We start from the raw sequence: 72089 nt of genomic DNA, 5'->3' as shown, positions 1-72089 counted from the left end.
ACACCACGAATCCACCGGAAATTCCATCTTTTCCAGCGCTTTTGTGTTTTCAATTAATGTGTTCAAAAACATTTTTAAACCAGTTACCCCTTAGAGGTTACATGAGGTGCACTCAATAAGTTGTGCAACAAACGATCCGCTAACAACCTTTTGTTGTTATACCGCGCATTCAATAAATCAATCGCGACCGAAAAATTATCTCCTGTGACTGATAGATGCTGAGTCAAAGTCTTTGGTTCGCCTAAAAGCGACCCCGCTAAATAATACATCTTCTCAGTATCCGATAAGGTGGCATCATTGCCCACCAACGACTGGAATAATTCCATAAAAGGAACAAACTCTTCCACCTGTCCCGCAAAGGTAGGAAGTTTCACTTTAGGGAGAACTGCCCTATTTCGCGCGCTCTTAGGATTGTCATTATTGTTACCGCTGCTACAGCTATTATCCGCATTAGCTGAAGCGTTTAAATTTGTCAACCCTAAATGCCGTTGTTTAATAAAATAGTATTTTTTGTTATACGCGTCATACTCCTGAAGATGACTTTCCAAATCAAAGCTCTCTATATCCGCAGCAGAGAGCTGAAGTTCATAAAACATTTCCGTAAATGTCTCATAAACCTTTTCTAAGTCTTGAAACCGCACTATGAAATCACTTTCTTGTTCTGGAGACAATTCAGGATTCCGAGCCAACGCATCCAATACGTCAATACTACGACACGCTGTATGATGTTTTATTTGCAACAACTGTATCCGCCTAGCTGCCGCCATCTTTCCGTTGGTAGTATTTGAATACGTAACCCAAATCAATATAATCAATAGAATCCCAAACCCTAACACAAACCACAACATGAAAACTACACGTAACAATTACACATTATTTTTAATTAAAAGTTCCGCACTAGTAAATCACCGCAATAAATCTTGAAATTTTAAGTTAAATATAACCCGCAAGCCGCAAATAATACATTAAGATTTTACCGCTAACCTTAATATATTATAAAATGTTTATTTTTTAAACTTTTAAGAAAATGTTTAAGACCCCTGAAATTTTATTTTGTACCGAAATAGCATCAAATACCGATAAATAATGCTCTATTCCACTTTTGTAAGAAATATAAATGTTTAGAAAAACACAAAAAGCCACACTTGAGCTGAGGATCGAACCTCCGACCTCCAGCTTCTAAAACCACTCTTATAACCGCAAGGCTAATCAAGCACTAAGTAACCCGGACGAAATAATCCTATAGTATCCTATATGGAGTATATGGTAACCTAGCAACCAAACTGTTTTAATTTGAAATGTCAAACGATAAAATAAATTTAACAGAAATTGAATTTCTAATGAATTTATGTAATAAATTTCAATGTTGAAACATTAGTTTCCAAAAAATACCCTAGTAGGTAGCCGCAAATGTAAATCCAAAATACGAAATTGTAAATGTGAGATATGAACGAAGATGTAATAAATAAAATCCCCAGTCAAAACATAAAATATATTAAAAAATGAGAACTCAAAAACAAATGTCCCCCCAATTGTATGAAATGAGTATTATATTTCGACCGCTCGAAATATAATTATGATGAAATGAAACGGGTGAAAATATTCCAAGGCGCTATGTTGATGTTAACAATAAAATAATTGTTTCAGAAAACTCGTTAAATGCCTCTTTATTTTATCCATAACATAATAAAACTTTTTATAGATACTTAATCTAATTTCCTACTTTAACATACAATCCCGAGATAGTTCTCATGTATTTAATAGGAGGATGGTTATGCTCAGTGTTCGCCTTCAAAATGACGTCATCTTTGCTGACGTGCGCGTACGCCTTACATTTCTTGGTCCAGTAAGAGGAGCACGCATAGCGAGAGCCGCCTTGACGAATCTGTCCGTTCAGGCAGTACGAATAGTCGTTGAGGAGAAGTAGTTTTGTGCCACGGGCCAAAGTTATATATTTAGCTGGAAAGAAAATTGTGATTTGTAAAGTGGTTAAATCGATATCAGTACAAATTTTATAACATAGGCCCCCGCGGCGTCCATCCGCCTGTGTTTAGTTTCAGGTTTTCACCGGTCAATATATTATGTATAGAATTATTACGGAAAGTTGAGGTGTAAGTACAATTATTTAAGGCTAGTAGTAGTAGTAGTAATCACTTTATTGTGTACAACAGTTTATATACAATTTGTAGGTACAGAGATACAAAGGCGAGCTTATCCCTATAAGGGATCTCTTCCAGCTAACCTTGGAGTAGATGAGAGGATCGTTCCAGTAGGTAAGATAGACAAACTTACAGGAGTACAATAAAGGTCACAAGTAATCCAAAATATTGGTAACAATTAAATAAAATACATAATTACATACAAAATGAAACTATAAAATAAATTACATGCTAGAGTACATAAATAAAATACAAAATATGTACCTAACCAATATAATATAAATATATCAATACATACATAATATACATATAATATATAAATATCGCATAAAGTATATTATATATAAAATTCCCAACCATTATCGTACTTGTTCAGAAAGCCAAAGTTTCTTCAGATTCACCTTGAGTGATGTCACAGACTGAGACCGTTTGAGCAACAGAGGCATCTCATTCCACAATTACGTAACGTACGTGTATTATTCATAGGAATAGCAAGCGTGTGATTAGCACTTGAACGTAAGCGGTGTTCATTGTCCTCAGCCAGATACTTAAATCTCTTAATCGGTAAGGTAAGAAGGAGAACAGGGGTTATAAAGTACGTTGTATAGCAAGGACAGAACACGCACATCTCTACGTCGGCAGATTGACAACCACCTTAGCTGGGAGCGAAAATCAGAAATATGGTCGTATTTGCGGAAGCCAAATTCTGTGTGTGTGTGGATTGAGTGAGCACCTTCCGAAAATGAAAAAAAATATGCTGATCATTTAGTAAAAGTTCTAAAACAATTGTAAAACGAATCTCTGAATTTGTAAAAAGATAAATCAAAAGATACAGCCATTAACATGTGCTCACTCAGTTCTCACAAACTACCAACGAAAACAGTGAATATATTCATTTAACATATAATATTTATATACTAACATTTAGTAAAAAATAGGCCAACCTACCTCTATAAATATTAGATCACCTAGTGACGTATTAAATTTTTTACAAATAGTTTCTTATGCTCACTCAATCCACACACTTTTGAAAAGCCGAATTTTGATGAAAAACATAAGATTTAGACCGCTATTATATGTGTATAGTTTAGTAAAAGTGAAATGGGAATTTGTAAAATACAAAACGAACCACTAACGTGTCAGGTTTTTTTATAATAAATTTTTGTAAGTGCTCACTCAGTCCACACGTTTTGAGAAAGTTAAAAATGTAAATATCTTACGATTTGTAGCACCTAAGACACTCGAAAGTACTTCAACATTTAGTAAAAATTTTTACTAAATATCCACCATCTAATATTTTATATTCGTTGTCTGGTTTTAAAGATATTCAGACATAACTTTTCTCATACAAATGTATCAAGTAGGGTGACCACACTATGTCGGCTCCTGATTTTCCCCACCTTCCCATTGTCATATTGAGATTGGGGAGTTTCGTTCAATTTTGATAATAGTTTACCGGATTTGTAAGTGGGAGCGAGAAAAGAATAACTATTTCTCGCTCCCACTTACAAATCCGGTACGCTCATCTGTTAGCGCGATTAGATTACCAGGTTCTGGTTTCTTACTAGTGAAGTATTATATTCTTTGTTTCTTACCAATTATCATTCATGTCCTTTTTAATGCATGCATGTCGATATGGTTATTATCCTGACGTCGATAAAAATTACACAATACACATCATCACTAGGCCAAGAACATAACCTAAAAACAGTTTGCAGATGGATAATTAATATGGTATTAGTTTAATATTATCAAAATTGAACGAACGATACTCCCCAATCTCAATATGACAATGGGAAGGTGGGGAAAATCAGGAGCCGACATAGTGTGGTCACCCTACTTGATACATTTGTATGAGAAAAGTTATGTCTGAATATCTTTAAAACCAGACAACGAATATAAAATATTAGATGGTGGATATTTAGTAAAAATTTTTACTAAATGTTGAAGTACTTTCGAGTGTCTTAGGTGCTACAAATCGTAAGATATTTACATTTTTAACTTTCTCAAAACGTGTGGACTGAGTGAGCACTTACAAAAATTTATTATAAAAAAACCTGACACGTTAGTGGTTCGTTTTGTATTTTACAAATTCCCATTTCACTTTTACTAAACTATACACATATAATAGCGGTCTAAATCTTATGTTTTTCATCAAAATTCGGCTTTTCAAAAGTGTGTGGATTGAGTGAGCATAAGAAACTATTTGTAAAAAATTTAATACGTCACTAGGTGATCTAATATTTATAGAGGTAGGTTGGCCTATTTTTTACTAAATGTTAGTATATAAATATTATATGTTACCGAAGTCAAGAAGGGGTAGCAAGATCGTGCAAGAGTCAATTTGGTATGGAAAGGGAGAAAATTCTGCAATCAACGAAGAGAATGAAGGGACCCAAAAATACTTTTACCTACTTCAGCAACATAAGGAGCCCAAGACAGCGTCTGATCCATGGCTATCCATATAAAATAAAACATAGGTTTCTTAAGAAAGTTAAATATATTTAATAAGTATTATATTGAACTGATTGAACATCATTTCAATACCAGTATTTGTTTAATGTCCAGGCAGGCAAGCACGGTCGCACGATAAATGATAAAACATCAGGCCGTCCCTATCGAACTTACAAATAGTGCGAGGGACGGCTTGATATTTTATCATTTATCGCGCGACCATGCTTGCCTGCCAGAACTTGTTACGTCATCTATCTCCGACACTCAACAACTTACGACTTAGTAACCCCTTCCTATTTTTTCACATTCTTATTTACCTTAGGCAGGTTCGGTACTTCTGTGTTCGGAACTATTCCATACTTTAATGTAAGTTCCTGATTTTGTCTTCATTAATCTCCCTGGTGGATGATTATGCTCCGTGACTGCTTTCAAAATGACGTCGTCTTCGCTAACATGGGCATAAGCCCGGCATCTCCTGCTCCAGTAACTTGAACAGACGTGTCTGTTCCTGCCCTTACTTAAACGGCCTGCCACACAAAACGTGTAATCGCCGATCAACAAAAGTTTCTTTCCATTTGTCAATGTAATATACGTAGCTGTAAATATAAAGTTTAACAATTTTAACAAACAACTATTACTTATGTACTTAGGTACACATTGTTGGGAGAATCGCTAGAAAAATAAACCAAAATATGAAAATACCCATCATGGTAGTTAGTACCCACACCCAGCATGGTAGGTAATCGCTATCGTTACTTGTCATAAAAACACGCGAGAATATTCTAGAATTTGCTGGTCTTTTCAAGTTTGTGTCCACATGTTTATATAAAACGCCATGTATTTATTCTTATGATTATTTTTATTTAAATTAAAATTATATCTGAAATAAAAATATGGCACACATAACACTAAATCATGATGGTGGATTGTTCTACACTATCCATTTTTTATATATAGAAGACGAGCAGTCGAATCATCTCATGGTAAGCGATTATCGTCGTGTCGTGACAACCCTGCACCACCAGAGTCGAGTAAGTGCATCGTTCAAGGTGGGAGTAGGTACTTAAATATGTTCTTTTCTTGAACGAACCCCCTAACCTAATATATTAATTCCCTACTTTAATATAAAGGCCAGAAGCCGTTTTCATATATTTAGTAGGCGGATGGTTATGTTCGGTATTAAACTTCAAGATAACGTCGTCCTTGCTGACGTGCGCGAAGGCTTTGCACCGTCTACTCAAGTAGCTTGAACACGTGTATCGGGCGCCGCCGTGACGAATAGGCCCGCTCACGAAGTAAGAATACTCATCGATCATTAGCAGTTTTGTGCCTCTTGTTAACGTTATGTATGAAGCTGTAAAAACAGAAGACAATTAACATTATAGTACTTTAGGTACTGGACTGCTGCGTGATGCATTAAGTTATTCTTATCATACACAGTTACAGTTATCTATACATACACATTAAATTGAACGACACTATTAAATCCCACATCGCTTTCACAAGATGCATTACCATGTTCTAATTTTTCCTGAGCAACTGAATAAGAGCGTACATTTTTTCAGCCCCATACATTGTCACAATACGAGGAACAAAACTGCTATGTATCAACGACTGTACATTTTTCCGCAGCGGTTCTGTTCACGATGGCTTCAGAGACACTTATTTCATAGGACGCTGACTTAATTAATTAATTAAATATAAAATCTTGAAGCTGTTTTCATATATTTAGTAGAACGATGGGTATGATCAATATTAACTTTTAAGATAACGTCGTTTTTGCTGACGTGCGCAAATGCTTTGCACCGTCTACTCAAATAGCTTGAGCACGTGTACCGGGCACTGCCGTCGCGAATGTGCTCGCTTGCGAAGTATGAATAGTCGTTGATCATTAACAGTTTTGTGCCACTTGTTAACGTTATGTATTACACTGCAAAAACAAAACACCATTAACATTATAGAGCTGTATTGTGACTGTTGTATAATGCCTACACACATTAAAAGCTCACGTTAAGCCACTGAGTCAAACCAAGTCCCTTTGTTTTTCACAGATGTTCGTAAATTACATTATTAATTGTAATTCTGCTTTCAGAAGACACATTACATGTACATATGTTTTCATTTTTCCTGGGAAAACTGATTAAAGCATATACACAACGCGAGGAAAAAAACTGCAATGCATCAACGACTATACGTTTTGCCGCAGCGGCTCCGTCCACGATGGCTGCAGAGACCCTTGTTTCAACAGACTCTGCACTTCAGTTTATTTATCAATTCCCTATTTTAATATAAAGGCCTGAAGCCGTTTTCATATATTTAGTAGGCGGGTGGTTATGCTCATTATTAAACTTCAAGATAACGTCGTCTTTGCTGACGTGCGCAAACGCTTTGCACCGTCTGCTCAAATAGCTTGAGCACGTGTACCGGGCGCCGCCGTCGCGAATGTGCCCGCTTGCGAAGTATGAATAGTCGTTGATCATTAGAAGTTTTGTGCCTCTTGCTAAAGTTATGTACGACGCTGCAAAAATAAAACATTCACATTTAAGATTTACCAGTTTTACCACCTTATTCATAAAACATAGCTAACGGGTTAATTTTTCAGCATATATAAAAGAAAACGATTGTCAAGGACTACTGAGTGGTACCACAAATGGAGTCTTGTGCGATCTGAAGATTTCTAGGAACGAAAATTTAAACAACATTTGTTACTGCTGAAGGTACATTTATACAGTCATGTATTTAACTGTAAGATATTACAAATCACATCTAAATTATGCTTAAATTAATGTTAGCTATACTAGTTAATACAACAAAATAACACTAAATTCTAGTGGATAATGGGAAAATATCGTCAGTTTATGAAAAACAAAGAGACGAATACAAAAAAGTTACGTAAGTTACGAATTTGTCTGGGGAAAATATATTGTACTTATACACGTAGAAAAATGAATAATAAAATGCAGGAGCAGTATAGCGTGTACTGGTTGACCAGTGACTTACGGCGCTGAAATCGTTTTAAAACTGACCTTAATTAAAAACACTATGATATATACAAACTATAGTCTGTATCTTTAGGTATTTAAATAAATGTAAACAAAATCTACCCTCAAAAGGCTTCCCTTAAATTAGCTGAGAGTAAATGAAAATATTACACGACCAAATTTAATAAGGACGTTAACAGGTCGCTGTTTTGTATTTGGTTGGTTAACCAACAAATGTTGTAACTACCCGAAAATATACAAAATATTATTTGTTTACGTTTTTTTTAATAACTACAGAGTACAATCATATTTATTTGCAACCTACGTACAATCCCGAGCTCATTTTAACATATTTTGTCGGCGGATGGTTGTGTTTCAATTCAGCTTTATATATGAGGTCGTCTTTACTAACATAGGCGTACGCGTTGCACTCCTTGCTGAGGCGGCTGGAGCAGGTATACCGCCTACCGCTTGCGCGAGAGTTGCCATTTTTGCAGAAAGTGTACTCGTTGATGTAGAGGAGTTTGGTGCCCCGCGTGGTCGTAATGTACATGGCTAAAATACATATCAAAAGTAAATCCGGTATTTAAAAAAACATTGGAAGTGTTTTAGGGGACGTTTGGGTGCAACAATAATAACTATACACTTGGGAAAATCCGAAGCAAGATAAGTTACGAAGTTTATTTACAATTTAATGAATTAATAAAGAGTTAAAGGTAAATAATGAAATATAATTTGAGATGATTTTAATAGTAATTGTTTTATATCACGTACTCCAGCAACTCAAGATTTAGGCCAAATGAAATTAGTTTTTACTTTGTACGTACATTTAATACAGAAGAATATTTCTTTATTTTGTTAGCATTACCAGGGTGAAATTAGTGAATTTAGTGGCAAAGGTTACAAAATGTATATTTTGGTAAAAAGTATGATGTTACCTACATTTAGTTACTTATTTGTAAGGAAGGTAATATCCCTCGCTCATTTTAATATACTTTGTTGGCGGGTGGTTGTGATTCAGCTCTGATTTATATATGATGCCGTGTTCACTAACAGAGGCGAAAGGGGGACATTTTTTGCTTTTTGTCTTTGAGCATATGTATAGAATACCACTCGCTGTTTGGAAACTTTTGCAGAAACTGTACTCGTTGATGAGGGTAAGTTTAGTACTACGATTGGTTGTTATGTAGGTGACTGAAATAAATATTTTGAAAGTAAAAAGTATGGTACAAGATTAGAAGTATTTTAATGTACATTCAGGTAGAATAATAATAACTATTCACCTGGAAAATTCTGAAGTAGGACAACTTCTTAAGTATATTTATAATTTTATTAAAGTTAGTGATGAAATATATTCTGAGAGGATTTTGTTAGAACTTCTTTTATACCGGGTACTACAGCAACTCTTAAGGGCCAGTTGCATCAATCACATTTGACAAACACATCATCGTCACGCAGCAGACGACTATGGAACTACTAATGCTTTGCTTTTACTTTGTAAGTATTTATTAATAGTGTACTTTCTCCATACAGTAAATGTAATATTATCTATTCTAAAACGGACGGCAAAGTCTCTAGTCGCGGACACGGCCTCGGATGGGGTCCGATATTCGATCATCCACAACTTCGTGCCGCTGGCTATGGTCTCTCTTTCTTTCAAGCTTAAATTGTTGCGGGCTCAGTTTCGTGTTTTTCGCCTCCACTCCTCCCAAACCTTGACGTCGTCTTACGATACTACGTAAGCTACATTTACTTATTTATATGCAGGGCCCGTAACTTTCATGCCGATGACATCAATTTGACGTCACGCTACATATAGAATGATTCAAATAGTTTTATTGTAATAATTAATCAATTTAATCATGTACAAATGACTTCAAAAGTAAGCTATTCATACGTGGAATAATTAATACCTACTTGATACGTGAAACGAAAATGAAGCAATTTGTTTTATTTTAATAATTTATTGAAATATGGTAACAAACATATTTTATAAAATGAATGTAAAAAAATAAACAAAGAATTTAATTTACTTTTCACGTATCAAGTAGGTATTAATTATTTCACGTATAAATAGATTAGTTTTGAGGTCATGATTAAAATTATTGATGAATAATGATTAATTATTAAATAAAACTCTTGAATCATCCTATATGCAGCGTGACGTCAAAATTATGTCGTCGGCATGAAAGTTACGGGCCCTGCTTATATGTAATAAGTACTAATACTTTTTTGGCAGATGGTTATGCTTCAAATCTGATTTGTATATGATGTCGTCATGACTAACATAGGCGAAGGCGGTACATTGTTTGCTTCGTGTCATTGAGCATATGTATCGAACACCTTGCGCTGTTTGCAAACGTCTGCCGAATCTGTACCCGTTGATGAGGAGAAGTTTAGTGCCCCGACTTGTTGTAATGTAGGTGACTGAAATATTTTGAAAGTAACAACTATACAGTAATACAAAAAGATTAGAAGTATTTTAATGAACGTTTGGGTGCAACAACAATAACTGTCCGCCTGGGAAATTCCCAAACATGACAAGTTCTGTAGTCTAATAACATATAATTAAAATATATATTTAATAAATAAATTTATTAGTTATGAAATAAAACTATGAAAACGGATTAAATCGCGTATAATGAATTTACAATTCATCACACGTGCGAAAAGGAAATTCGAACTTCCTCTTTTTCGCACTTGTATCGTAATGTACTATTTTTATTTTGATGTTATTTTTTGCCTAACCTACAATTGCTCTATAAAGCATATTCGTAGAATGTATTTATGATAACATTTTGAGTCTATTCATCTTTATTATTATTATGGCCAATCTAACGCAGAATAACATCAAAAATAAAAGTTGACCCATTCTTAACCCTGCTTGAATTGGATTCAGGATTATTTTTATTTATAATTTTGTACTAATAATGGTACATTTTGCACGAACTATGATATAAAAAGACTGACGGTTACTCTATAATCGATGATGTCAAGGAGAAAGTTGAGCATTTCACCCACACTTGTGACACACCGACTATGTGATAAAGTAACTATGTGTATGTATAATATTGAACGAAAAATTAATTGAAAATATCTTAGTAATTTTACAATAACAACCTTCTTTTTATGGCAAAAAGGAAAATCACTCACTCTGATGGTAAGTGAATATATGGATGCTTTTTCATTAGGTAATAGTAGAATTGAAACGAAGTTGCAAATATTTAATTAACAATTATTAATTAGTAATAGAATAAAAATAAATAAAAGCAAAGGTGATATTGTATATTACATTTATTTATTATTTGTGAGTGTGCTTAGTAAAACGTCCCACTTAGTATTTGCTATAAAGCAGCTTTGTCAGTTTATTCATTATAAAGATACAAGCAAATCTCGTCTTTATTTAAAGCGACAAAGTGGGACGTTGCACTAAACACTCACATTTTAATGTTCAGTTCACAAGTTAGACTTGCGGTAATGTTAATATATAAAAATACATAACAACGTCATTTTATATACATTTATAAATTTTACATCTTATACATACCTACTTACTGATTTGTTGGACGATTATTTACATGTGGTTGTTATTTAAACTAATACGTACATATTTTTTACTTATAATCTAGTTAAGGCATTTAAATTCGCCAATCTTGAATTAAGTACTTCAATTAGACCAATAGACTGAGTTTCCATAATAGGTTAGTGCTCTACTTCTACGGAGGACCAAGTTAGTTTTTGCTAGTAACTACGAGTATTAAAACAATTTAAAACGTTGAAACTCTAGGTATACTATATGCAAGTAAGCTTTACAGTGGTAGGTCTGATGCTATAGCATCAGTTGTTCGTGGGATAACAAATAAAATCAGCATTTAAAACAAGTCCCATCAAATTGCATTAAATTCGGCGGTTTATGACTATGAACAATATGTCCCTTAACAATAACATTTTTCATCGACATGCAAATACGCTTTACAGTTCATCATCATCATCATTTCAGCCATTAATCGCCCACTGCTGAGCATAGTTTTTCGAATGTCGTTCACCCAACGAGTCAACGGATGCCTTCTTAAGTTCTTACATCCGATAGCGGCCACCATTCGGTCAACATTTTGGTCCACCTGCCATCACTCTGCCTGGCTTTACAGTTGTAGGTCTTGAAGTTGGATCATCTGTATGTGAAGCTACTTCCAAAGTTAGCGTTGTTCTTGAAAATCTATATTCTATATCAGCATTTAAAATAAGTCCCACCAAGTTGCACCAAATTCGGCGGTTTGTGAGTATGAACAATATTTCCCTTGACAATAATATTTTCTTCGTCGACATGTAAGTACGCTTTGCAGTTATGGGTCTTAAAACTGGAGCACCGGTATCTGGTGCGACCGCCGGAGATTGGATTGTTCTTAGAGTACGTATAACCGTTGTGGAGGAGAACCGTGCGGTGCTGCATACATATCACTTGGGCTGAAAATTAATAGACAAAGACACAAGATAAAATATAATTTGATTATTTTTTTAAATTTATCTATTTCTGTGTTTTTTCCCAAATAGATTCTGGCTTTTGAGATTAGCTAAAACCATAAAATCATACCCGAATATTAAGTATCAATTATTCTTGCAAGATTGTATGACTTTTTTATACTACAAGATGGCAAATAAGCACACGGCCCGTCTGGATGACTTGCGCGTTGAGTGGTGGTATTTTCAAGAGAACAAAGAGATTTCTGGTAGAGCTAGATACCAATTTTACTTTAATTATCATTTGGTTGAATTTTATCATATATTTATTTAACTAACTTCTAAGATCTTAGAAACATAAAACTAGTTTGTAATTTGTCTATGGGTATATATATTTAAATAAGTAACACAGTATACAGTTTGTAAAACCATTTAATTTAAAAATAACGAGATCAAAGCTACAATTTGTGTAAAAGTTTTGGTACTTGACTAGAATAGCATAACACTGTAAAAAATGTGCTTTGGAATGTGTAGATTCGCCATGTTGAAGGTTGAAGCCATTTATTGAGTAAAAAACCCTATCGTTGCTACCCCTACCCCTACGTAGATGCCTTTAGCGAAATTTAAAAGGTTTATCGCGGAGTGCTTTTATATCAGCTAAGATGTACCTATGCTTAGAAATTATAAGCTAAACCAGAGGTTATATTTTAGATTGGCTGTAGGTATTCAGTTTAAGATGTTTTTACATGTTGATAAATATTCTCTATAGTCTGGCACTCCCGTTTGTAAAAACGCAATCATTCGTGCATACATATCCAAACTCGCCTCTTTTTTCTACCTACTGCCAACCTGGGTGTGCCAAAGTAGATATTATCTATATTTTTAAACTTGTTGGAACAACACCGAAAGAGGCAGACAGAGCTTATGAAATAAACAACGTACAACATAAATAGTAACATCTTCTATAACTTATGAGATCAACTGACTAGTTACAATACTTAAGAGGGCTTTCGTGTTAAAAATAGTGAAATCGCAACCGAGCGCTCGATCATACCGTGTGTGGTATCAAATTAAAGGGCTTTGCGAGTAGTTTATAAATATATATCACATTATAGGACTTTTTCTATTTGGTCTAACAAAATATGAGAAAATGTCCAAAACTGGTAATAATTGTACCGGTGAAGGCTCGTTTTCAAAAAATTGGCAAAAATCAATAATAGCAATTTATAATCACTAAGGCATAACAGCAATTTAAGTAAACGTTGCAGATTAATTTAGTACAAAACTTACTTCGATGTGATGTCGATTTTCAAAGAAATTGTCACTTAATTTTAGGTAATTTCTGAAAAAAATTGAATTCGCCTTAGGCTAGTTTACTCTTTTTCAAAAACTTAAAATAAAAATCTAGTCTGAAATGATTGTGGTACAGGATATACGAATTATAAATTTACCCGTTTTAATATTCAAAATTGTCCAAATTTTACAAATAAGATCGACTGATTCAGCTCTATACGTGCGTTTTTCTAAACGTGCATTAGAGAAAAATTCATAATTAATTTAGTGAGTTAGTTTTCAAAAATCCAGTCTTATAAAAATCAAGATAATAAGATGCTCTAACTGGAACTTGAATTAAATAAATCTATTCGATAACGGAAAGTGTAGTATTTCACCGACTAAAACTATCAATTTTACATTATTTTGACGTTTTTTTTGAAAGCAGCCTTAAATACGAATTTCTGAGGCTAAAGAAAATTAACTAGCTACTCTTAAATCTATTTGTGCAGAAAACAATACGAGTGTATATGAAGTGAACAGAACAATTATGACTAGATACGAACTTCTATTTTTTTTATAATAAATTATATATGACGTACTTTAAACCCGTTTTATAAAGGACTAGTGAGTCAACAATCATAATTTCTGTGCCTTACAAAATTTATTACCAGGCTCTATTTAATCATAAAATGTATAACTAGTTACATGCACTAGAGCGTTTATTTTATAATTTACTTGTGATCTTATGTTAATTTTACTCTACTTTTAACAAATAAGGCTTTTGTGTTAATGATTTCAATTAATATCTTTGCATCCGTTTTATGGAATGACGTTGCATAGTTTCTTAGAACAAATTAATTTATCCTCATAGAGAATAATTAATTTGTTCTAAGAATTAGCACGGCAGCGCCATCTCTCTTCGCTAACTCGTAATCACATGGGTTGATTCAGTTAGGAGGTCGAACTAGTTTCGGTTCTACCTCAGAGATGGCCAGGGGGCGCCATAAGCCTTCGGTAATTGTGTCATATACTTGAAAATTTCGACCCTTGCCACCGTGTCCGAATGGCCACCAACCACTCGGTTTAGGCATCCGTCGCGATAACGGAGGACGCTGGTTCGAATCCAGCTTTGAACACTTGGAGGCCTTGGTCACTTTTTCTTTGTATATGACATTTATTTCAGTTGCATAGTTTCCCAAGACAGCATGTTGATAATGATATGCTTAGTTAACAAATGTAACTAGTATATAGTGTGTTACCACCACCCGGACCTTTATTAAAATAATAATAATACAGTCATTTAGCAATCCTTTGCGCATATCAGCAAATCATAGTTATTTAAATTAACTGAAAAAACAATTTTGCGAAATCCCAACATTCAATGTAAAATGTAACGCGTGCACTTCTTCATTGTCATTACTCACATCGCTTATACTTATGAGCTGTTATTGCCCTCACTTGACAAGTGTGTGTGCTGTACATTTAATACAAATAACACCTATAATGTAAAAATATAAAAATGTTATTAAATAATTAAAATAAAATTAGTTCACTATCCAGTCTTGGATCAACATCATCTTATTCTAAAAACGAGATCATTGAGATCAATGGTGTGCTGTGTAGCTTTAATATTTTCTAAATTAACTAGGACATCGTTAATGTAGGCGACTAGTATGACATCACTTTCATATATGTATTACAGCATGTCTATTGCTTTTATGTTGAAAATAGGACCCCCTTCATTATCTATTTACACCATTTTACATCACGACTTTTATATATGTAAACCTTAAAAGAGATGAGGTGCTCGACAGTGTCTCAGTATATGCCACTTTCAAAAGAAGGGTGTCTTAAATTGGGCATTAGTGTGTCGAACACAGGCACTCTTACTTCCCACATGATGTTAGGTCAACTGAGATAAATGTAAAATGACGAAAAAAGTTATCGTTTTCATTATTTCTCGACTACGATTGGTCAGAGCGCCCTCGATTTGCAAGAAGTTCAGGAGGTTATCACTAGATGGCGGAAATTCTTTTAATTCGAGTTGTGAACTTTTAAATAGTCGTAATAATTCACAGCATACTAACATGTGCGATCGATCAAAAAGCATCTATTTGGTATATTTTAATGGTACCTACTTACATTTTATTGACTAGTCATAAATCTTCGTTCGTGCTACAGCACCAAATGATTTACACACTATTCCCATTTAATCATATATAAGGATTAACACTCTCAAAAAATAACGTGCTAGTAATACTTCACTTATTTATAAAACTATTATTTCACAATGTACTACACTACTCTAAAAAGCTCTTAAAAGTATGTGATTTGATAGGAAGCAAATGTGCTTCTTACTTTTATAGATAATGTAACTCAGATGGCAGGTGTCCTAACATGGATCCTTCATTTTCCTATAAATGGTCTAGTGAAGGTGACAATCGCTGGCGCTTCGATAGCAAAAAGTTTGGTGTCTCTTTATTACTCTTACATATTAGAGCGATAGTGAACATTGCGTTTCGTGCAACGTAGCGGGCGATTATGACCTTGGCTAGACCGGCACACAGTATTGGGACGTGGGTAAAAAAAAATGTCGCACTCTCTGTACCAGACCCTTTAGCACAACTTGCCTTGTGGCGAGTCCATTATGAAGTCACGTTTGATGTATGGACTCGCGCTCGACAAGGCAAGTTGTGTTAAAGGGTCTGGTACAGAGAGTGCCACATTTTTTATGACCCAAGGAAAGGCGCAGGTTCTAGTTTTATGGCGCAGTCAAGAGTTATGAAACTGCTATGTCTCTATTGTCTCTCTATAGACTTCTATTAACCTCGAATCAAAAGGTCTTCTTTTTTATCAGGGATTTTGGAATTCTAGAGTTATGCGTTAAGTTGGCAGCGATTGTGGCTTCTTATGACAGCCTCGCCGGTGCAAATGTCATTTTCAACGTCAAACATCGATGCAATTATGAGGCTTTCTTAACCCATGCACAGGAGTCGTTGCTAACTTCACTTGGGCTGACTCTGAGAGAACTTTAATGCAGTACAATGGTAGCATTTTTTCTCATTTTGATTTTTTTAAAGTATCTATAGGTATTATAATTATGGCGATGGTTAAGGCTTTCGCGACCAAGCGAATCAATGGGAGTTTATCGAGAATGTCGCTTACGACATGTTGTTAATTTAAGTAGGTACTCGTAATTTGAATATGCTAAGAAAGCGCTATTTAGGCATGCCAAGGCAGACGACATACAAAGCAAAGGCATGTCATAAGCGACATTCTCTTGATAAACTCCCAACCATCGTACTCGTACAGTATTAATCTGGTTCATACATCGTAAGATCCAGATATTTAGCTATGTTAAGATATCAGTTCCGCATGGCCCCTCCGATGGCCTCGTGGGTGTGGTCCATGTTGCTCCTGACGATGGTCATGTCGTCAGCGAGATGGAGGTAGGCCTTGCACCGGTGCCAGCGGTTCTTGGTGCAGCCCCATCGGAAACCACTCCTGGTCCGACTCTGTTTGTAATACGTGAAGTTGTGGTACACTAGACGCTCCTTTCCCCTGGCCGTCATGAATATGTTTACTGAAATGTGAGCTCGTGTAAATATCATACAAGGAGAATGCATGGCTACTATTTGCAATTATTGTGCATGAAGGCAATACCTACATTGGCGAGTTTATGTATTCGCTAGAAGCGGTGCTTTTTATTTCTATTTATATTAATGACAGGACAAAATAAAGGAGTGGTCGTTGAATTATAATTAAAATGTAGAATTCTAAAATAGTCTCATTAAAACTTAATTTGGACACTAGTATTACTAAATTAACTATTAAAGTCCACAACTCCTTTAATTTGTGGAAGGGCGAAGATTTAATTAAAATAATAATTAGTTATCACAATGTTTATTAATATATCATTATTGACGAATAAAACATAGAAAATATAAGAATACTTGTTTGCTGACACAAATATAACTATCAACGATGTATTTTTTATTTTATTTTCATAATAATTCATTATAAACGGGTCGGATCAGTGATGGCTTGCGGTGAGTATGGGCGTATATTCACCGCAGAAATACTTAAGGCTTGCTCACGATCATCGCACTCTGGTTCTCCCCATGTCCGAAATCAGCCAACCATGTTTACAATCGAATCCACCCTTTCTTAGTCCTCTTATAAGGCGGAGGCTTATGGGTGTGGCGTTCGACAACTTTCTCAATGTCTAGATTCTCTGACACCAAGAGGTACGAATTACAGAAGGTTTCGGTGCAAGTCCACTTGAACCTGTTATGCTGTTTACTGGCACGACCTTTGTTACTGTAAGTGTACTTATTGTACCTGACTAGCTTCTTGCTGTTCGTTAAAGTTATTAGTTGACCAACTGGAAGAAGAAATATAATGGGTGAAGGCTAATGATGTTAAGGCTGTTAGTACAGACGGCGCCAGGACACCTTTTTTTATCAACATCTAATCCACACAGTAAAATATGCAGGATTTGACCCTATTCATAAGACAAAAGTACAAAATACATCGACCGACAAAAAAAGATCATAGAGGTTTTAGTGGTCTTTGGAGGGAGTGTCTTCATTTGATTGTATGTTTTTTGTGCAACGAATTTATAATTGGACTTATAAATAGTAGCTACTAAACGACGGTGTTCATACTCCCTTCACCACTAACGATTCCAAAATGTCACGGACACTAACGGGTACTAAAAAAAATCATCTAACTTTAAGTATTTTTGCCCCAATATTAGTCTAGAGTTACCGGAAAGGAAGTTATAAGTTTCTGTCGACTTCTCCTCTTGTCGTTCGCTAGGCGCCATTTTGTTTTAGCCAAATAATGTTCAAATGGCGTCATATCTTTAACTAATCGCTTCTTGTCATGGTATCTTGCTCTATCCCTCTCCTTTATTTCATTGCATCTGTCAGGGTTATGTTGCTTTCGTCTTAATCTGCATCGACGCTGTCTTTCAGCAGCAGATAATGGTCTAATAAGCTTTTCTGGAATCGATAATTCAACCATTCAATTTACAATGGTATTATTTCACTGATTATGACCTATAAGAATGCAATACAAGCCCAAAGTAGATACGCTACGTGTTGCAAACAACGTTTATCTTTAGGATCAGAAAAGGTAATTCCAATAATGAAACTTCTCACCAATCAATTTTATTTACAAGTAAAATAAATATAAAGTGTACTAAGTTCTAACTACATCATAATTTTGCTAATGGGTTATTTAAAAAAAAAAACATAATATCATCATCATCTGAATACGAATATACGTATACGAATAGTAAAATACATCGCTCGCGCTTGTGTTACTATTTACTTGTTAATAAACTGCTATTAAAGTCACATCGTGTTTATTTTCCGTATGAATACATACTATTTGGCGCAGTCGGTAGGATTCCTATCCAACCGACCGTGCCAAATAGCTTATTTAAACTTATGCTTACTTACTTATTACTTATATTAGAGTGTGATTTCCAATCAGAATATTAGAGAAAGTACTTTTACGGAATGTTTATAAATATTAAGCACAACTATGTTCTTTCATTCGATTTTTCGACAAGACTGTGACTTCCTAAATAGCCTAAGAACGGTGCGATATTTTTGAAAATAATTCTACAACAGTAGTTTTTTTTCATATACAGCGTTTAATCGCAATTTAAAAAACCTATATTTTCGAATCCACCAATAGTTTGGAATGGAAGATATTAAAAAAAACTACGCCCAAAAAATAAGCGTTTTCTTTCAGCAAAATACCTCACAGTAATTTAATGGTGGACACATGTAAAAAAAAATCAGTTTTAAGGTTTACAACCCGAAGCCACCTAAATATATGACGGGAAATAAGACTTTTTTTAATGATATAGAATTTTTGATTTTTTTCTAACGTGCTCTAGAGCAAATATAACAACAGATATTTTTAAGCAGAAATGAATAGCACATAATATTTCAGATATTTAGCATATACTTACTTACTGCGATGGCTCAGCGACCCGAAGTGGATCTTGGCCTCCGACACTAGATTCCGCCATTCGCTCCTATCCTGTGCAATCTGATGCCACTCAGTCACTTGAAGGTCACGCAGGTCTTTCTGGACCTCGTCGATCCATCGGTACCTGGGCCTTCCGACCGGCCGTTTTTCAGTAGATCGCCACAAGTGAGCTCTTTTGGCCGCACGATCCTCTCCCATCCTCTCCACATGGCCGAGCCATCGCAGACGAGAAGCTTTACTCTCGCCGATGACGTTGGGCTCGCCCACTAGCTCTTCCACCTCCAAGTTCTTCCTGACTCTCCAAGAGCCATCCTCTCGTCTCGTAGGGCCTAAAATCTTTCTGAAGATCTTCCGCTCTGCCACTAAGAGCTTATTCTCCTCCTTCAGGGTCAACGTCCAAGCTTCGCATCCATATACCAAGATCGGCCTTATCACGGTCTTGTAAATCCTGATCTTGGTTCTTCTGCTGATGAGCTTGGACGTTAATATTTTGTGAAGGGCTGCTGAGCATCTTAGGGCATTCTGGATACGGATGTCGATTTCGTCTTCTCTCTGGTTGGTGTCAGTTATCGTGCAACCGAGGTACTTGAATGATGATACGCGCTTGTAGCAGTTCCCGTTAATGGTTATCCCGTCTCGGCGTCGTACCATTCTCCGTCTTTGCATGTGTAGATACTCCGTCTTCTCCAGACTGATTCTAAGCCCCACTTTTCCACCCTCCTCATCCAGAGCTTGTGCCATTTTTTGAACGTGCTCTTTAGTTTCACCTAGTAAGGCCAGATCGTCGGCGTATCCTACTATTATTAGCATAACGGCGGCCGGGGCGGCGGGCGGGGGGGGGGTCGGCGTATTTAGCATATAAAAACCACCAATATATTTATATGGAAATAAAAAAATCTAAATATTTGACCGGGCAAATTAGGAACAGATAATAGTACGAGGTTGACTTTTACTGTCCCTATTTAACAATATTAACAGCATGATAATCCACCCAATAAGTTTGACCTTTATTTAATACTTTAATTTAATAATATATTTACATTTTTTGCGTGGTTTGGTTTGGACCTTAGTGTCTTACATTTAGGAATCCATATGGCAAACCACCACGCTAGTGGAGCTGGGCCGAGAGTAGGTGATGAGCCGTGTCGCATGCTTTTTATTCTGTTCTTCTATTACACATTAACGTAAATGAGGAGGCACACTGACATTTTACCCCGCCAGGCGGCGCCTATGCAAGAGTCTAGGCATGTCACTGTCATTCATATGTGAGAGAGAGAGAAAAAAACATAATTATCAGCTTCTCGCTCTCACGTCTCACGGACTAATAGGGTGGCGCCATCTGTCGTATCCTTTGAGTGTTCCTCCTCATTACATGCCTATTTCTACATAAGTAATATTTTAGGTACATTAAAAACAGACGTTTCCCACCGATAATAAAGTCCAAAGTAATTTAAAAAATTACATATTTATTTTAGGCATGCGATTTGACAGTCGTCGAAAAGAGTATATACTTGTCAGTACATACATCTATCTCACGTTTTTCTCTTCTACCATTTGACAGATCTCCGTCATCTTGTGAAATGTATTCTTCCATTCTTCAGAATCGTTGAAGCAACGCTTGTTACAAACACGCGAAAGCTATGCAAAGTCTAATTTCGACCCATATGTCACGGCCAGGTATAGCCCCGGCGATTATCGTTAGACTTACAAGCCACAGGTCACGGGTTCAAATCTCAGTCGTCGCATACGTAGGTCGTCGCAGCTTTTTTAATTCATTTTTTTTATGTTTTATTTATATTATAAGTTGATAAGTATAAGCTACTGCAATGACATTAAATACAAGGACGCACAATTCATAACAAAAATGTTTTAAAAATCTGGGTCTAAATTGCATTTATAACATTCTTGTTGATGCTAATAACGTTAACTTCTTATCTGCTTAGGAAAAAAATCGTTCATGCCATAACCAACTTAGTGTATAAAGACCTAAGTATCAAAATTGCAAATAGAACTGTGACACACTAAAAACTCTTTATCAAAATACCTTTTCTCATAATATGCTCAAATGACTTAAATGTCAAAATGAATTGCGAACGAATATTGAACGAATGGAGCCGCTACCAATATATAATAAGTTTGTAGGTATTAGATATTTCCAATTTATTTCATAAATAGAAATACCTAAAAAAGGCCGCAATTTTACTTCTTCATTACATAAACTTTAAAAATACCCTACTGTATCATCTTTATCTTGGTCACTTGTACTACGTTTATTACAATAAATGTATGTAATGTATCTATGTGTAAATTTCCTGACATGTCATATCTTGTTGTCACAAAGAAAAATTTACAGGGCTTCCAAGAATCTCGAGCTGGAAGGATACAAATTAAAATATTTTCTATGAAAATAATTAAATTCGACAGCAGACAACCCAAAGGTTAATCGGATTTATTTATTATAGGCATTTGTTTTAAATTAAATACCAGTGGCTCTGATCTGATAGTGGGATATTCTTTAAAATTTATTTTCAAAAGGAGATTTACTGTTGGTAATGCCATTCAAATAATATTAGAAGTGTCTACGCGAGTGTCCGAATTTAATTATAGGATAGCACATATTGAAAGTACTGTAATATGGGTACAGAAGCCTGCCTATTGAAATATAAAATACATATCAAAAAGTATAGAAAGAACCTACTACTTTTCGACTTTTTATTTACACTACATACCGACCATACAACTGACTCTAATTAATCTTGGTTTTCAAAAGTGTAAAATGTAGACCTAAGTGCGTTTTCGCATTATCCGATCCGATATCGGATGTCGGACCGATATCCCATACATTACAGGCGGAATCTTGGATTCATCTATTGATATCCTTCCGACATCCGTTATCGGATAGGATAATGTGAAAACGGTCTAATAGCGACTCAATTAGTTTTTGTTCCTTGACGGTCATTAATTTGAACTAATAAAATTATTTATTTAAATCTATACAATTACAACGAGTATTATAATGTATTATACATTCATTTTGTAATGTAATCCAACGAAATAACTTATAGAAATATATTCTACCCTTTTTGCTTGTTTTCCGATTACTATTTAGCCAATTTTTCATTGAGTCATACCATGGACTTAGGGACTGAGCTCACACTTTTTTGCTATAATAAATTGAACTTTATCACCGGTGCAGAAAAACGTTCTTATTAGGATAGTAAAAGTGTATCCACATGAGAGGGTCAAAGTTGGGGCTGGTGTCCCTCTCGCACGTGTGACCAGTGTTAAAGAGATTACTATAGTAGTAGTGTTTTTACCTGTATGATAACTAAGTTAATAAACTTCTTAAATGATTTTTGTATTATATCGAGGCAAGGATATTAATACCTTGTAGCGAATTGGTAAGTCATTATTATGAAGCCATAAAACCAAAGATTTGCGCAATTAAAAAAACCTTTAATTTCGGTATTAGTAGATTTGGTAGTAACTTTGAATATTGACTGGTATCCCCAAATAATGACAGTGATGACGTCATTCAAATAATTTTGACAGTGGCAATAAGTGCGAGAGGGACACCAGCCCCAACTTTACCCTCTCATGTGGACACACTTTTTGGCCTAACAACTCAATCTAGCTTAATAATATATAAATCTATGAGTCATACCGGACAACTGTCACTGTACATTTGTAATCCTTATTACAAGGGCATAACGTCTAGCGATGGTTAGCTAAGACAGAGTATTGCGGTTGCGGGGAGGAACGATGTTGAACCTTAGGTTACCTTCAATCAATACTAATACTGAAATACAGTTTTCGACCTTATTGCATTACATGTGTCTAATAACATTTTAAAATGGCTAGGGAATTAAATATCTTGACTGTACCTAAATTACTCACAGCATTAAATAAAATGTTATATACAACAAAAAAAAACAATATTTTAAATAAAGGGGGTAAAAAGGCGGTAAAAGAAAAATAAAATAAAAATAAAAACCAAAAAAAGTTCATTTCGACTGCCGGGGATCGAACCCACGACATCAGGACCGTCCGTCATTTTACGTTACGCTAGTACAACCTGAGCTTTTTAAGCGATAGTAGTGGCGACGAAATATATTATTATACCATGATGTAATGAAAATGCGGTTGAACACATGAGTCACTTTTGAAATAATGCAGGAAATTACATCGTCAATGGTACGTAGAGTTTGTAGGTAAGAAGAATATGAAAATACTTATTTCAGTACGTACGTATGTGGTTTTAGCGGTTCTTGGCGAACATTTAAAGGTGGATTAATTTTTATTCTTCTATATTATGATCTTAACGAAAAGTCTGTTCCAATTTTTTTGCTTATGTAATTTTTGCCGTGAATGTTATTCCGAGCTAGTAAAATATTGAACATACGTCTTGTTTTTGGGGTGGTTTCAGTTTTCATAGTGTTTCAACACATAATGTATATACAAAACAACCATAACTTCACTTGTCCTTTTATTGCTTGTGTCATAACTGATTTAATTAGTCCGCTTTTTGCTACTACGAAGTATCATTCACAAAAATAGGTGGTTTCTTAATGTGTTATAAAGGTCATAAATTAAAGTAGTCGAATTTAAAACAAAAGTCCTGATTCCATTTTCGCCTGATTTTTAGTGAATTAAAATAATATTTTTTTTATTCTATTATACGTTTTTTCTCACAAATTTTGGTGGCTTAACTAAAAAAACTATTTCAAATTACCAAACTTAATTTTTGGTGACATAAAAAGTACTGTTATAGAATTAAGTTATTTTCCCAGTAGTAGCAAGACCGGATGGTTCCTAGGCTAAAATAGTTATGTTGCTCTTACGACATTCAACAAATTATGTGGACATAATATCAGTCATTAATCAAAACTTGAAATTGAGCATTTCTTTTTTTTGCCAATAATTTTTTTTTATTGTTTTAGGGAATTTTAGGTCAATTGTAGGTACTCAGAATCACGAATACTTTCAATCTCACTGGAAGACAAAAAATGTCCCAGAATTTATATATATTTTTGTTACGTTCCTCTTTTGTGACCCCATACAACATGTACGGAAAATGGTAACAAAATAAGAAAAAAATCGCATGGGACAATTTTTTTAACTACTAGGATTGGAAAGGCTAGTAATTCTGAGTAGAAATAGCATATTTTTCAAAAACATCACACTTCATAAAAGTGGCAAAAAAAAAGAAATGCTCAATTAGACTGGACAAAAATGAGAAGCTTTGCACCCGTAGCAGCAATTATCTATCTCTAACTTTAATATATTTGCCATTACTAGTTTTATGATACGTAGGAGGCAGATGTGTGTGGTTAATGTTGGCTCTGGCAATGTTGGCATCGTGGTCCAAGTGCAGGTATGACCGGCAGCGGTGGTTGCTGTTGTTAGTGCAGTACCAGCGAGATCCCCTGGCAACTTTGCCGTGCTCGTAATATGAAAAGCCATCGAATAGGTAAATCAGCTTCCCGTTTTGTAATTCTATGAAAGAACCTAAAACAGTTATTTTTTATAATAAATCATTCGTTTCCAAAGATTAGTACTAAAATACATTTAATGAAGGTTTCAGGTCCATAAACAAATAAATGCAGAGTTTAAAGAAATATGTATTTATTTAGTCACTTCTTTTCAGTTTTTACAGTGCATGTGAAAATTATTAGATTAACACGATTTTCACTCATATTAATAATAAATTAAAACTGGACTTAGCCTCGAAGTCAGAAGATTGAAAGTCAAGTTAGAAGATTGTCAAATTATATTTTATATAGTATTACTTAACTAGACAGGTTTTAACTTGACCAAATTTTTTTTTCTAGTGAAATACCACATTGATTCGAAACCTGATAACTTGGGCCATTTTTTTCTAAGTTTGAAACCCACTTTTTTTTGTATTTGGAATTTTTTATGTGTTTTCCACTCAGAATCGCGAGCTCTTTCAATGCTAATATGAGAAAAAAAGTGTCGCAAGGTTTTTTTCCCATTCCGTTACCGTTTTTTCATACATTTTGTATGGCGGTAACGGAATGGAAGGTTCGAAAACATGTATGGAAATCTTGGGACATTTTTTTTCTCCTATCAGGATCGAAAGAGCTCTCGATTCTGAGAATGAATCGCGTAAAAAATATCCATGTTACAAAAAAAGTAGGGTGACCAACTTTGAAAAAAATGGCCCACTTACGTTTCGTAGAAAAATAATGTAACATTGAACACCTAAACTTATCTCATTTTAATATATTTGCCACAATTAAGTTTGTGATACTCCGGTGGTGGATGTGTGTGTTTTGTATCGCTCTTGAGGATGCTGAAACTGCTGTCCATGTGTAGGAATGCTCTACAGCGCTGCTTGTGGTGGCTGGTGCAACCCCAACGCGCGCCTTTAGCGAGCTTGCACTTTTGGTAAAACGAAAAACCCTCGTGTAAGTACACCTGCTTTCCGCATAGAAGAGCAATGAATCCTGAAACTGATAATATAACACGATACAAGTGTGGAAGAGAGGAATTTATGAGTGGTGATACATTTAAAGATGGCCGAAGAGGGTTAAATCGATACTAGTTGCGAAGCATCTCTTTTCACGTGTATTGAGCAACGTTTTACAGTTCATATAGCTCATGGAAGTTTCGGCATAGGCACTTGAAGTACTACTCCTAGCGTCCTAGTTGTGTGGATATCTTCTTTGACTTCATTGTCATTCCTTACCTAGTATTTGCAAATTAGATCACATTAAACCAAACTAAATGAATTCCATCTTTAATTAGAGTTACTAACCAGGTTTACACAAATATTTTTACCGGGTTTATACACATACGATTCATCATCATCATTGGCCTCAAATTCTATAACAGACTATACAAGCAGTGTTAAGAGGGGCGACAACGTTTTTCATGGCTATGTAAGCCAACATGGGAGCGACAAACACGACCACATTTCGGGCCGGTGAAGTGTGCACTTGACGAACACGTATCGCGCTGATGACGCTTGGCGTGCTTATACTTGCGTATATACACGATTATACGTATAAATAAACACTAAAAATTAACATTTATTTTCATCGAACCTTCTCTGAAATTTCACACCATGATTTACATGATAAGTGTAACCAACTTACAGTTTTCTTTTATTATTGCTTAATGTTACTAAGTTTGACATTACACCGGTTTATAAAATATATTGGCTTCTGTAGTAAAATTGTAATTTACTTTTGCAAATGTTCTTTCCTTTCTCAGCAAATTGACATTTCATATCTATATTTAAAGTCACATACAGGTCGGAACGCGATTATTTAACATTATTTACCTTTTTCCGACGTTTCGGCCAGGTTGCACTAGCCGTGGTCGCGGAAGACTGACGTCCCAGCAAAGTGTCACCGGAGATGTAAACACCACAAAACTACCCGATATTAATTTATATAAATGTTCGGGGTAGACAAATAAATATAATCTACCCGCTTTTAGTTAATCTTTATTTCCCACCGCACGACACACAGCACTCACAACATCCGCGCACTAACCTGTCTTTGACATATCACGATTTTGGCTTATTTCAACCCGTTATTGCTAAGAGGGGCGCTGAAACCTGAGCGATTTCATGTGCTTTATCTTATGTATATATGGTTTTTAATTAAGAGTTACGAGAAAAATACTAGTACTAGAAAACACCAAGGCACTTTTTCTTCTTTTTAACCGTAAATTACAAAAGTATATCAAATTTTCAAGGAGTTACTACTGTGTATCAAGCATGTTGTACATGCATGTAGTAGAATTTTAGTAGAATGTCTCCACATTCTACTAAAATTCTACTTTTGGTACCATTCGCACCGATGGACCGACAAAACATTTTATGTCTACATATAAGTGATATAAGAGTTCAAAACTCTAATATACTTTGTACTGGTACAAGTCCGTGGGGACTTACGCCAAGTTCTACTAACAAAGGCAAAAATTCAGAATAGAAAGCGCTGCTAAAAGTTAGGTAGTCTAGGCAAATAAAATAAATAATGATGTAATTCGACGTAACTTATTTATTTTAAATCACTGCGAAGCAGTTTGTTCTGACAATGAAATTTATAGGTGTAACAGCAGGGGCGGCTCACTCCGCGATTCTATCGCCGCGCTACAAGTACATGCCGGCGGCCGCGAGTTCGCGGCCCATTCAGTGGTGACGACCTTCGCGAGGCGCAATAAAATTCAATGTCGGCTGCTCGCGCGCGATCCGCTTGTTAATGTAGATAAGAATTTATAATGGCGGCATTTTGTGAACATCAAAGGAGTGAGCCTTCTGTACTTGTACTAGTATTTATTCTGTGGTAACAGTGTGAGTGAAATTGATCATATAAAAATTGTTCAAAATTTAAAGTGGATTGGAAGATTACTAAATAGGTGTAATAACATAATGAGGTGGCCCATTGAAAACAAATAGTATTTTATGCAACTGGTGGTTAAGAGGTCAAAAAAGGTGAGTGGCGTGGGTAACAATTTGAGGCGAAGCCGAAAATTGTTAATAAAGACGCCACGAGCATTTTTTTACTCAGTTAAACACCGTTGCATACAATACTTTTTCTACGACCAAGCACTTATTTTGAAAGAAAATTATAAATCAACAAATACCTACTTTCAGTCATCTTAGTTATCTAGTGAACCGCCTACCATTTTAAATATGCAGTTTGAGTGCAAACATGAAAATAAAACTGTCTATGGTATGGTTCTTTGAAGCCTGGCCACTAAGACGAATCGAGCCGAGTTGAATCGAGTTCTCATACATTTGAATGCGATTCGACGCGTCGCCAATGAACGCAGCAGAAAACGAAGGAGTCTCGACTCTGCGAATTGGTTTGTTAAGTTGGTAGCAATGTATTTACTGAACTGTAACAGCTATATCGTGCTACTTCTACTAAATGTTTTCAGGGTATAGACTAGATAGACTTGTCCTGACATCTTTTATGTAGGGTTTTTAAGTTCTATGCACGACCTTGTAACTCACGAATAACAGTACGGGAGTAGAAAAAATTATTTATTGAGACTCCCTAACTATTATTCATTTGCTGCAATGTTTTCTTTAGCTTTTGCTTCATCTTACATTCTCTCCAATATTTTCGAAGTTTCTTTTTTTCTAATTCGCTCATGTTTGCTAATGTAGGTTTTTTCTTCATTTTGCTCCTTTCTAAATTTTTCTTTTTATAAAGCTCATACCTAGCCGGATCATTTTTAAGCCTTTCTCGATATCGCCTTGACCTTTCCCTGGGGGTCAAAGTACCCTTTTTTTGGAGTGGCAGGACTTCAGTGTACCAAATTAATTCTGTAAAAAAGTAATTTGTAATTTGTAATTTTGAGTTGCAACACTTACTTCGTCGATGTTGAAATTGCAATTAATCGAAAAAACCTTGATGATGTATAAATATTCATAACTGGTGCGATTTTATAGTTGACAGGAAGCAATTCGGTGACATCTCTGGTACCAGTGCTTATCAGTATGGAAATTCCATTAGTCAATTTTGAAATGATTTATACGATCATAATTCATAAACAACCGCCGCTCAAACAAAGAGTTACAAGAATACAACTACAAATGCCTTTGGGTTAGAAGAATATCAAATACTGGAAATAAACTGAGCAAGGTGAAAAGAACAGAAGATGATCAAGATGTTTGTTTGGAGGGAAATAAAGAACACGGATACTACAAAGATATTTATTTCAAAGATTTTGTGTCAGTCAATGGTCATGACAAAATAATCTTAGACTTATCATTTTAATCATGGATCAAACAGGAGGTTTTTACTTCTGTTTAAGTCTTCAAGTTTAAATACTGTGCTGATTATAGGAATACCGACCCACAAAACATTTATAACAGTAACAACAACAAGATCTCAACATGGGCGAATTTAAATGTTAATTGTATCATTTAATAGTATTTTATGCCACAGGCGTTTAAAGGAGGTCAAAAATTTCAGGCGCAGCCGAAAATTGTTATTAATGTTAACGTGCATACACAACCCCAAACATAGATGGCGCCACAAGAAAAATGTCATGTAGCTTTCAATTATACTTGTAGATGGCGTTAAGTGTCACTCTTGACACAGATGACATTATGGCTCGAAAGTGACACTTGACGCCAATCTACAAATAATCGATAGCAACAAGGCATTTTTTGTGGCGCCATCTATGTGTGGTGTAGTGTGGTGTAGGGGTGGACAACTTTGAAAAAAAAATGGCCCACTTACGTTTCGTAGAAAAATAATGTACATTGAACACCTAAACTTATCTCATTTTAATATATTTGCCACAATTAAGTTTGTGATACTCAGGTGGTGGATGTGTGTGTTTTGTATCGCTCTTGAGGATCCTGAAACAGCTGTCCATGTGTAGGAATGCTCTACAGCGCTGCCTGTGGTGGCTGGTGCAACCCCAACGCGCGCCTTTAGCGAGCTTGCACTGTTGGTAAAACGAAAAACCCTCGTGTAAGTACACCTGCTTTCCGCATAGAAGAGCAATGAATCCTGAAACTGATAATATAACACGATACAAGTGTGGAAGAGAGGAATTTATAAGTGGCGATACATTTAAGGATGGCCGAATAGAGGTAAACCGATACTAGTTGCGAAGTATGTCTTTTCACTTGTATTGGGCAGCGTTTTACAGTTTATATAGCCCATTGAAGTTTCAGCATGGGCACTTGAAGCACTACTTTGTGCACTGTTGCCATAAAGTAGCATCATACTTTGTACTGTAACGATTATTTTATCCGTCCTAGCTATGTGGATGTCTTCTAGCACTGAAATCAGTATACTCCTGTCATTCGGCAGCAGACTGGTCGGCATATTGTCCTTGAGTGCCCATTGACAGAGTACCATGGCCCAGTGGAAGATTTTAAAAACGCAGCGAGCGCAGCCATTGCCTACTTGGAAGAATGTGAATTTAGATTATGAACTACTCGTATTTATAGTGTATACAGTGTATTGCAGTCTTAAATGACATACGATAAATAAATAAATAAGTCGGCTGCCCACTATCAAGAGTATAATCGCTATCATCATTATCTTGATGCGTCGGTTTTAAATGGAGAGTTTAAAATGCTTTAAGTCTGACTTCATTGACATTCCTTACCTAGTATTTGCACATTTGATCACATTAAACAAAATTAAATGAATTAATGAGATATTCCATCTTTAATTAGGGTTAGTAAGTAGGTTTACACAAATATTTTTATCGGGTTTATACATATACGATTATACGTATAAATAAACACTAAAAAATCACACCTATTTTCATTGAAACTTCTTTGAAATTTCACACCACAATTTACATGATAAGTGTAACCACTTTCGTTTTTTTTATTATTGCTTGATTTTACCAAGTTTGGAATTACAACGGTTTATAAAATATATCGGCTTCTGTAATAAAATTGTAATTTACTTTTGCAAACGTTTTCTTTCCTATCTCAGCAAATTGGCATTTGACATCTATTTGATAATCAACCATTTCACGTTCTCGTTTCTATTTTCATGTTTAACAGGGTTATTCTAAGTGTTTCTAAAGATGTCTATCGGCAGCTGTTATTGTTTAAACAGGACTTTTAGCTTTTAAGCTTTTTTAGTAGCATGAGTAACGACAAAATTAAGTTTAGAGAGTGTATTTAAAATAGGAACTATAAAGTTTACCTTCTTAGATATGTTATCTAATTTTATAACCCTATTTTTCGTTTTTCGCGATGTTTTATCTTATGTAGTTTTAGTCTCGTCTTTCTACCCTAAGATAATCTTTTTAACACATTTTCTTATTTGTTCATTGAAATTATTCAGCTATTCATTTTTTCAATATGAAAATGAGACAGGCAGGTCTAATTTGTTGACTTTAATATGTGCCAGTGCTAACCCTCTGATACATGGGCGGTGGGTGAGTGTGATTTATATTGTTCCTGAGGACGTTGAGCCTATAGTCCAGGATAAGAAAGGATCTGCAGCGATGCCTGTTGCTGCTGGTACAATATAGGGTATGCAAACCGGTTAACCGAGACTTTTCGGCCTCTATTAAAAACCGGTTTTCATAGTCTCTAACCGGTTATTAACCGAAACTATATTTATTTCCCAAAATGACCAAATTAGGCATAAAAAAGGGTCAAAAGTACGTAATTCTTCAATGTTTTGTAACAATAAAGATTTATTTAGTACTTTTCATTGACAACATTACGCACCTGCACTAAATTTCTTAAAGAAGTCATGAATTTGTAATCTAATTAAACGTGAAGATTAAACAATAGTCCCGAGTCCACTAAAATATACATTTTAAACAGTAGAGTCCGGTTAGTATTACGACTCCGCATATACCTTACGTCGAACCGCTTACAGTAACCGAATAACGGAAGTACAGGTATTTGTTTGGTTTTCACATGTGATATTATGAAATGACATCCGTTTATTACGACTCCCTCCGGTTTTAACGACCAACCGCTTTTTACGACGTAATTATACACAAAATCCGCCCGTCAAGTCCGGTTACAACGACGAGGGACAATGGTTTTTTTACTTGTAAATTGAGGAAACAGCTATTTCCGCCCCAAGCACGGCCCCCTGTCTTGCCTACAAGTAGCAAGATGAGATTGTGGCCATGTGACTTTTTGGAGCATTGGTTTTAATAATTTTAACAATTGGTTCGCCTCGGGTCTAGACTAGTCTTATAAGGTAAATATAACCCACTTTTTATTTTTCGATTGCGTATAAACTAGTTTTACCTAATAAAAAAATCGATTGTTATATTAATTACTTAAATCGAGGTTCAAGGAATGCAACTATTTATTATTACGAAATACGACAGTAATTTGCCGATGATGAGCAAGCACGCATACTAAAAAATGACATATCTTTAAACCGAAATCCACTGTATATTTCAAATTATATTTTTAAAATAAAGGGAAAATGAAGATCTTGATTTTCTTACGTTAATTCCTTGTATTACTAGTGGCTGAGAGCTGTAGACCTCCGCGACATGCTTAGAAAACGCACAACTGACAAAGATTTAGTTCTTAAAGTGATTATCACAGTAAAGTCACGACAATTTTAAGCACCATAATATACGCTATGGGTACTCAAGTCCTTTATGGCAACTTTTGCATTTTACAAATTTTCCAAAAACTGGATAAAAATGATCTTCATCGTGCAAGTAATACCTGCTACGATATCATAAACAACAGATTCTTGAAGGTAATGGTAATATTATTGCGTAGTACGGTAATTTACTAAAAATCCCATATAATGAAGCCATAGAGTCGGTTATTAACCGGTTTTTAAAGTTAACCGGTTTTTGCAAACCCTAGTACAATACCAACGCACGCCTTCGGCGATTTTACGCTGCTCGTAGTACGAGAAGCCGTCGTATAAATACAACTTTTTTCCGCTTTGCAGTTCGATTAATCCTGAAACACGGTAAATGATAGAGATTCTTTCCTTATCAATATAGCCGTTAGGTGACGGGCTAAGAATTTCACCACTCTTTCTTTCCATGAGTGTTGTCGAAGCCGACTATGATATTTATAATTCGTGTTAGTTATAGTGTGGGCGTTGGGCTAGCAACTTGTCACTGCCGTATCACAATGTCGGCTTATTTCAACCCGTTATTGCTTAGAGGGGCGCTGAAACTTGAACGATTTCATGTGCTTTGTCTACCTTTTTGGAAATACAGGTGTGAGTTGATGTATGTATGTATATATGGTTTTTAATTAAGAGTTACGACGAGAAAAACTACAAGTACTGGAAAAAACCAAAAGGCAGCTTTTCTTCTTTTTAACCGTAAATTACAAAAGAATATCAAATTTTCAAGGAGTAACTCCTGTGTATCAAGCATGTACAGTGAGCTGCAAAATTGCAAGGAGAAATAATGAATGAATTCATTGATAAATTAGCCATGCACTTTTGCAGCTAAACTCTAATATACTTTGTATACTTGTACAAGTCCGTGGGGACTTACGCCAAGTTCTACTAACAAAGGCAAAAATTCAGAATAGAAAGCGCTGCGAAAAGTTAGGTAGTCTAAGTAAATAAAATAAATAATGATGTAATTCGACGTAACTTATTTATTTTAAATTACTGAGAAGCACCACAGTTTGTTCTTAAACAATGAGATTTATAGGTACAGTGTGAGAGAAATTGCTCACACAAAAAATTTTCAAAATTTAAAGTGGATTGGAAGATTACTAAATAGGTGTAATAAAATAAGGACACCCTAACTATTATTCATTTGCTGCAATGTTTTCTTTAGCTTCTGCTTCATCTTACATTCTCTCCAATATTTTCGAAGTTTCTTTTTTTCTAATTCACTCATGTTTGCTAATGTAAGTTTTTTCTTCATTTTGTTTCTTTCTGAATCTTTCTTTTTATAAAGCTCATACCTAGCCGGATCATTTTTAAGCTTTTCTCGATATCGCCTTGACTTTTCCTTGGGGGTCAAAGTACCCTTTTTTCGGAGTGGCAAGACTTCAGTGTACCAAATTAATTCTGTAAAAAAGTAATTTGTAATTTTGAGTTGTAAAACTTACTTCGTCGATGTTGAAATTGCAACTGTATTTTAATCGAAGAAAACCTTGATGATGTGTCAATATTCATAACTAGTGCTATTTTATAGTCGACGTAAAGAAATACGGTGAAATCTATGTTACACTGATACCAGAATTTCCATACTGATAAGCACTGGCTGAAAATTCTATTTGTCAATTTTGAAATATAAATCATTCATAACCATACATTCATAAACAACTGCCGCTCAAACAAAGAGCTACAAGAATACAACTACCAACTGCCTCTGGGTTACAAGAATATCAAATGCTGGAAATAAACTGATCAAGGTGAAAAGAAAAGAAGATGATCAAGATGTTTTTTTGGAGGGAAATACAGAACACGGATATTTCAAAGAGATTTATTTCAAGATTTTGTGTCAATCAGTGGTCATGACAAAATAATCTTAGATTTATCAGAGTTGATAACATTTTAATCATGGATCAAACAGGAGGTTTTTACTTCTGTTTAAGTCTTCAAGACTAAATACCGTGCTGATTATAGGAATACCGACCCACAAAACATTTATAATAGTAACAACAACGAGATCTCAACGTGGGCGAATTTAAATGTTAATTGTTTCATTTAAAATATATAAAAACAAAGCTATCTTTGTTAGGTGGTTTCGTTAAATAATTATATTGAATTCGAAAGTAAGAGATGAATACTTAAATTCATTTTTTACAATATTAAATATGTTTGAGTGTCAGTGTAACCCAATGAAATAAATAAAAAGAGCACGCTTTAAGGAAAATTGAAAAGTAAACGTCAGTAAAGCTAGATGCTGCTGTCAGCAGCCTGCTGATACCCGCTGTCCCGCTACTTAAAAATGCTTTTACAAGACATGAAAGGAACTTAAATAATCTTTGATTTTTGCATTTTACAAAACTCTAGTTGCTATCAGATTTAATGTCTTTCCTTGATAGGAATGGGATTGATTGATATATTTATATGTATCACTGTTGCCTCCGAAGAGAATTTTCACGTTAATATCTGCATCTGCTTAACTTTTATTTTAAACGTCCTCATCAACGGAAGATTCTCGTGCCTCTGGTATTTCCGATGGTTTAGCATTATTTGCTTACTCTAAGATCTCATTTGCGTCAGTTTTGTTTTTCTTTTCAAACTTTTCCTTTTCCGCTATTGCTCTCTTCTTTGCGTGTTTCAATAAAGCACCGCTAAAAAGTTTCTCATTCTTTTCATAAGACCATCTAGAGTCTGCTTTACTCAAAACTTTAAAAAAGAGATTTACGACATTTTCTAAAGTTCGAAAGGCGAACTTTTTTTGGAATTCTGCAGTTCTGGACACCCCTGTCCAAGACATTTTTGTCATTAAGTCCCTGGTCATTATTTGCTCTGCCATTTTTTTTCCAAGAATTTCTCCTCTTCCTTGACCATTAATCCCAACAATGGAGTTGAAATGCTGTACCTAAAAAAATTGTATTTTGTATATTTATATTTTTTTGTTATAATTATGTTTTTAATAGGGTTCTAGGGCATCAAAAGTAAAAAACGAAAGCCTTATAGGATTATCCATTAGCCTAGCTGTTTGTCAATATATCACATCGCGGCCTATTTATGTAGGTACCGTAAGCTTCATTATACTCCAACGTGCGACTTTAGTATAAAGTAGTTTAAAAGTGAATATGAAAAGTATGAAATTTACCAAAGTAATAGTAGTAAGCTGCAGAGTTGACTGTCGGGAAACACACATTCTTATAAGATAATGTATTCGTAGAAAGTTGAATTTGCTATTTATCGTAGCCCATAACTGAGGTTTTTTATTATTATTATTTTATTTTTTATTTGAACATACACTTACATTTGTAACTACTTGAAGAAACAAAATATTCACGTTTAAGTGAAAAATGGTACGATATATCCGACTTTTCCCTAAATTACGTTCGCTTCAAATCAAGAGTGAACAGGCATCTTCTGGGCAAGCTCACTTCATCGTAGGTCATATTTTGCCTTTGGCAAGTCTGTGGCCAAGAGTAATCCCATTTAAATATAATAAATAAGCGATAGCGTTCAGTCACTTATGGTAGCCACAGAGTTAACCGATTGGCGGGGGTCATAGTGGTGGAAGAACTAAAAATACGTTGAGTTCAATCGCATAAGTAAGCTATTTTACCTAAGTAGAATAGTGGTTAAAAACACATACCATGCGTAAAAAGTATTTTTCTTCTCCTAGATCGTTATCCATGTCTTTTAAACGAGTGATATCATTCAATGGCAGGTGGTACTTCTCCAGAATATCATCGTCAGGAACACAACTTGACGGCTCATCCAAGTTTTCTGGCATCTTCTTAATATGTTTGTTTATGTTGTCTAAAGGGTCATAATTTGCATGGTGCTTGTATTGAGTTGCTCTTGCAAAGCTGTTACGTTTGATTTCATAACGTTTACCTCTGCCTGCAGAGGGTCTAATTTTTTATGGATTTCGGCTTGACCTGTAATTAAAATTTGTGTAGAATTAGACCAAGCTAAATTGAAAACAAATTTTAATGGCCAGAGCATGCATGTGTTATTTTAAACTATATACTATAATAGAAATTATGACGTCTATACTTGCACCGTCTGGGCTAACAATGTCACCAAGGCTTAATTTAGCGTCACTACAAGTTAATGTACTTAATATAATTATATGTATAATATACCTACTGCAAGAAGAAAAAGGGGTTAAAATTTCACCACCATTGGACTAAATTTAAAAAATAAGATTTAATTGAAAAAACACTTTTACACATAATTACATAAAACAACAATATAATATTAGCGAAATGGTAATTACAGAGATTTATTAATCCAACCGCGACGTTGCTTGACACTACAAGTAGGTAGTATTCGTTTGCTGTATTGTTTTATTTTGCCTTTGTTTCCTCTTGCTGTCCCTCCAAAGTTTTCTGCGTTTATTTTTTTCTTGTTCATTCATGTTTGCTACTTTAAGTTTAGCTTTAATATTCACCCTTTCCAAATTCCTTTTTCGCAAAATTTCATATTTATCCGGATTCTCTCTTTTAAGCTTCTCTCGATATCGTCTTTGCTTTTCTGCTGGGGTCAAACAACGCCTTTTGAGGAGTGGTGGGACATTAGTGAAGAAAATGAATTCTGTAAAAAATAACGTCACTCGAGTCTAGTGCGATTAAATAATATTATTTTACTTCTTTCCGACGTTTCAACCAGGTTGCACGCCAGTGCAACACCAGTGCACGGCCACGTGCACGTGCACGTGCACGTGCTCACAAAGAACATGGTCTGAACCATCGGGAAAAGGTAATTTTGATAGATCATTTTTTCTAATAGCGTTCATCTTGGGTCTGGCATTGTAAAGCCTGACTAGGAATATATGACTACGCGCCATGTTGCGGAATTTCATTGGAACTATTTTCTTCATACTATACTAAACTGTCACCATCTGAACAACACCCTTTTGACAACTGTCATATATTTCTGGTCAGGTATTAAAAATGCATGTGGAATAACAGATTATTGTTTAGTGAATGGGCTACTGTAGGTATTCACAAAAGTAGAAAAAGACTTTATGAACTTTATGGTGAGAGAGAGCTGAACAAGAATTCAGAATTCCTGGACTATGTAAGAAACTACTCAAGAATCTTCAAGAAAGTGTGTTTAACTGCCAAGAAAAACTTTATTAGTTCTAAATTGAAAGTGTCGGACAACAAAGTGAAAACAACTTGGAGTATTATAAATAAAGAAGCTGGTAAATGTAAATCACGCGATTGTCAAGTCAACATTGTATCAGATAATCAACAAATAGTGTCGAACAGCGATGTTGCCTCGGCATTCGAAGATTATTTCTCAAATATAGCCGTTAACACCATAAAATGTTTACATTCTTCTGCGGCTCAAGCCCATTCATTACTTTGTGCTAATGTTAAGAAATGTAATAATTCATTTGAATTTAGTCAAGTAGACTCTGTAAATATTGTTAAAACATTCAAGTCACTCAATTTAAAGAAAACGGAAGACTTATGGGGAACATCAGTTAAAGTAATTAGTCATGTCATAGATATAATAGCACCTTACTTGGCCGTAATATATAATATTTCAATTTCACAAGGCACCTTTCCAGATCTTATGAAATGTAGCAAAGTCATACCGCTTTTTAAATCGGGTGATTCGAGTGATATAACCAATTTCCGTCCCATATCAATACTTCCTGTACTAAGTAAAGTCTTTGAGAAGCTAATGTTAAATGATCTACTGGGACACTTCAACAGACATAGATTACTTACAAGTAAACAGTTCGGTTTCACAAGGGGCCGTTCCACGACCGATGCTGCTTCGGTACTCATTAAACATATATATAATTTTTGGGAAAATTCTTGTGATGCAATTGGCATATTTTGTGATCTTTCAAAAGCCTTTGATTGTGTGGATCATGGAACGCTCATTTTGAAATTAGAACACTATGGTTTGTCTATAAATGCCCTAAACTTTATGTCTTCTTACCTTAGCAATAGAACACAAACAGTAGTTGTTAACAAAACTCGCTCTAGCGGGACTGTAGTCCAATTAGGAGTGCCACAAGGCTCAATTTTAGGTCCATTCCTGTTTTTGGTTTATATAAATGATTTGCCATGTATAGTGAAAAACTTTTGTGAAATAGCACTTTTTGCTGATGATACATCACTGCTTTTTAATGTTGACCGAAAATCTACGGATTACAATGTAATTAATAGCACGTTAGCTGATGTACTGCAGTGGTTTACTGTCAACAATTTACTTCTTAATTCTAAGAAAACCAAATGTATTCGATTTTCTCTGCCGAATGTTAAACCAATCGATACAAAAATACTTTTGAATGATGAATGCTTAGAGATGGTAGATACAACACTGTTTCTTGGTTTAACATTGGACAAAAATCTACAATGGAGTCCTCATATAAAGAAACTAGCAAGCAAATTAAGTTCAGCCGCATACGCCGTTAGGAGAATCAGGCAACTGACTAATGTTGAGACAGCTCGCCTAGTGTATCATAGTTATTTTCACAGTGTAATGTCATACGGTATTCTGGTTTGGGGCAAAGCAGCTGACATACAGACTATCTTTGTATTACAAAAGAGAGCCATTCGTTCTATTTACAACTTAGGAACACGTGAATCAGTAAGAGAACTCTTCAAAGAAATTAATATCTTAACTGTAGCTTCCCAATACATTTATGATAGTATAATTTATGTTGTTAAGAATTTAGACTGTTTCACTAAGAATTCTGATATCCATAATTATAACACTAGAAACAAAAATAAGCTTGCCATAAAGAAGTTTCGTGTCCGTAAAGTACAGAAGTCATTTGTTGGGCAATGCATTCATTTTTATAATAAGTTACCTGACACTGCTTTGAGATTACCCCTCCCAGCTCTTAAGAACTACTTAAAAAAATCATTGATGTTAAAGGCTTATTACAGAGTCGAGGACTATTTGACAGACAAACATGCATGGCCCGAACCAGAAACTACAAAAAACGAATAGCAATTAAAATAATTGTATTATGTATAGAGGACACAGTTCAGATAAGAAAGCACATCAAATATTTTATATTTTATGTTGTGTAGGTAAATTACATATTTAATGATATTGAGATTCATATTATCTTTTTTCTTCTATGACAATTTGATATGTTTTCTCTGAAGAAGAACGACGTATTATTAAGCAATAATATAATTTATTGAAATTGATTTCCATAGAGTACCTAGTCTGTTCATATTCTTTGATGAATACTTTTGCATGTTAAATTGTATGTTGTTATTTAATGCATGTTAATTATAAGATGTAATGTTTTGAAAAGAAGTTGCCCGCCGAGTTTCTTGCCGGTCCCATAGTGGATACCCCCCTCCCAACTGAGGGGGGACTGAAATCTTCTCGAGGCTGAGGCGTAGGGTTAGAGCCGGCGTAGCTTTATTTGACGTTCATATGCGCATTGTAATATGCCTACTTGAAAAATAAATATTTCATTTTCATTTTCATTTTCATTTTCATTTTCATTGCATTGATTGGGAATGAAAAACCATGTATCAAATTATTAACGTTTCTTCCGGCGGAGAATTAAATGATTAATGCGTAAACACTAAACACCCATTAATAAATCATTGAAGTATGAATAATGTACTTTAATAAAAAAACATTTATTTCTTATTACGTAAAACAAAAATATTTACAAGGTATTAGCGGCATGGCAATCACAAGGAATTATTAATCGCGACGTTGCTTGTAAGTATTAAATTACTGAGAAGCATCTAAGTATGTTCCTTAACCATAATGTTCTTCTTTTGTAAATACGACATTAGTGGTATTTGTTTGCTGCATTTTATTTAGTTTTTGTTTCATCTTTCTCTCTCTCCAAAGTTTTCTGAGTTCGTTTTTTTCTGATTCACTCAGGTCTGCTACTGGTATTTTAATTTTTGGTTTACTTTTTATCCTTTCCAAATTCCTTTTTTTCATCATTTCATATTTATCCGGATTATCTTTTTTAAGCTTTTCTCGATATCGTCTTTGCTTTTCTGCTGGGGTCAAACGACGGTTTTTCAGAAGTGGCGAGACTCTAGGGTACCAAATGAATTCTGTAAAAAAATGTTTGAGATGAGATGACTATCGGGTTACTTTACCTTTCTCCGACGTTTCGAACACGTTGCATAGGCCGCTGTCATGGACGACGTGGTCTGCAAACGTCGGGAAAGAGGTAAAATAATTTACTAAAAGAAAAAAAAAAAATTGGGACTCATATTAGTCTTACTCTGGAAATAATATTATACTTGGCTCACTCAGTTTACTTAACACATTCAGAAATCATATTATCGAAGCATGTATTAATACAGGGTGCGGTGTGCTGATGACGGGAGGACTTACGGAACTAACTTGTTCCGTCTATTGTCCTTTGAGTCGTCGGCAACCCGAACCCTCCTTAGAACTTGTACACTCCTTTTTGCTGTGTACTTAACACAGCAAAAGGGAATGTACAAGTTTCTAATGGGGTGGCAACGCGCATGTGACACTGTTTGAGTTGCAGGCGTCCATAGGTTACGGTGACCGCTTTACATCAGGCGGGCCGTATGCTTGTTTGCCACCGATGTAGTATAAAAAAAACCTTAATAAAAAGCATTTATTCCTAATTACATATAACAAAAATACAATTTACATGTTAACAACATGGGAATCACAGATATTGATTAATCCCACGGCGACGGTGCTTGTTTCTTAAACATGACATTAGTAGTATTGGTTTTCAGTAATGTTTTATTTAATTTTTGGTTGATCTTGGTTTATCTCCAAAGTTTTCTGAGTTTCTCTTTTTTTGGTTCACTTAGGTTAGGTCTGGTATTTAAATTTTTGGTAATTTATTTATTCTTTCCAAATTTCTTACTCTCATATTCTCATATTTCTCCGGATTCTAATTTTTAGCTTTTCTCGATATCGTCTTTTCCGTTCTGTAGCGTTCAGAGGATTTTTTTTAGAATCGGGGCATTATTCCAAATAAATGCTGTAAAATATATTTGTTGTATGTCACAGTTTTATTGTAGGAACGAAACAACACATGAATGAAAAGTGCACAGTTTCGAATAAAACTCACATATTGATGAATTAACTTGAGTATAATGGTGGTAACTTCTATTTCTATTAACCTCTGTAATAGACGCGAGATATTAGATTATTGTTCGTCGTTGTTCGACATACTAGAGTTGCGGCTCCTTTCCATTTTAGCATTTTCGCTCCTCTAGCGTCTTAAGACGATACGGTAGGGGTCAATTTTCCATACAAACGATCTCGACTATTTCCTCCCTGGTTTTAAAAGATACAGCAATGATTTTTTCAACACAGATTGTTATTATTTTTACCTGTGTCGGACCGTTTTGATTTTTTTGATATTCTGCTTTTTAAAGACTCTAGAGCCAATCAAAAATTTACAAAAACGGCCTTTTTCATTGTGGCGCAAAAAAAGGTGTGATACTCAAGATTGGTAACAATTAACCAAAAAAGCTAAACGGTCCGACATAGATTATTTCATTGTTATTCGGATTCTCAAATTTCGTTCCTATTGATTAAGTTTTGAAGGAGGAAAGAGTCGAGAGCGGAACCTCGATTTTAAAGATTTTTTTGAAATATCTTTTGACTGAGTTGTTCTTAATGGACAATTTTTTTTGATAAATCTAGTTAATACCACTTGTATATTTAACTAAAATTCCCAAGTTGAAAGAGGGGCTCCTTTCCATTTTAGCATTTTCGCTACCGTATCCTCATGACATATGACACGCATGGAACAGTGTATCATAATCATATTGAGTTCTAATAATGTAGTAGGAGTACGAGTATTATATGTTTGGCACGGCTAATAATTTGCAAATCAAAAATTTGCTATTTCGTAAACTAGGTTTGAATTATTCAGAGATTTTGTTCGTATGACTATAGTTTTAGTGTCTTTAGTATTAGTACTTATGATACGGTCTAAAACATGTCAGGCACAGTCCAATCTTATTAGGACAATTAGGGCAACACGTCAGAGTGTTCCTCCTTATTTTGTCTGTATCCCAACAGTGTTTGCACCGTCGCCTCTTTGTGTGGCCACGTTCGTTTTTATCCAAATATGCGGGTAGGTGAATAAAGCCTGCAAGAAAGAAACTCTTTTTGACAATCCCCACACTTGCTGTTAGGGTTTAGAGTAGGTATATTCAATTACAACAAATGATTTTGTTTGCTGAACTGAAATTTACTAATTTCACATAAAACACACAGTAGAAAAAAATTCAGGACAAGGGATACCTGAATATAAGATGAAGAGTCACTTACAGAGAACTGTGATTCTATAACAAGTACGTAAATTTCTTTGTATCTACCCGGAACAAGAGGTGAATTCAAACACCTCATATTCGACAATGTTCGAATGCTAGACAAAGTTTATTTTATTTTTTTGGAAAGCTAACAGAAATAAATGTGCAGGACACGTAACTATCCTATCCTCATCACCACTGAATTTTTTTACGATTTCGGGAGGACAGTAAAAATACGTCCGTAAGGAAAAATAATTTATTTGACAAGACCGATGAAATATCTACCCCCCACCTATTTTCGAACATACCCAAACTACGTGACACGTTTAGGGGGGGGAGGGGGGTCGTCAAAATACTACGCTTGGTCACAGAGGGGGAGGAGGGGGTCTAACTTCTTGTCACGTAACCTGTGGAATATTGGCCCAGCCGTGGTCAGCAGAGGAACGTTTATATAGGCTGGTGATGATGATGAAGGTGATGGGATGAAAATCATTGTTTAAAGGCCGGAAAAAAAGATGATAAACACGCGTCATTAAACAAATACACTCAGCGTCAAAAAAATCGCACCTCGCCCAAAATTCGTTTCAAGAAAATACAGCTCTAATCTTATTGACTGTAACCTATCAATATTGGTATCATTTTAAAGTACAATGAAAGCCCTTTAAGAAAAAGGTGTACAACTTTCTGAAAAACAATAATCGCCAATCTACGATGGTTTTAAAAAAAAGGGTAACGATGCGATTTTAATGGGTCTCTAGGTGTGCTACCCTAGACGGATTTAAAAGGAAATGTAAAGGTGTCATGTGGATCATTTGCACTCCAAAAGTATCCGAGGACACTACTGAACACATGTAGAATGAAAAAGCCTTCAGAATACGGGTACAACTCCAGAAAAAGCAGCTCAAGTGGTGGCACTGCTCCTAAACGGACTACGGCAGTAGCAAGTTGCTGAACGCCTAAGCATAAGCCGTCTCCGGGTGCGACGAGGCTTGCTGCGGTTCCTGGAGATCTGTGGCTACATTAGGAAGCCTGAATCTGGGAGAAGACGCTGCACCACCGCTAGAGAGGACCGGTACATTTGTATCGGCCTCTTTGCGGAACCGCTTTCGGACCGCTGCTGAGCTGCAGATACTGCTTAGGATAACTCGAAGAACTGCAGTGAGTGTCTCCACGATCAGAAAAAGATTGCTGGAGAAGAAAATGTTACCCCGAAGAGCTGGCAGGGGCCCCCAATTTAAGCCATCGAATTGCCAGAAGGAATTTTCGCGAGGTTTGGACGTTGCAGCAATGGAGGAAAGTTTTGTTCCCCGATGAGACGAGGGGGTTCATTTACACAAACGACGGACGCAAGAGGGTGTACAGGAGTCAAGGAGAACAGTTTACACCAGTCTGCACCGAAGAAACAGTCAGAAACGGGAGCGGCTCGTGCATGTTCCGGGGCGGCACTTCCATCGACCGCAAAACGGATCTCGTCTGCGCTTCCCGCACTGGCTGTGGTCGTTTTGAGGGGTCCTTAACTGCTGGCAGTTACATTATGGAGATTTTTGAAGAACATGAGGTCCCATACGCTGAGTTTGTTGGACCTGACTTCCAATTTATGCACGTCAACGCCCGTTGCCATACTGCCTTGACAGTGCGGGAATCCCTGCATGAGGTCGGAATGTACCGTAATGGAGTGGCCAGCAACGAGTCCCGACCTGGACCCCATCGAGCATCTCTGGGATGAGTTAAAACGGCTTGTTTGGTCGCGGGATCGTACTCCAGCCACCCTCGACGATAAGCCGCAGTTATTGAGGAGTGGGATAACATTCCTCAAAAACGGATCGTAACACCGGGTGACCTTAATCAGTTAAGGGTCCATAACTGATTTTGTGAAAAATGTCATGAATTATATGGCATTTTCCAATAGAGCGTTAGATTACCTTTCAAATAAGGCCACATAGTCATACTTTTCCTTGTATAATATAAGGGCTATAATCGCTTGAACGAAACCGATTGAGAGGTGCGGTTTTTTTGACGCTGAGTGTATTAAATTTGATATAGACACACGAATATCTATTAACAACTTTCTGCAAAAATTTATTTAAAACTTCATTTATAAATACTACGTGACAACTACAAGGGGAGGGGGGGGGGGATCTCGGCATATACTACGCTTGGTCACGCAGGGGGGGGAGGGGGTCAAAAAACGGCACAAATATGGTCACGTAGTTTGGGTATGTTCCCTTAACTATAACTTAAAATTACCCATACATTACAAACTTAAGGTAATATGACAACAAATTTACTAATAATACACGCTAAGCTTTTACAAAACTAAACAAAGAGGGAGAAAGCACCATAGAGCGAATAGTAACTAAACAAAAGTATGCACCTCATACCTAGTCATCAAAATCGTCATTTATAGATAGATTCTACCAGCCAGCTCAAGATATCAAGTTAAAACTTGTATGAAATTACTTTGCACTCTTGTGGATAAAATGCAATTTTGCTATCTGTTTTCGAATAGCAAAGTAAGCCTCTGTTGGTGTGGTGAAAATATATTTATGCATTGGAAGAGAGTAGGTATGTGTATAAGCATCTCATGATTCTCACGTTAACATTCCATTACCAATTTCAGTATATTTTTCTTTTACATTCTGAATGTAGATTATCGCTTAAAGTTGATGGAATTAACTCAAAAACAATATTTTTATTGAAATTTCATGCTTAATTATCGTGACAACACTGACAGTGAGTTAATTTTTGTTAACAATTTTTGCTAATTGGGGGTCCAAAATTCTGAAAATGCCCGCAAACATAATTTTGCCACAACTATCGTGTCACTCAAGTCTTTAATAGTATCTATGAAACGGTCTGAAGCACGGCAAGCATAATCCTATGTTATTACAAGCCGGGCAACATGTAAGAGTATTTCTTCTTATTTTCCATGTATCCCAACAGTATTTACATCTCTTCCTCTTAGTAAATCCACGTTGGTTTTTCTCTAAGTACGCGGGTAGATGAACAAAAGCTGCAAAGATGTTATGTTTTTAGTACTCTTTGTCGTCAGTGATGAAATCAAAAGTATAATTTGGTGCTTTGATCATTCTCCAAATACATATAATTGTTCACAAATTAATGAATATTTTAAAAGATTTATACACAGCACAGGGAAGTAAATTACAATAATGAGAGAAACCGCAAGAGAACATTAATAAGTACATTTATTTATTCATCTAAAACATCAACACAAGATATAAACTAATGTGCGGTCATAAAATGTACTGTAGCTGTGGTACCATACCGGAAAGGATTAAAGAACATATATCACGGCAGTCAAAAACCGCTGAACTGCACAATCCCAAAATCCTTTCAACTGAAGGTCTTTACTACAACAGGAAAGTTCGTAAAGCGATCGAAATCAGAAAACATCATAATTTCAACTAAAATGGAGTGAAGTCCGGTGATCATTTTGACGCGGAACTTAGGTCTCTTCAGAAGTCGGCAGAAAAGTTCCATCGACCTTGTTTCGTCGTTTGTCCCCCCTCGTTTCATCGTCAAAAATTTTTACGTCAGCCGTGTAAATGTGTGTGTATTGACGACTACCCAAAGAAATTTATCAAATTTTTATGTATTTCCCTGAGTTAGTCCTATGATACCTAGGGGCAGCATGAGTGTGATTGGCTACTACTTTGAGGACATACAGCTCGCTATCCAGGTGAAGGTAAGACCGACAACGGTGAGTGCTCGTGCAATACCATCGCGAACCATGAGCTACCTTTCGTTGTTTGTAATACGAATAGCCTCCGAAAAGGTATAGCAGCCTTCCGTTTTCTAGTTCTATTACACTACCTGGAAAAACAAATTGTTGTTTAACGTTCTCATATAGGGCGGAGGCGGGTCCATGTGCAAGTGATAATTTGCGACCGGTCGCTCCTTGCGGTGGGTCTGTCTCTATGTCAGATACCTGTCCGGTAGCTGGCATGGTGAATGGTCTCGGGAGTAGCACAGGTTGCAGAGATCCCCGAGGCAAAACTGGTTGTGCTCCTTCCCGAGGTTACCGCCTGTTAACTGCCTGGTTCTACCGTAGAAACAGGTAAGAACGGAAACAACCAGTTGAACCTTCGTAGGGCAAGTTTTGCAAGGGAGCAGACACAAGGACCGGAAGTAGGTGTTGTCATCCGGATGACTGCACCTCCAACTGGGCCAAGTGAGTGAACCATTGTAAAACACCCTTAGTGTAATCCCAACCTATCCATATCCCTCAGATGGGTCGCAATGTTTGCCATCATGATGACGCCGCTGTAGGCTTGACTTCTTTATGAGGACGAGTCTGTAGGGGTGGGATGGTGATGGCAAACAACGATCCGTATCCCGTATAATCAGCCGTAGGCGATGACGTGGCATGTCGCAGCGGGCTTCCCATCCACAAAGAAGGATGGGAGGCGGTAGAATGCCACCCGCGTGTTTGTGCCGTGCGCGGGGACCCGTACGGGTGGAGAAGGAGATCCTGGGAGTCTAGGCGAAGCAGGGGTCTGCGGTCGTTATCCCTGTTAGGCGAAGCTCCTTTGGCTCCATATTCATCTCACACGGGCGGTCTTAGTCTAGCCAGCTAGGATCAATCGGCTGCCGTGTCCAGTCAGATGGCCACAAGGTTAGTTCTCTGGGGTGTAGGGGTCTGTAATCGGCGGAGCACGATTCACTGCGTCGGCTGAGGAGCTGACCAGGGTTTTGGCACCGTGCGGATTCACAGACAACGCATCCTGGATTACTATAGCAGACTTGGTAGCCCTAATGCTTCAATGCATTCCAAATGTGTGGCTCCGTGGTGGGTGGGGAACCAGTTTGCTGAAAATTTTTCATTGTCTTTTTATGGATACAAAAGTACCTGTAACGACGGGGGAGGGGACGCCGTACCCGTACGGGATGAGGCGAAGGCGCATAGCGCAAAGGTTGCTGCACCAGCGATTAGTGGGGCTGTCTGTGACAGATCCACGAGCGTTGGCAGCGGCAACACGTGGACGTCCGCTAGGACGGGGGCCAAGCGTAGGGGCCACGGCGGAGCTGGCCATCCCAACAGCACCAACCCGTCTCTTCCCTTAGGGTTGAAGAGTGGGGGCGCAAAGCAAGCACCCCTCGGGGAGCCGACTAGCGCTGGTGCTGGGGGATGGGCCGCGGAGCAACGGCCAACTGCGGGAGGGACGTGCCGCTTCCAAATTCTGGTGGGGCGGCTCCGGGCGCCATTGACGACGCTACTGCACCCCAGGGTGTGGATGCGCAGTCGGGTGGAGGAGTAGCCCCAACCAGGAGGCAGAAGAGGCGTGCGAAGGCGCGGGCGAACCGAGACGCGCAAGAGGGGGCCGGACCCTCCACTAGTGGGGCGGGGAGGCAGGCAACTAAGAGGTCACTGGGGGCCAGTGGCGACTCTTCTCTGCTCGCTGGCGACCACAAGCGAACAAGGGTGGGGGGGACGTTCGCTGAGGTAGCGGCGAGCGAGAAGATGGCCATCGTCCCAGTGACCTTTCCAGAGGATCTGCGACAACACGAATCTCAGCACGGCCGTAATGGAGGGGCAAGAAAAGTTCCATCGACCTTGTTTCGTCGTTTGTCCCCCTCGTTTCATCGTCAAAAATTTTTACGTCAGCCGTGTAAATGTGTGTGTATTGACGACTACCCAAAGAAATTTATCAAATTTTTATGTATTTCCCTGAGTTAGTCCTATGATACCTAGGGGCAGCATGAGTGTGAGTGGCTACTACTTTGAGGACATACAGCTCGCTATCCAGGTGAAGGTAAGACCGACAACGGTGAGTGCTCGTGCAATACCATCGCGAACCATGAGCTAGCTTTCCTTTTGGTTTTGTAATACGAATAGCCTCCGAAAAGGTATAGCAGCCTTCCGTTTTCTAGTTCTATTACACTACCTGGAAAATCAAATTGTTGTTTAACGTTCTCATATAAGATTCCATGTATTTACTGACAAAATTTTACTTTTTCTTCATCTAGTGCTCACTAGCTTAATATTTTTTTAACTAATAAAAACTTAGATAGTTCTTTTACAACTGCTGTCTGCTAGAGAGCTAGTATAGGTACTGGTAGTGGTGGTAGTGCTGGTAGGAACTTGACAAGGAAATTAAATTTTTCCCAAGAGGATTTATTTATATTTAGTTCTAAAAATAAAATGAATGTAAATACAATATATAACTGAGTTAAGTAGTCACAGTCGATGGCGCTCCTATTAAAGTATTTCAAAAAAAAAAAAAAAAAAATTTGAACTGTTTATTTCATTCTAATAAATTTAATCAGTACATGCTTAGATCTTAGCCTAATCTATATTATTCTAGATAATTCTATTTCTTGTCTGTAAGTATAAGAATCTCTTATCCAAAAGTTGATCATCGTTTTTTGCACAACAAACGCTTTAATTTGGACACAAGATATTCGACCAGCACACACATACAGAAGGTTCATCCTAGGCTTTGCAGTAGCTTCCATTTTTCAACTTATGGTACTTCGTGGGGTTATGATTATGATCAAGCCTCGATTTGACGACGTTGCCAAACAATCCATGTGGATGTACGCCTTGCAAGTGCGGCTGCGGGTGCAGGCCCACCTGGCCCCGTTGCTCAAGGGATTTTGCCTGTAGAACGAGTGGCCGCCATATATGAATACTTTCTTTCCATTCGCTAGCTCTATCATAGCACCTGAAAGGAGGTAAAGGTTTGTAAAGAAAAACACTGTGTCTGAATTATCCGAAAGTGATTTTAATAATTATCCTAGAATCATGTTAATATATCTACAGTACAGGACAATATTCGGAACAAAGTGATCCGCCAGAGAACCAAGGTGACCGACATAATTTTATTTTATTTATTTAGGATTACCAACAGATAATACATCTTACATGCTCTTAAATCTAGTTACAAAAGTCTAAACTGATGCTTATCCAATTATAGGTAACCACAACTTACACAGGTGTCTTTTACCAGTGAACTACAGCTAAACATGCAATACCTAAACTTATTATTACCTAATAAGTACATAATTTAATACCGGTCCATTAAATTACAAAAAAAAATAGTTTTACTACCTACATTTCAATACAAAAAAAATAGAAGAATTAACTATTATAATATAGTATTGGTGGCTGTATATGGTACTATGTGATACCTAGTGTGCTAACATATTTTGTCACTTTCCTTTTGAATTGTACTGGTGTATCGTTAAATATATCAACTCCCGCTGAGCTTGGGATATGATTATATAATTTAGCCATTCTTAAAAGAGCAGAATTGCGACCCAAATTTGTTTTTCCAAATGGAATGCTAAATAACTTGTACAAACCAGGACGAGGTAACTTAGCAGGAACAGTTATTTTTATTTTACTTAACAACTCTGGACAATCTAGACATCGCTCTGAAAGTTAATGAACTGGCCCATTGAAGTTGCAATGGGCTGGCCACATATGTCGCAGAACCGATAACCGCTGGAGCAAGCGTGTTCTGGAGTGGAGACCGCGTCTTGGTAAACGTAGTGTGGGACGCCCTCTGGTTAGATGGCGGGATGATTTGCATAGGGGGCTGGCGGAAACGGACTGGGCATTTTGGGGGAGGCCTATGTCCAACTACTGCTAAGTGCAGTCCACTGACTGCAACGGGCTGATGATGTGATATCTACAGTAGCCTTATTCAACTGCGGTGCTTAGAACGTGAACAATGTCAGGTTCCGAATGCTAGGTTCTTGAAAGCGAAAGACTAAGTTTTTACATATTTTCCATTTTTCAACTTATGATACTTGGAAGGCTCATGGTTATGGTCGAGTCTCGATTTGACCACGTTGCCATGCGCATCCATGCGGATGTAAGCTTTGCAAGTGCGGCTCCGGGTGCAGGTCCACCTGGAACCTTTGGCCAGGGAGCCGTGCTTGTAGAATGAGTGGCCGCCGTATAGGAACACTTTCTTTCCATTTGTTAGCTCTATTGTAGCACCTGAAAAAAAGTACGAATCGTGAAGAAAAACACGTCTTAATAGGGATGACGACTACATAAAAAAAATGGCATTGTGTTTAGTCCGCCAGTTAGATCGTCCAAAAATACTGAACACATATTTTTCGCTTTTTCTAATTAATGAAAAAATACAAAGATATAGAGCATCAAAGTTCCGGAGTGGGGGCTTGTGACATCACTTCTAAGTAAAAATTGTACCTAGGCGTGACGTCACCCGAAACTTCAACGCACTGTACCGTCGTAATTTTTCGTTTACGAGAAAAAAGAAAAAAAATACGTGTCTAAAATTCTTTGATAATCTAACTGACTGACTAATTAGTTTTTTTTAGTCGTGTCGCCTCCAAAAGGAATTTTTATCATTATCCTAAAATCATAACAATGTACAGTGTCTACTGTAGTTTTATTCAACTGCAACGCTTAGGACATGAACGATGTCGGGTTCCTAATAATTTGTTGACAGCGAAAAGCTAGGTTTTTACATATTTTCCATTTTTCAACTGATGATACTTTGGAGGCTCATGGTTATGGTGGAGCCTGGATTTAACCACGTTGTCATATACATCTACGTGGATGTATGCATTGCAAATGCGGGTCCGGGCGCAGGTCCACCTGGACCCGTTGGCCAGGGAGCTGTGTCTGTAGAACGAGTGACCGCCGTATAGGAACACTTTCTTTCCCTGCTTTCCATGCAGCTCTATTATAGCACCTGAAAAAACGTATGAATCATAAAGAAAAAAACACTGTGTCTGAATTATCCGGAAGGATTTCTGTAATTATCCTTAAATCATAACAATGTACTGTATCTATTGTAGATTTTATTCAATTGCAGGCATAGGACGTAAACGATGTCAGGTTCCTAGTTTCTTGACAGCGAAAAACTATGTTTTTACATATTTTCCGTTTTGCAACTGATGATACGTCGAAGGCTCATGGTTATGCTCGAGTCTGGATTTAACGACGTTGCCATACACGTCTACGTGGATGTACGCTTTGCACGTGCCGCTTCGCGTGCAGGCCCACCTGGCCCCGTTGCTCAGGGACGCGTGCCTGTAGAATGAGTGGCTGCCGTATATGAACACTTTCTTTCCATTCGCTAGCTCTATTACACCTGAAAAGAGGAACACATTCGTGAAGAAAAACACTTTGTCTAAATTTTCTGGGAAGGATTTTTTATTATTACCCTGACAGTGACATCAATGTACTGTATCTGCTGTATTTTTATTAACTGCGGTGTTTGTGCGTTTCCAATGTTAGGTTCCTAGTTTCTTGAAAGCGAGACTAAGTTTTTACATATTTTCCATTTTTCAGCTGATGATACTTCGAAGGCTTATGGTTATGGACGAGCCTGGCTTTGATGACGTTGCCATATACATTCACGTGGATATAAGCTTTGCAAGTACTGCTTCTGGTGCAAGACCATCTAGTCTGGCCGTTGGTCAGGGATTGTTTCTTGTAGTTGTTGTTGTTCTAGTATAGCACCTGCAAATTGTGCCCGAACGTCTAGGTACATACTATTATCCGCTTTTTCCTAAAGAAATTTTTTTCATTGTAAGTTTGTTAAAGTGGGACTGAGCAGGCCATGTACGGCGTATGCATCCACGGCGGTGGGCTAAGTTAGCTACGGAGTGGGTGTCAAACCGCAAACGCCCGAGAGGTCGGCCCGGAAAGAGATGGCGGGATGACCTGGACTCCTTTCTCAACAACTGGACAGATGCTGCACTTAATCGGGAGGATTGTAAATCTAGGGGGAGGCCTTTGCCCAGCAGTGGCATAGAGTGTCTATATAGGCTATAAAAAAAAAGTTTGTTCAGTAGTCTCATTTACTAAACTACAGTCCTATGAAACTGTTCAGTATGTGTGTAATAGGTATTGGTACGATTAGTGATTGCGCAAAATAATCTGCTTCATCGGTGTTGCACATCATCAAAGTTTAAAATGAGTGTAAATGTAGTACCTAAAGATTTTTTTATTAATTTAGATATCTTTGTAGTCTTGCGGGCACTGCTTTTATGTACTTCATAATATTGATTGTAAATTGGATACCCAATCTTTCCCATCAAGCACATAAACTGAGAAATTAGAAGAGAAAGAAAAAAGGTGCAGTCAGTAAATTATCATATTTTGAAATATTTTCAATTCTGTGGTACAGTCGAGTTCATAAATATGTGTACATTTTTTCACCTTATTGCAACGAGTTAAGGTGAAGAAATGTACACATATTTATAAATTCCACTCCACTGCGGTGGTGGGTGGCTGTGGTAGGTAACCTTTGATAAAGGTGTCGTTAAAATGCTTGTCGAGGTGCAAATAACACCACAGTGCCACCTGTGCTTAAATCGCCTTTTTTGTAGAATCCGTAGTTGCAGAAAAAGTATATAACCTTTCCATTTATTAACTCGATTAACCCTGAAGATTAATGTTACTGATGATTGGTATGAAGAATTAGACATCTCACATACTTACTGACTGACATAAAGTTTCTAAAAAATGCACAAGGGAGCTTCTTAATATAGATATGGGACGAGCGTTATCTTTAAAAGACTAACCGTTAAACAAGGTAGTAGTGAGTGTGTGCAAAATAAAGACGTTTTTCTGGTAGCTATATTAAATAAAGAAATAGTGTAAAAACTAAATAAGTAAGTAAATGGTAAAGAAATAGTGTAAAAACTTTAATTCAATATTGACGCTTCTTGAAACTTTGTACCACGAGTACTTAAGTCTACTTAAAGTGGAAAAAAACTTGATATTGATGGTTTAAATTTTCACATATTTGCCACTCCTGGTAGCATGATATGAGGGTTTCGAGTGTTTATGGTCCGTTCTGGAAGAGACGATCTTCTGGTTATCATCCACGAGAACGAATGCAGAGCATAAGCTGTTTCTATTGCAGACCCATCTAGTTGCCTTGTGTTTAGCCACAAAGTGCATCTTTTTGAAAGCGTAGCCCTGGTGTATGTAGAGTTGTCTCCCCGTGGTAAGTTCGATGATTCCTGTAAAACCACCTATTCTGAGTTGTACCTACATAGTACAAAAAATGTATTCGGGTACCTAAGTGGAATTCGCGTGAGGTTGAGACGTTCCAGCGCGCTGAAACGCGATATACTCATCATAATCTAAATAAATAAAAAATATATATATATATTGGGGGACACCTTGCACAGATCAACTTAGCCCCAAACTAAGCAAAGCTTGTACTATGGGTGCTAAGCGACGATATACATAAGTACTTAAATAGATAAATACATACTTATATACATAGAAAACATCCATGACTCCGGAACAAATATCTGTGCTCATCACACAAATAAATGCCCTTACCGGGATTCGAACCCAGGACCGCGGCTCAGCAGGCAGGGTCACTACCGACTGAGCCAGACCGGTCGTCAAAGAAGAAACTGACTAACTGACTGACTGACATATCACCGCATAGCCGAAACCGCTGGTTCTAGAGATTCCAAATTTGGCATGTTGGTTCCTTATAAGGTGTAGAGGAGCACTAAAAAAATATTTTCCAAAATTTACCTCCTAAGGGGGTGAAATGGGGGTTCAAAGTTTGTATGGGAAAACAAGATTAAATTAGTACGCGGCCGAAGCCGCGAGAAACAGCTAGTTATTATACAGGATGTAACATTAATGCTGGTGATCCATTTAAGAGCATAACCGGTATCGAATAGCGGTTACGAATACCACTTCCTTTTTTTAAAATAAACACCATGAAAATTAAAGGTACTATAGAAGGTAATGTATAAGCCGTAGGATTTATCTTTAAAAAAAAATTTTTTTTTTTAAATTTTAAATTATTTATTCAATAAAAGTGAACAGTTTACATAAAACTTTCCGCCAAACTGTAGAACAGTTTGTTGGCAGGAATAGCAAACAGGAATTTGTCGGCAATTATGTTACATAGTGTATAGTCCTTTAACACTTTCGAATCCGCCTACTAGGCACTCGTGAACATATCTCAGATGCCCGAAGAATGAATACTATATAGCGACAATAAACGACATCAAACATTTTACACTGAATTATTTTTTTGGAAATTGTCAACCGAATCTATTTGGTCTGAGATTCTAATGATTCCACCCGCTCTATCTATGAAGCTGTAGTTTGAAAAAGTGAATGGGGGCGCACACACCTCGCGTAAAAACCCCATTAAAAAAAAACCGGCCAAGAGCGTGTCGGGCCACGCTCAGTGTAGGGTTCCGTAGTTTTCCGTATTTTTCTCAAAAACTACTGAACCTATCAAGTTCAAAACAATTTTCCTAGAAAGTATTTATAAAGTTCTACTTTTGTGATTTTTTTCATATTTTTTAAACATATGGTTCAAAAGTTAGAGGGGGGGGGGACGCACTTTTTTTCCTTTAGGAGCGATTATTTCCGAAAATATTAATATTATCAAAAAACGATCTTAGTAAACCCTTATTCATTTTTAAATACCTATCCAACAATATATCACACGTGGGGGTTGGAATGAAAAAAAATATCAGCCCCCACTTTACATGTAGGGGGGGTGCCCTAATGAAACATTTTTTTCCACTTTTTATTTTTGCACTTTGTCGGCGTGATTGATATACATATCGGTACCAAATTTCAGCTTTCTAGTGCTAACGGTTACTGAGATTATCCGCGGACGGACGGACGGACGGACGGACGGACGGACGGACGGACGGACGGACGGACGGACGGACGGACAGACAGACATGGCGAAACTATAAGGGTTCCTAGTTGACTACGGAACCCTAAAAAGAGGCATCCTGTAATACACCAACGACCCAAGACAAGGCACAATCAAATGTGTCCAAAAGATATGTACTTTTAAATAAGTTTTAAGGTTACTCTCAATGATCTGTTGAACAATAAAAATCATGTTAAAATGCAACATTTTTCTTTACTATTTATTACAAATTTTACGAATTAACGATTTTTAGAATCAATCCTTAATGTTGTACAGTTTAGTTCTCAAACATCTTTACAAGCCAACATGACAAAAATATTTAACTCAAGTCAATAACAAGGTACTGAAAATAACGACGTGTATACAAATATTTTTCTAAATATAGTTTGTTTGTAAAGATGTCTTGAACATGTTTAATTGTTTATTTAGAAAAAGATCACTATAAAATTAATCATGCATGTAGTCTAAAATATTTATACACGGTGAAATTTAATCGGTAATCAGGAGTTGAAAAATAATTATTGACATAAATAGAATTTAGTTACTTCAGCATCTAATAAGTAACGGTTAAAATTAATAGGCACTAGATACATGGACATCCTATAGTTATTAAAAGGAATTAGTGTACCTATGTCATACTACCATAGATGGTGTAGGTCGGGGTTCAGGCAGACCAAAAAGGAGATGGTGCGACGACCTGGAAATTTTTTGTCCCAACTGGTGGGGAAATGCGAGTGATAGGGTCGAGTGGAGGAAGAGAGGGGAGGCCTTTGCCCAGCAGTGGGACACTAACGCAGGCTAAAAAAAAAGTGTATGTCAAGTGTCATCGCGTTGGCGGGGAATTTCATAGACCAGACGACAGACGACCCAGACGTGTTTGCTTTATGAAGTTGACAATGACAAATTGACAGCTTATTTCCATTAGTCTTTGATTGCTTAGTTATGACTTACTTGCGAAAGAGGTTTTGAACTCTTTGAACAACACTGCTGCTGACAATCAATTTCAATTAAAATTTAATTTTCCCTTTTAAATTGGATATGATAAAAAAACTTACTTTGGCAAACTTTTTTCGAACAAATCGGGGAAATATTGCAAAAAGGCCAGGGTACGTAGCCGAATGGCACGAACGCTCACGAAACGCTCACAAAACGAAACGCTCGTAGATATCTATCTCCATCGCTCTTGCGTATTAGCGAGACAGAGCCAGACTACCTTTCTGCAGCGTTTCGATTTCGTTTCGCGTCGCAGAAATGCCATTCGGCTATGGCACCTGGTCAGAACTGCCAGAAGTACTCTAAACCGACGAGCGTGTTTGAGAAACTTTATGAAAGACGAGCGTGTTTGTGAAGCGAAAGTCGTATGTCATGCAGAATCGTAGCAAATTGAAATCCGTGATCTCTGCCTACCCCTCTGGGAAACAGGCATGATTGCATGTATGTATGATAAAAAAATTAATTCCGAGTAAGTGCCACATAAATGTGATCGCCACCGATTACTGTCCTGAATAAGAAAATTAGTTAATGATTACCAATTAAATTTCACCGTGTACAGCCAACTTGATATATTTTCCATTGCTGAGCCTAACATATACTTCAGGTTTATGATTATGCATATGCTTCGCAGTGACGATGGTCCGACTATTGTTTATGTTGAGATGTGCGGGGCATATGTCACTTCTCGTGCACACCCAACGCGCAGCCTTGCCGTTGTCTATGGTCCTCTGCCTCGCGAAAGCGTGGCCTTTGTACATGTACAGTTGCTTCCCGGATTCCAGTTCTATGATTCCTGTAATAAAAAATCGCCATTATTTACAGTCCCATTTACTTGGGTTCTGCGCAGCAAGTCTTTGTCTTTTATAGTTTTTTGTAGCAATTGTAAACCGTCATTTCATTTTCCCTGTAATACCAAGTCGCCATTATTTGCAGTCCCATTTACTTGGGTTCTGCGCAGCAAGTCTTTGTCTTATATGGTCTTTTGTAGTAATTGTAGCCCATTTCATTTTCTCTGTAATACAAAGTCACCATTATTTGCAGTCCCATTTACTTGGATTCTGCACAGCATGTCTTAGTCTTTTATAGTTTTTTGTGGCCAGTCATTTCATTTTTCACATGAGATGAAGAGCTTCATATGTAATGTCATGTAATTCACCTCATCCTTTACCTGCCGTTTCGATTTTCTACCTTTATTTCTAAATATCTATATTTCATTTCAATTTTATTCGTGAGACAAAAACTTCTTTTGGGAAAGCTAAAACGACATTTACTATTCCTGAGATATTTAACTTTTCAATCAGTAAAAGGGGTTTCGACTCAATATTACCCAATTGTGATAGAAAACCCTCCTAGGTATAATTATTACGTTTTCTGAAATAAAAAGAGGGCTTTCGGTTTTAATTTTTTATAGCTTTGATCCGCAGTCGCCCGCAGTTTCAAACGTACATGATTTAATACTTTTGTGTTTGAGCCTGAACTCAATTGTTTAAATAAAACAGTATAAAATATTACCATTTCTTTTAATGGATTTTAAATTACAGGTTTTGTCTAGGACACGCGACAGAGAGAGTTTTCGATTAGTAAAAAAGGGACGCTGGTGACGCGCACCGTGCTTTTATAGTGTCGCGACGGGGAAACCGCGGCGCTTCAGTCTTCATTCCTATTGGTCCGGCAGGTCGAGGCTCTGGCCGCTGCTCATTGGATCAGCGGGGTGACCGGAGGTTGGCTATCCTGTCTGTGTTGCCAGTCAGGGCGTTAACATACTCCGGGGCGCTGAAAGACTCTCTTTCAGGATTCTTGTTGTGACGAGAGCGGGCATATTCTGTTCAGCGCACGCTTGATCACCCCTCTAGCGGTATTGATGTCTGCCACGCGAGGTACGCCATCCTTCCCGTGGTATAGTTTGACGACTCTGCCCATGCGCCAGAGCAACGGCGGTAAGCCCTCCTCCTTGATGAGTACTACTTCTCCCAGTTGTAGGTCACGTTGCCTCTCGCGCCATTTGTAGCGTTGCTGTTGTAGAGACACGTACTCGGCCGACCAGCGCTTCCAGAAGTGTTGCCGTAGCTGCTCCAGCCTCAGGTAGCGGTCCAGGCGGTGCGGGTTGCGGTCGTCGAGCGGCGGGCCCGGCAGCGACGTGAGCGGCCTAAAAATGAGAAAGTGCCCGGGAGTAAGGGGTGTAAAGTCTAAGGGGGAGGGAGAGAGTGGACAGAGAGGCCTACTGTTTAATATTGCCTCCACTTGGCTAAAAAGGGATGCAATTTCTTCAAAGGTGAGATGGGTGTTACCCAAAACTCTTTTAAGATGAAATTTGGCGCTCCTTATACCGGCCTCGACGTATCCGTTGAAATTTGGCGCGTAAGCTGGTGCGAATTTAAATTTAATTCCTTGACCAGCTGCAAATTCAGACAAGTCACTTTTATATAACTTAAAAAAATCATTAATTTCTTTAGCTGCAGCTACAAAGTTTCTGCCATTATCGCAAAACAATTCAGCAGGTCTGCCGCGCCTAGCGATAAACCTGCGTAGAGCTAGCACAAATGCATCTTTGGATAAGTCGCTCACAGCTTCTATATGAACACATTTATATCTTAAGCATATAAACAGACACAAGTAACATTTGGTGATTTTACATCCACGCCCCCGGCGATCTGTTATTAAATAGGGCCCTGCCATGTCTACAGCTGTTGACGTGAATGGAAAATCAGCCTTAATTCGCTGCGCTGGTAAATTTCCCATAATATTTTTTAAAGTTTGGCCAGCGATACGTTTACAGGTGACACAATTGTGGGCCGTGCTTCGTGCCAAATTCCTGCCTCCGATCGGCCATATCTCGTCTCGTACTGAGGCTAGCAATGACTGTGGCCCGGCATGTAAGAGACGTACATGTTCATGTGTAAAGATGAGTTTAGTTAGTGTGTGTTTAGCACGTAACAACATTGGATGCTTCTGATCGTAAGTACAATCTGAAGCATCCAGCCTCCCGCCTACTCTCAAGAGGCCTTGAGAGTCGATGAACGGGGCCAGGGTTAGTATGTGTGACTTGGGACTCAACCTGTGACCTTTGCGAAGCGTTTCAAGCTCTGCAGAGAATGACTCCTGCTGTGCAAGTTTAATTAGAGTGTTAAATGCGTCTGTAAGCTCCTGTGCTGAAAGTGCACCAGTTAATTTAGGCCCACGGGGCTTACAGTTATTTATGAAACGACGCACATAGGCCATAGTACGTTGTAGTTCTGTGTATTTTGAAAATCTGTCAAAATCTATAATAGATGAGGTTTCTGTGTTAGTAGTGAGCATTGATGTTACTTTAGTTTCAGGTAAGACCTCCGGCTCTACAGCGTTTAATTCTGGCCATTCATTCTCAGGCTTTAATAGAAACTCGGGGCCTTCCCACCACAGAGCTGTCCCTGAGACATGTTGTGGATTCACGCCACGAGTTGCAAGATCACTTGGATTTTGTTTTGTAGGTACATGTCTCCAGGTGGCTCCGGGAGCAAGGCTGTCTATAGCTGCTACCCTGTTGGCCACAAAAGTTTTAAGCTTTGATCTGTCTGTTTTTAGCCAAGCCAAGCAGCAGCTAGAGTCAGTCCAGAATATTGTGCGAGAGACAGGACGTCTCCAGGCTCGTACTACGGCTGCATATGTTTGGGCTGCTAACAAGCACCCGGCCAATTCAAGTCTAGGAATAGATGTGCGACGGATTGGAGCAATTCTGTCCCTCGCACACAGCAAATGTACTTTCTGTTCACCGGATTCAGAAATAGATTTAACATAAATGCAGGCTGCATATGCAGTCTCCGCAGCGTCAGAAAAACAGTGTAACTCTATTGTGCAGGTTGCCTCACATAATACATATCTAGGTATGCTAAGTGATTTAATGTGATGTAAGTTTTTAATGAATTTTGACCAGATATGCTGTATTTCAGGAGACACTGGCTCGTCCCAAGCTTTGCCTTCTTTCCATAAGGTTTGAATTAATATTTTAGCCTTAACTGTGCATAGACTTAAGAGTCCTAATGGATCAAAGACTTGGAACGTTTCAGATAAGATTTTTCTTTTTGTAACTATTTTATCAGAATGATCATTTTTAATGGAAAAGTTTAGTACATCTTGGCTAGGCTGCCACCCTAGTCCAAGTGTTTGGCAAGCTTGACTCAATGCTAAGTGATCATCTTTATTAATATAATCCGACTTTAATAGCGCGTTAGAATTCGAGCGGTATTTACGTAAATTGAAACAACCAGAGGCTAAGGCCTGTGAGACACCTGCTTGTATACGAAGCAGCTCTATTTCAGAGTCTGCGCCTGTTAATAAGTCATCACAGTAAAAGTCATTTTGTATAATAGTCCTAACTAAAGGATCCTTGCTTTCAGCCCCTAACTGCCACAAACAGCGTGCTGCTAGCCAGCTCGATGAAGCAAAGCCGTACGTAACGGTATTTAAAGTTAGTGAGCGTATGGGTAAGTGCTCATCTTCGCGCCATAGAATAACTTGTAGGTTTCTATCTATTTCATTCATCATTATTTGCCTGTACTGTTTTTCTATGTCACCAGATAGCACATACTTGTACTGTCGGAATCTAAGCAATATGTCAAACAGTGGGCTTTGTATGTTAGGGCCTACAAGCTGAATATCATTTATTGAATACCCAGAAGAGGTGGGACAGCTAGCGTGAAAGACTGTGCGCATGCGTGTAGATTCACTCTCCTTCATCACGGGGTGATGCGGGAGGTGATTAGCTTTGTAACATCGCTCAGACTCCGACAGATGCCCTAAGTCTCTATATTCATTTATGAAATCAACATACATTGATTTTAGTTCAGGTTGGTTACTAAAACGTTTCTCTAAACTGAATAAACGCTTTTTAGCTATGTTAAATGAGTTGCCTAAGCAGTCCGGCGAGTCCTTTAAAGGCAAGCGCACAACGAATCTGCCGTCAGATTGGCGGTAAGTGTTTTCAACAAAGTGTTGGTTTATAGGGTGAGACTCGAACTCACTCCCATTTTTGATGGAGTCCGTTTCAGACGGTAGCTCCTCTGTTTCCCAAAATTTGGTCATTTGGGCCGACAGATCAGAGAGACAGAGGTGGCTGCGCGTGTTCCCTGTATGTAAATGAGCCGAGGCTCCCTCTACCGGTCCCGCTATTAACCACCCTAGTTTAGATGGGATTAGGAAGGTGCGCTTGCTCGTTGGCAATCTTTTTGCAGCACCTGTCACAATAGTCCAAAACATTTCCACTCCCAACAGCATATCTATTTGGGATGGAACGTTAAATGTTGGGTCAGCAAGCTGCACAGAGGCAGGTAAGTTAAGGTGACTAATGTCTACATAGTTTTGTGGAAAGCGACTAGTTACTTGATCTAAAACTAGAAAGTCAATTTTGGCATTAAAATCACTGAGTTTAGATTGAATATGAGCTGCACAAAGCACAGGTTGATAGGTCAGAGGCGTATTTCCTATTCCTGTCACATTTGAGGCAGTTAGAGGCTGACAATCAAGATTTAGTTTTTGTCTCAAATTATGAGATAGATAATTAGACTGTGAACAACTGTCTACAAGACATTTAACTGTCTCCCTTTTGTTGTTAATAGGGTTGATCACTTCAATTAGAGCTGTTGAGAGCAATGACTCACTAGTGCTAATTAAAGTGCTAGCAGTGAGGGTGTTTTGCACCGCTGCACTGTCAGAGGTTAGCATAGTCGAGGAGCAAGCCACATCCGACCTAGCACTATTTGCAGGTTCGGCTGTTTGTTCCGTGCTGGCTCCTGGTGGAGAAGTGTTGAGTGTTTGTGTGGTGTGTAGGTATGTATTGTGACGTCTCTTACATACCCGGCAACCGTTCAGCTTGCACTGACGGGTCTCATGGTCCGGTCGGAGGCAGACATGGCACAGCTTTAGACGTGACGCCTGCGACCAGCGCTCGTCGACTGACATCTTTTTAAAGGCTGGGCAGTCGTACACTCTGTGATCACCATGGCACACGATGCACGGCCGACCCTTGTGGTCATCTTGTTTCTCTGAAATCACGAATGTTTTTATGTTTTTATCATGTTTAAATGAAGTTTTATTGGCCACAGGCTCTGGCTTGTGGTTAGATTGTTTTTCTCTCCTAGAGCGATACAGATTTTCTAAGATGTCTGCACGATTACTAAGAAATCCCCTAAAGTCATCGAGTGATGGCCACTCTTTGAGAGTGTTCCTATGTTCTTCCCATTTTGCATTAGTATTGACGTCTAACTTAGCCGTCAATAGGTGAACTAAAATTGTATCCCAATGCTCTGTCGGTTGACCTAATGTCTTTAGGGCCCGGAGATTTTTAACTACATGATCATTAAGGAACCTTAAGGCCTTATCCGATTCTCGCTGTATAGGTTCTAAATTAAATAGAGAATTTAAATGGTTAGTAATCAGCTGTCTTTTATTACTGAACCTGTCACACAAAATTTTCCAGGCTTCAGTATAATTGTTAGCGGAGACTTCTAAGTTTGCTATCACTCTGGCCGCATCCCCTTCAAGATAAGAGCTCAGATAATGGAATTTATGAATAGGTTTAATGTGATCATTATTGTGAATTAAAGATTCATAAAGGTCCTTAAATTCCATCCACTTATAATATGAACCATCAAATTTAGAGATTTTAATTTGAGGAAGCTTGAAGCCGAGATGCTCAGAATGACAGCCGTTCGATGAACATGTTCTGACAGAAGTCTCTGGAGAGGGTTTTTGAGCTTGAGAGCGTTCAAGAATACACTGAGCTGCAGCTATAGCATTATTGATATGGGTTTCATTGTTGTCCCGTTCTGCAAGTTCAGTGTCTAAATTTTCAAAATTAGCAACTTCGATTGAAGTTTGCAGCTCGTCAAGTCGCGTGGATAACTCTATAACTTTGTTTAATCTTAAGGTCAGCTCATTGAATTTAACACCTGATAACACTTCATCATCTGAAATTTTGTCTAAGTAAATGCGGAATTTGGAAACTTGACCTTTAATTGATCCGCGTTTAGTACGCAATTCTGCTAGAAGAGCCTCCCTTTTAGCTGCCTCAGCCATGTTGAATTATGTTTTTAACTGGGCTAGCAAACAAGTCAAATACAATTTTAAAAATAAAATGTCAAGTTTAAAGTTATCCACGTTAGAAATAAAAATGTGAAAACAGCTTACGCGCCTTTTAAACTTCAACAGCTAGGCCGAGGTGTGTTGCGGCAGCAGTCCCTTGGACAACTTGCCACGTGGTGGCAGGTATGGGCGTGGCACTACAGATGTGGCACGCGATACGCACTGCGACGGTTGTCCACGGAATCCACTGAAATTGTGCAAACGAAACTGTGCATAAGCGAACACAAACCAAGATGCAAGCAGGCGCGATGTTAGAATAGAACCACTTTGCGTCAGCGTAATTAGAAAGAAATAGATACAGTTGAGTTTAAATTCACCTTTTTAAAGAAGAAAGCAGTGCCTTTGATTGCAAATGAATTTATCACCTTACGTTTTTATCACAAAATAAGGATGGCATATGCAATTTCTATTAAACTTTAAACGAAACTCAATTTTTAAATTAAAAGTATGGAAAGAACAATGCACTTTACTGTTTTAAGCAGAAAAAACTCGAAATGCAGTATGCGTTAAGCTATGCTATAGCAACGTTTATGTGCCAGCGTGGCTTTTGAGGTTAACGTCACACTGACAATTTGCAGATGCGTTCTGAAACTAAAACACAAATGAAGGCAATAATACGCAGCGAGCTCTCTCCTAATTTTAGATTGATGGGGAACTAGTGAAATTTGAATTTAAAGTAAGGTTGTCAAGTCAGTACGGGTAAAGGTCAAATAGAGGTTAAGTTGTTTACGAGTTCAAAGTTGAGTAAGTAGGTAGATATATAAATTGATGTTAGCTAAGTTGGGTTGGAATGAATTTAAATTTAAGGTTTGTAAATTGGAAAATGAATTTAAATTGGAAAAAAGACTAGGGCTAATTAAGAAATTGGGGGAAACAGAATTAGGTGGGTATGGGCACTTCTCACGGCACTTTCCTTAAAAACTCGCCAGCCGCCACACGCTGCCGCCGGGTGCCGCGCCTTCGACGCTCGTCAGGTTTTTTCTTTGTTCGCCGCAGCTGTCCCCCAGGAGACTTCGGGAACTTGATATTCGGCTGGCGGCGATGTCCCTTTTCTGGCTTGCGACGTCTTCTTCTGCTCCAGGCCCAACCCGTTCCGCCAAGATGGCCGTTGTCTTGAGGTGGCTATAAAAATTTAGAGTTCCTCTCTCCGCACGTGTCCTGTCACGGTCGCCAAAATGTTTGAGCCTGAACTCAATTGTTTAAATAAAACAGTATAAAATATTACCATTTCTTTTAATGGATTTAAATTACAGGTTTTGTCTAGGACACGCGACAGAGAGAGTTTTCGATTAGTAAAAAAGGGACGCTGGTGACGCGCACCGTGCTTTTATAGTGTCGCGACGGGGAAACCGCGGCGCTTCAGTCTTCATTCCTATTGGTCCGGCAGGTCGAGGCTCTGGCCGCTGCTCATTGGATCAGCGGGGTGACCGGAGGTTGGCTATCCTGTCTGTGTTGCCAGTCAGGGCGTTAACAAATATCCCAAATGTTGGATTCTTTACATGCATCGCAACTACTGTCCATGCAGTCTTCATTGTCGACACTACAAGACCCTGATACCTGTTTCAGAAGCTTTTGGTGAGTTTTGGGAAAGTCTATCGCATATCGTATGTTTCGAAATGGCAAGAAGAAGATTTATATAATTAGAGTGACTTGAAGTACATATCTCATCAACATCATAAAATCTACAGACATTTCGGGATGAGTTTCTTTGAAAATTTCGAAGGCTTCCCGAATGCTCATAATCATTGTTCTTTTCTGCATTTGCAGTTTTGTTCCTGTATTGGACTTTACTGTTTTCACATCTTTTATGCCAGGCATTTGTCTGCTAATATCATCCCTATTTTAAAATTTCAAATCAGTTGTTTCCCTTCATCTGTTAGCTTTCGAGGCGTTGCTGTAGGGGCATCATTTTTGTCAAATGCAGCAATATGGAATTCTGAAGCTATTTTTTGACAACTTCAACCGCTTTGGTGGGACTGGCAGATTACGTTTAACTTTTGCCACATCCTTCCCTAGCGTGCGAGGATTGCTGTACTTAGTACATGTTTGTTTAACTTGTTCTTTTTGAAGTCGCTTTCTAGTTGCCTGCATTCTTTCCTTAGATCTGATTCTAGCCAATATTTTCAAGTCTACATCTGTTTCCATTTTCCTTTTCATTACTTCTCTACGTTTGGAATCACGTGATCTTTCCCGACGGAGGTGTTCGGCGCGAAGCTCAGGATTTTTTTTCAATTTTCTTCTATATTTCTGCGAAGCAGTCTCATTGTGTTGCTCAGTTGCTATTTTAACCGATCTTTCTGTAATAAGATAAAGAATATGTACAAACACATATTAATTACATATCAGCAATCATATTCAGCATATTTTATTAGTTAAAGCATATTAAAACAACAAAATAATATGTAACATAAACAAAAAGTTGCACCCGCCATCTGACATGAAGATCGCGGATGCAACTCATGCAACCCAAAAAAAGGTATCGTTTATTTTAATATTACATAAACTATTCTATCTATATTCTATAATCATTTGTTTTGTCTCCACTATATCTTTTGCTGAGGTGTGCCAATAAAGAGTATTTTATCTATCTATTACAATCACTACTAAAAGGATTCTCTCACTCACTCTTAAAAAGGATTCATTTAAGTTGAGTTTTCATTTCTTCTTACTTTTATAAAGTTTAAGAATGTCTCTTTATTTACGTGAAAAAAGTAAACTTTTATGTCTTTTGTATCGCGGGTGCAACAAGGTAACAGTGATTTCTAGTTTTCAGTAATGCTTAATAAATGTATGTATGTATGTAAACACTTTATTGTACATAAGACAAGTTAGGACATAGAAATACAGTATAGTTATGGTGGTTAAATGACATTTACTTACATGTTTCGGAGCACGAAGATAAATTAATAATGTCACTTCATATTTGGCGCTAAAACATAACCTCAAATTGTCGGCCACAGCTGTTTCGAGTCAATGTTGCCAGGTATGATTTTACATTTTGTACCAACTCTTTCGAGTGGTAATATTTTCAAGCGCGCCAATCGTCTATAGCGGAATCGCCTTCATAGAACAAATTGTTTTCTATGTATTTAAGTATTCGTATATTATATATATCGTTGTCTGAGTACCTGCAACACAAGCCTTCTTGAGCTTACCGTGGGACTCAGTCAATCTGTGTAAGAATGTCCTGTAATATTTATTTATTTATTATTATTTATTTAGTTGATTTATTCTCATTTTAATTCGATTCTTAAAATTGCATTTACAGAATCGTAAACGGAAGTTGAGTAATATAGGTAGAAATGTCATATAAACAAACGGTTAAGATTGATAAAAAATGTAATCGAAGACAAAGAGCAAATCAAAAATAATAATAAAAAAAGCAACACCACACAGTTTATAAGTAGTTGAGTAAAACCATTATGCTAAGAATAAAACACTAACTAATCACAATACTAACGTCAGTCTCATAGGAAACAAATCAGACAAATTTCAAGAAAAAAATGAGATCTTACATCCGAGATACTGTGATGATAATCACGAAGGAAACCTTACACACTAACACTACTCGTAAGATTAGGTTAAAACACATAATTTCTAATCACATCATAATACTGGACTCGTCAATAAATGCAAAAAAATATCACACTTTCCTGGTAGACAAAATTAACTTCTAAACACGGTTTATAGCTACGCAGCTTAAAGACACTTAATTTATTTTGACAAAGGCACATTCTATATATGTATAAATTTGCGCTTGAATACGCGAAAATATTCGCTTGAATACGCGAGTCTAACGCCGTGTCTTGTGATTTCGTATGCGTCGCATAGCCTTCGCGCGACCATCGCGCGACCGTCGCCCACGCAAGCCACGGCGTGATTGTGGTATAAAATTAGTTTCATCTACGCTAAAAGGATAATTGTTATAGGATAATGATATTCTAACTCTAATGGTATACAATTTTGAGTGATAAAATATTTGGCTGAAAGCATCGTTATTAAATTTCGTCTTTAAAATTAATCCCCCCCCCCCCCCCCCGGAGGGGGAATTTCACCTACCCCTTTCTTCCCATGGGTGTCGTAGAAGACTGGCTGGCAACCTGTCACTGCAATGTCACAGTTTCGTTTTCTTTCAACCCCTTATTAGCCAAGAGTGGCACTGAAGCTTTAGTAGTTTCATGTGTTCTGCCTACTATCTATCCCATAAAGGGAGATACAGGCGTGATTGTATGTTGTTGTTGTATGTTGTAAAATTAATCATTAAGTACTGTATTTCAGTTGAACAATCACACCAATTCATTCCATACATTTGATAAAAGTGAATAATCAGCAGCAAAAATGATATAGGCAGTAATGAAGATGCAATCAACCAACTAGGTAACCATTTGCAATAAAATTCTAATCTACTACTAGGAATAAGCATAATTATTGTGGTGTAAAACATCATACTTAGTAAGATAGTAAAAACTTATAAGCTAGTAGTCAGCGAAAACGCTGTGAGCTACCAAGTAATCTTGCAGCGACGACATCGGAGGGTCGACGGCGAAACCGAGATCATCATATTCTGGATTATCCATAGGATTCAGTTGCAGTTCAGGGGTATCAAAATTCTTTACGCGAATGCTAGGCGGTTTCTCTTTCTTCTCCTTCTTAGGCTTGGGGATCTTTTGTAGTTCAACCTGTTTCATGAATTCTAGTTTGCGTATTTCGTCGGTCTTTTTAGAAGTGGATTTCTTCTTGCTCGGGGGGTGGCTATGAGTGACGTTGGCTTTGAGGACTTCGAGTTTGTCGGTGATGACGAGGTGAGCCTTGCACTTCCACTTGGAGCCGTAGGCGGTGCAGCTCCAGCGGTGGGCGTTGGTCCTGGCCTTCAGGTGTTTGTAGAACGTGAAGTCGTTGAGACGCAAGTTGATCCGGCCGTTGGGGCGAAGGTAGAATTCCACTGTAGAACAAATACCAGTTCTGAATATATGAAGCATTACGACGAGATGTTACTTATTAACTACAATATACTTATCTACCTTATTTAACTTTATATTAAAGGAAGGTGAAACAATAAAGGTAAGCAAAGCGATTTTGTTTTTTAATATGTAAACTAGTAATATTGCGCTTAATTCATAAAATATCTACCTTACTCATATAAAAGTAAACTCTAAGTTTTTGTTTTATAAGTAAAGATTAATATGATTTTATTATGATTCTTATTATTCGAGGCATCGTCGACATAAGATAGGACTAAACAGATCAGAGCATCCACTTCATACAACCGAGCTCTCAAAATCTTGTGTGCGGCGTTTGTTCAGCTCGTTATGAGGAGGCAGAAAAACGTCAGAAAATTTCAAAATTGTCTTTATTCAATATTATTCAGCGGTCTTCGCCACATCGTCGCTGTACCTTGCCAGGAGGCTTGCTTCCCGGCTTTGTCTACTTCTACACTAAATAATCACTAAAGAACTTATGCCAGTGCGCAAGTAGTATTATAACCTAACAGCAAAGTCGTAGATGCTCCAGCTAGTTCAGTCCTCTAAAACATAATTATAAAAGCTATGGCACTGGTGGGCTAGAACCCGACGCGGCCTTGGATGCTGGCAATCTTTAGCGAAGACAGGGAAGTTTCGTCCTCGTCCGATGAGCTTTTCTTGAGCTGAAACAAAACACAAATTTGTAGGAATTTTTCGAAAATACATTGTGGCAGGTTCACTTACTCTCCTACTCTGTGGCTGATCAACATATTATAACAACTCTTTGTTGATGGTTAAATTGGTAAAGATAGAAGATTTTGAGAATTTCCTGCCTAATTCAAATAAGTCGAATATGAAATTTAATGTCTACTTCCTACTTTCATGGTCGGTTCTCTTAATTTCATCATCTCTATTCCAATCATTCTACTTTTAGAATACTAAGGCAACTTACATCAATTTCTCTAGCATACTGCTGCTTTATCTTCTCCAAGAAGTATGTCGAAGGCGGATGCGTATGCTCTATATGGGCCCTGACGACCAGCATCTCATGGGTCACGTGAAGGAACCCTCGGCAAGACCTGGAGCCCATCTGGGTACAGCTCCAGCGGAACCCGTCCTTGAGGATCTTGTGCTGGTAGTAGGTGTAACCGTTTAGCATCAGCAGGTCTTTGCCGGTGCGGCCTTTTACGAGGAGAACTGGAAACATTAGTTATGTTAGTACCTACCAGGATGAAAGGATGTCGATGTTCGCTTGCTTGTTAGAAAAAAGGGCAGTGGATAAACTATTGAGGTTCTTATATTATACAGGTGGTTACCGGTAAAAATGCTTGTTCTAAGTTCTAAGGATATAAGATATTGTTGAGAATTGAGTTGACTTCGCCAAGGTTCTTCGTTTACGTGTACCATACCTGGTTGTCTCTTTCTTTTTTTATTAAATAGGCAGCAAACGAGCAGGCGAGCCGCCTGATGGGAAGCAGTCATCGCCGCCCATGGACATAAGCAACATCAGGGGAGCCACTTATGCGCTGCCGACCTTTCTTCCACTTAATTAAATTTTCATGGAGATGTATCCACCCTATTGTTTACGGTGTTGTTTATTTTAGTATTTTCAGTTACAATGACAATGTTTCTTTATTGAACAGTAAAAATATACAGTTACAAAAGGCGAACTTAATGCTACATGGCATTCTCTACCAGTCAACCTTTAGGCCAAACAGACAAGACCAAAAAAAGGTGCGGGATATGTAAAGAACACTTTGATTTTATTGACTACGTTATAGTGTTTCTTACATTTTTGAGTCTCACGAGTTCGAATTCAGAAAATTGTCACTGAAAATAATAAGCAAGTCACCGTTTTCAACCGGTATTTTAGTTACAAAATCCCTTATGCGAGATTCAAAAATAGGGTCCACTACATATTTTGGGTAAAAACAACAAAAATATAATAAAGAAAGTTCTCTTATGTGAGTTCTGCTGAATAACTCATAAATCTGAATTGATTAGACGTACCATTTATTCAACAAAATGTGACTACTTATATATTTATATATGGCGTATAATATAAATGAAGATATTAATTAAACCATTATATACAATAATTCATACTTAAACATATATGCAAATTAAATATAACAATTTCCCACCATTAAAACCGTAGCTGCCAGCTGTCACCTAACCCTATGCCACGAGATATACAATATATCAAACCCCTCTACCCCAAAATAATCCATCTAATCTTTACTACCAAACCAACTTCGAATAATGCAAATAAAATATCACAGCTATACGAAACCGATCTGTTAATGTCAAAACTCGGTATTATATTCATTGATTTCAGTGACTGCAAAAGAGAATTTGAGAAAGGAGGAAGTGAGTGTTGTGATATTCAACGTGATAGATACATGAGAATAGAAAAGAAAGTCACGTTGTACCCACTCCACGTAACGTGAGATAGGGATAGGAGGAAGAAGATACAGTGTTGATGTCATAAGCATTGTTTGAACTGAGAATTCACTGAGAAAAGGGTTCTTTAACAACAACATAATCTTTTAGACCGTTTCGAAGATTTCGTGATAATCTTAGAATAGGTTCCGTCACTACACCTATAATACGACACAGGGCCATGCGTATGTGTGTCCACGTGTTTGACAACGTGGCCCTCTTCAGATAAGATGAGGTAGGCCTTGCAGCGCCGGGAGGTGTGGTTGTTGCACGTCCACCGCACGCCGCTCTTGAGCACGCACTGACGGAAATACGCGAAGCGCCTGAACATGGCGAGGGTACGTCCGACCGTAGTCTGGATAAAGTAGACTGAAACGAGGAAACTGTTGGATTATTTATTCAATTTTATTAACCTTTTAGTGTATCACTTCAAAGACTTTTCATGTCTTATGGAATTCATTCCATAATTCATTATGTAGGTACGCCTTTTTTGTACTGTGTAGGTTTTTTTTTGTGTAATAAAGATGAATAAAATTAGCAGACGAATTTTATAAGCATAATTTGAAAGAAAATTTAATGTAGGTACTTGTACATATTGTATATGTCTACGCTGTAGTTTTTATACAAACTCGAACCTTACAGAACGGCTACTATTAGTCTCAAGGTACTCAAGGTTGTGCCCCTTATCGCATTGGATCAACACAAGTGCCAATGTTAGAGCGAGGGATGCCTGTCGCAAAGATAACCCACACAAACGCGACCCTAATATAATACGCTTTTCAAGCAGAAATCCAAGCTTAGCTACCTGAGCGAGTCAAAATGTCTGATCTCCGAGCTAGTTTTAAAGGCGTTAGGATCTTTTTAGTTCGATACCTAGTGGCGTCTGGTAGCGGAGCTTCAAAGCCAATGCGGACACTAAAAGTCTTATTTTTGTGTGAGTTTCGGTGACATAAGAACATTTATGTTACGTATAGTGATAATTTTTCAAGGTTTCGCGATGGACGAAATCTGGAGACGCGGCAATGCCCCGAGCAAGGTCATTTGAAGTATTTGAACATGTTTTGTGTACATTTTATACGCGTTATATTTGCAAGTTTAGATTTATTAAATGCTACAATCCGATTACAGCATTATTAACGATGTAGATAGACTAGGTACCTAGTAGAAACCCTGTTAAATTATAGATAAGTATTAAACAAATCGTAGAATGTAGCCTATTAGTGAAATATTATTTTAAAAAA

The 72089-nt window shown here is 37.4% G+C and overlaps 4 protein-coding genes and 1 long non-coding RNA gene across 6 annotated transcripts in view; all 5 read right to left on the bottom strand.

Annotated features, from left to right (window-relative positions):
• LOC125234960 overlaps positions 1 to 27 on the bottom strand; it is a 2826-nt gene extending 2799 nt beyond the window's left edge. The window contains exon 1 of the mRNA XM_048141385.1: positions 1 to 27. This exon is cut by the window's left edge and continues 2799 nt beyond it. Coding sequence (XP_047997342.1) covers positions 1 to 27 — 27 coding nt within the window.
• A 1618-nt stretch (positions 28 to 1645) lies between these two features.
• Positions 1646 to 5450, bottom strand: LOC125242344. Its single transcript, XR_007178852.1, has 2 exons — positions 4931 to 5450; positions 1646 to 1959 (listed from the first exon to the last, which is right to left on the bottom strand). It is a non-coding gene; the product is annotated as an uncharacterized LOC125242344 (long non-coding RNA).
• Positions 5451 to 34233: 28783 nt separating this feature from the next.
• On the bottom strand, positions 34234 to 40510 carry LOC125242335. Its single transcript, XM_048151113.1, has 4 exons — positions 40071 to 40510; positions 36683 to 36999; positions 36053 to 36341; positions 34234 to 35317 (listed from the first exon to the last, which is right to left on the bottom strand). Exons 3-4 carry the CDS (start codon positions 36191 to 36193, stop codon positions 34970 to 34972), a joined length of 489 nt encoding a protein of 162 aa, XP_048007070.1. The 5' UTR covers positions 36194 to 36341; positions 36683 to 36999; positions 40071 to 40510; the 3' UTR covers positions 34234 to 34969.
• Positions 40511 to 58134: 17624 nt separating this feature from the next.
• Positions 58135 to 64683, bottom strand: LOC125242331. Of its 2 annotated transcripts, none has more exons than XM_048151107.1 (3): positions 64671 to 64683; positions 62159 to 64567; positions 58135 to 58475 (listed from the first exon to the last, which is right to left on the bottom strand). In XM_048151107.1, the coding sequence occupies exons 2-3, from the start codon at positions 63377 to 63379 to the stop codon at positions 58311 to 58313; spliced, it is 1386 nt and encodes a 461-aa protein (XP_048007064.1). In that variant the 5' UTR covers positions 63380 to 64567; positions 64671 to 64683; the 3' UTR covers positions 58135 to 58310. The 2 variants fall into 2 exon arrangements, with proteins under 2 accessions (XP_048007064.1, XP_048007065.1); XM_048151108.1 differs by lacking the exon at positions 64671 to 64683 and having other exon boundaries at positions 62159 to 63632; positions 63763 to 64644.
• A 3862-nt stretch (positions 64684 to 68545) lies between these two features.
• Positions 68546 to 69905, bottom strand: LOC125242338. Its single transcript, XM_048151117.1, has 2 exons — positions 69359 to 69905; positions 68546 to 69089 (listed from the first exon to the last, which is right to left on the bottom strand). Exons 1-2 carry the CDS (start codon positions 69611 to 69613, stop codon positions 69006 to 69008), a joined length of 339 nt encoding a protein of 112 aa, XP_048007074.1. The 5' UTR covers positions 69614 to 69905; the 3' UTR covers positions 68546 to 69005.
• Positions 69906 to 72089: the final 2184 nt, after the last annotated feature.

Source organism: Leguminivora glycinivorella, chromosome 2, assembly GCF_023078275.1.
Source record: "Leguminivora glycinivorella isolate SPB_JAAS2020 chromosome 2, LegGlyc_1.1, whole genome shotgun sequence".
NCBI classification, from domain to species: Eukaryota; Metazoa; Arthropoda; class Insecta; order Lepidoptera; family Tortricidae; genus Leguminivora; species Leguminivora glycinivorella.
Note: the sequence above shows the minus strand (reverse complement) of the source record. Positions and strands in the feature narration are given on the sequence as shown.

Excerpts from the sequence above, each read along its gene's own strand:
- LOC125242338 (XM_048151117.1), bottom strand. The coding sequence starts at position 69,613 with ATGTTTCCAGTTCTCCTCGTAAAAGGCCGCACCGGCAAAGACCTGCTG. Across the intron at positions 69,090-69,358 it reads AGTATGCTAGAGAAATTGAT|CTCAAGAAAAGCTCATCGGA; the intron begins GTAAGTTGCCTT and ends GTTTTGTTTCAG.
- LOC125242335 (XM_048151113.1), bottom strand. The coding sequence starts at position 36,193 with ATGCCAGAAAACTTGGATGAGCCGTCAAGTTGTGTTCCTGACGATGAT. Across the intron at positions 35,318-36,052 it reads AAAAATACTTTTTACGCATG|GTACAGCATTTCAACTCCAT; the intron begins GTATGTGTTTTT and ends CAATTTTTTTAG.
- LOC125242331 (XM_048151107.1), bottom strand. The coding sequence starts at position 63,379 with ATGGCTGAGGCAGCTAAAAGGGAGGCTCTTCTAGCAGAATTGCGTACT. Across the intron at positions 58,476-62,158 it reads GCAAGCTGAACGGTTGCCGG|GCCGCTCACGTCGCTGCCGG; the intron begins GTATGTAAGAGA and ends TCTCATTTTTAG.